The sequence below is a fragment of the Sinohyriopsis cumingii genome, chromosome 3, assembly GCF_028554795.1.
Source record: "Sinohyriopsis cumingii isolate HCF-2022 chromosome 3, ASM2855479v2, whole genome shotgun sequence".
Classification (NCBI taxonomy): domain Eukaryota; kingdom Metazoa; phylum Mollusca; class Bivalvia; order Unionida; family Unionidae; genus Sinohyriopsis; species Sinohyriopsis cumingii.
This window is the reverse complement of record NC_142963.1, coordinates 142402674-142474762: the sequence shown is the minus strand read 5'-3', so window position 1 is coordinate 142474762 and position 72089 is coordinate 142402674. Positions and strand designations below refer to the sequence as shown.

At 38.8% G+C, this 72089-nt stretch overlaps 1 pseudogene; it reads right to left on the bottom strand.

The window, feature by feature from the left end:
- Nucleotides 1-19672: 19672 nt before the first annotated feature.
- Nucleotides 19673-62162, bottom strand: LOC149803984 (perlucin-like; annotated as a pseudogene).
- Nucleotides 62163-72089: the final 9927 nt, after the last annotated feature.

The following is a 72089-nucleotide window of genomic DNA, read 5'->3' as shown; positions in this document are numbered from 1 at the left end:
TATTTTCCGTCCTTAAAGTCTTGGCCTCGAAACAACAGAGGTCCGCGCATTTCTTGAGGGTGCACTTTCAAGGTGTAGCGTGGAGCTAGGACATCTTGCAATTTTTGCATCTCAGGAATGCCACAGGGTGTGTCTTGGGACAGACCAGCTTGTTGCAACAGGAGTTCTGCTTCGTTTCGTTGTTTGGTTCGGTTCGATTTTCGAATGTTCTCCCAGGTTCTTTTCCATTCTACCGTGTCGTTCTTGTTGGCATAGGTTCGTCCCACCACGATGGCACGGGCTAAACACATGTGGTCTTGAGGGTTGTGAATTCGGACGAGACTCTTTTTGGTGTTGCGAAGGTCGTCCACCAATAACATCTTTTTGCGTTGTCCGGTCCCTTGAGGAGGAGAGACGTGGTCCATTTTCAGTGTGGCTTTACCATCGGTGATGTCAAACTGGTCATTAGATTGTTGTACGTGTTGAATCTTGTCCATGACTTTGGAATTGGTTAGTTCTGCGGGTCTGCTAAACTCGATCCAAACAGGGGATTTCAAACCGTCGTGATCTATGGATAGTGTCAAGCGATCGTCTTCTTTGGCTTGACATTGTCGCTTGAGTGCAGTGAGCAAAGAATCCCACATCTCGGTGATGAACCCTTCTGCTTTCTCCAAGGGTACGTCGGCCTTGAAATCTTTAAACTTCACTGTGTAGGTGTAAGCCGTGGTTCTAAATTTTCTAGAGGAGCGCTTTTCCGTCTCTCGAATGGAATAGTACTTTTCAGGGTTGACTAAGGGTGGTGAACTTGGTTTAGAGGTTTCAAATTCTGGTTCACTCATGTCCTCTTCAAAATCACTGGCATGAATTTGTGCCAAGATTTCAGCCCTGGTACGAGGCGATAGATCACGTTTCTGCCTCTTACTTTCTTCTTCTTCTTTCTTCTCGAATGAATAGGATCGTTTCATCTTGAGTGCAAAACGTCAAATGACTCAAGTTTAAACACCATAAACTAATTTATAGTCATGGCAGACCAGCGTATATAAAAAGGGTGTGTGTGTCTTGTCCTTTCACTATTCATTTCACTCTCAAGCCGAGCACAACGATGGAAGAGACTAACCAAATCGAACGTTTCGTCAGAGCTTTGCGAGGGGTCATTAGAAAATTCTCTTCAGACCAGCCCACGGACTACTCTCCTTCCTTTCGAGATAAAAGTCAAGATACTTGCTATATCTGTCAGAAGAAAGGGCATTGGTCTTCAGAGTGTCCAGACCGTCAAAAAAGAACAAAAACAGGGGCTAAAAAAGACATAAGTAAAGATACCTGTTATTATTGTAAAGAGAAAGGACATTGGTCTCCAGATTGCCCAAAAAAGAAACAAGAGGAATCAGAAGAAAAGAGAAATTCTTCAGAAGAAGAGAGGGATTGTTCAGAGGAAGAGAGGGATTCTTCGGAAGAAGAGAGGGATTCTTCAGAGGAAGAAAGCAGACAAGTGAAGAAAAAAGAAACAGGAGAAGAAAAGAAGAAGGGAAGAAAGTGAGGAGGAAGAAGAGGAAAAGCCTGTGACGGTCAAGAAATTCAAAAAACAGAGAGACTAATCAAGGAGAAAGAAGAAGTCAATGAACTTTTTATTCAAGTGTTGTGTTGTGAATTGTGAATTGGATTGTAACAATGGATAAAAGAATAAATTAATGATATAAGGTAAGTGTCTTTGAGTTTTGATTTTAAAATAAGAACGTACACTCACGCACTCATACAAAGAAACGTACTATAGGGGTAAAATGGGTTGTTTATTTGTCTTTTTTGAGTTATTGGCAAATTGAAAGGCTATCTCTTTTCGAGAGACGTGGGTGGCCCTGAAAAGGGCCTTTTTATTTTGGTGTAGGGGTGAGTTTAAGCAATCAACTTTAACTGCCTTAAGCCTTTGCCACGGCCAAGGCCTACTTCTGGACTGCGTACTGTTGATGATGATTGGGTTGAAATCACTAAGGGTGGTACGGTAGGCTTAGTCACAGGGTTAACGTGTTTAGCTCGGGAAGGTCGTATTCTCTTCGGTCGTAATAAAGAAGTCTGATACATTTGTTTCAGACTTCTTAACTCCGCTAAAATGTCCAACAGTACCGTGACCGTTTGATTTTCACCCTCTTGTTTCTTTGCTGCTACTTCTTCTTGCTGTTGTTGCTGTTGTTTTTTTCTTACCTCTTCTTCTTGCTGTTGCTGTAGGAGAAAAGCCTGTTCCGCTTCCTTTTGTCGTTGTATAAATTTCTCCAATTCTTCTTTCTGTCTCTGTCTAAAATTCTCCACTTGCGGTAATGAAGAAGGTAACGAAGGTTCCGGAACAAATTCTTGCGAGGAGAGAAAATCCACAAAATCCCAATTCACCTCTTCTGAAAGTAAGTCCGGGTTCCCTTGGGCAGTCTCCCCTGTTGGTGCACCCCAATGGATCGTTTTCTGAATTTCCGTCATGTTGAATCACTGTCGCATAGATTGACTGCACACAGGCGCTAGCGAATCTATATAGACTACGTGACGTCACAGACTGCTCTCTTCGGATTGGATGCGGGCTGACTGAATTTTGTAACGCGTGTTTGGATTGGTGAATGAACTCAATCCGTTTCAATCCTACCTCTACCTATAAATAAGCGCAGTTCACTGCATTGATTCACCTGTTCTCGTCGCTTCAAGATGTGGACCGATGTGCAATCTTCTACGCTTGTGTCTTCCATGATGTTCAGGACGGACATGCTCATGTATGTCCGATCCAAGTGGACCGTTGTCCACAGGACAAACAACAGTCTGTGGATACGTAGGATTTACGTGGAGAGGCAAGGATGCCTCAAAAGAGTCCTGATTTACGAGCCAACAGTGCGACGCAGCCTAAGGACAAGAAGAAGACCAATGCGGTACCCTTTATGTTAATGAATACATTAACATAAACCCAAAGGCCCTTTTCAGGGCCAGCCATATTTCTCGAAAAGAGATAGCCTTTCAATTGCCTACCCATTTTTTTAAATTTAAATTTAAATTTAAATTTAAAAAAATTTTTTAAAAAAAAAAAAATCCCATGTACAATTCCCCTTGTCCCTAGACAAACCCAAACTCTATGTTCAATTCCCATTGTCCCTAAAGTGACCCACGATTTTTCTCCATGTTAAATTTCCATTGTCCTTAATCGGTCCCAGGGGTGTTTTTAATGGTAAGTCCCATTGTCCCTAATGCATCCCCATTTACTACTTACGGAAACATAATGAAGCCAAAACACGCAGATGTACGGTTGATGGACAGTTCGCAGTTTGGTGTATCTGTGGTCTTGCATTAATTAGAGGAAAATTTAGGTATAGAATGGACACGTCGGGCTTTCTAATTTACAACTGAGGTTGTATGGAAGTCTTTGGAAAGTCGGGGTAAACTTGTGACTTCAGCGAGAATCGCAAGGGTTTGACAACCGCTCGGTCAAGTAAATACCCGTGTGCGTGTAACAGTATGATGCTCAGTCTGTTTTTAAGAAGAATTCCCCGGGTATAAGTTTACGGGACAGGTTAAGATGAGACTTCAAAAATAAGGAACACAGAGTCATATGAAGTCATATATATATATATATATATATATATATATATATATATATATATATATATATATATATATATATATATATATATATATATATATATATATATATATATATATATATATATATATATATATATATAACAGTTAAAGTGCGTTTCTGCTTAGTGTGAATTTAAGTTCCTGAGATCCGAAATTCTGAATGCAACAGATTTCACCAAACGATTTAAATATCGTGTGCACTCAACGTCACCAAAAAGAAGAAACAAAATAAACCAAATCAAAACAAAGAAACTTACATGGAAGTGATTTGTGACATGTAGCGGTATACAATCAAATATTATGTTCAGCAACTGCACGGTTGGTAAGTTGCATGACAATAATTTTGTCCGGAGACAATAAATGCAGATTTTTTAAAGACATGCGTCTGTATTAGTTCTATTCAGCAGAGTACAGAGATAAATACTGTACAGAAGGATTATCCTCAAATAATCTTGTTAAGCTACTGATATCAGTCACGATTGACAGGGGTCGAGAGATTTGCTTATACCTCTTGCCTGTAAAATAATTATAATCGTAATTTTGTAAATAAGGAAAAGAGAATATAAACGTTCATCCTGTCATAATATGTTGGGGGTATTTTCTATTATCTGGATTGTTATTTTATGAAAATATTAACCTACCATACGTTTTTTTTAATGTCGAAACGGATGACTTACTTATTGTAATGCGTTGACACGATTCTAAACACATGATGCTGAATCTGCTATATGTATGTTGCCTTAATGGCATTTTGTCACAACACATTTGTTGTCATATTACATAATTATGTCATCAATCGATCACTCGTTTTGTGACGTCAAAGACGTTACCGTCATCAAGTATGCTTGCTGTTGTTGAGTTTAATTATAGTGGCGTGCGCACAATTGTGCATGTGCCACTTTTTTCTGACTGCACCACAGCCTGCTAGTTGTTCCTGGGGAAGGGAATGGTGCCACCTCCCCCAGGCTTTTATGGGTTCAAGGAACCCTGATAGTTTGGCCTCAATCTGTGGGTCCATAAAGGTCCCTTACAGTTGAATGGTTGGCTGCCATTAGTGGGAAGGAGAGCTCGGAAACGGTCCTGGTTGCTTTACATCGCTGGTTTCTTGTTGCATTTGCCTGGTGTTTCTTGCGATTTCTTTTTTCGATTTTTTTTCTTCTTCAAAATGTTCTAAAAAAAAGAGGGGGCGTATGTTCTGTGCTGTTTATAGAGTTTCTTAGTAGTATGAAGAGAGATTTTCAAGGTTATTTTGGTATTACTAGTCGAGGTGTTTAGGGTGTGCTTCCTACGTTATGTTATTTATAAGTTTTTAGATATTGCCTTTTTAAGTTATTTATTTATTAATGTTTTTAGAGATTGAATGTTATTTATACTTTATTTAGCAAGAGACCGGAGTCCTAGCCGATTACAAGGTTCGTTAAGGACATCTACGTTATAAATATATAATGTATACTTTATAAATGTATCACTATAACGACAGCAGCTTATAAAATGAAATCATGACATGAAAGGAACTAAATATATTACCAGAAGGCCTCCTTGGTGGTTTCTGCCTCAACAGTAGACCATTAATTAGGTAGCATCAAAGTAATAGCTCATATTCCCGCGATTATATGTAGTAAGTTATCTCGTAACAACGCAATACTATCTCGTAATAACGCAATACTAACTCGTAATAACGCAATACTATCTCGTAATAACGCAATACTATCTCGTAATAACGCAATGTTAACTCGTAATAACGGAATGCTATCTCGTAATAATGCAATGTTATCTCGTAATAACGCAATGCTATCTCGTAATAACGCAATACTATCTCGTAATAACGCAATACTATCTCATAAGAACGCAATTTTTTTTAACCTGGCGCTAATGGGCTTCCGTATTAATACATTAGCTAATTTTTCTCGATGAATATATGTAACTATTATGACTAATATCTTGGGCCGAATCAAGGACATCATTTACTATGTTCTGTATTATAATTTTAATAATAGACTTTCTAATTATAACTAAGATTTTATCTTGCAAACATTTGGAACCTTTTAGAATAAAATTTTCCAGAAGGTAATCATTTTTCAGAAAATGTTAATTGTGACCTGAAGTCAAGTAGAAAACAATATCATATTGTTTTTCGAGAAATTCTTCATTTGTGCTATAAGATCTTGTGGCATAATTATTGTTGTGTCCAGTATTTCACTTGGGTTGGAATTTATTTCTTCACATTATTTATTCAGTGGAAATAGAAAGCGCTCATCATCTAAAATTATATTCTTGGAAAGAGACGTTAACTGGGAATTACAGTGAAATTCAAATAAAGACATATTCTTCGAGTTTACTATTGTGTTCATTAAAAGATTGTTGGCACATCACACATGCCACCATGGGCACATCCACACTTCCAGTGTTGGATTTTGTTTAGAATACGACGAAAGTTTGTTCAGAACTTTAATCATTAGGACTTGTGTTCGAAATTTTATGATTATTCGGGAATTATTTCGCAATACCGTAAGTCCTTTAACATTTTTCAGTTTGTATTCTAGGGAAATAAATTATTTGTTGAATTTTACAAAATTATGGTCAGTCAGAAGTTAAGTACAGCGTGGTCTACAGAGGTCTCCTGGTTGGTAAGTTCTGAACAGTATTCCGTCCATCTGTTAATAATCTCTTGGTCTTCTGTGAGACTCTTACTAGCCTTGTCCTGGATTGTAATAGATCTCCTGTAAAGTATATTTAATTTAATTTAATTGTTTGTCTATTAGTTTTATTTTTTTAAATTCCATTACATGCTATTGTAATGTAACATTGTAATGTAACATTATCTATTGGATTTGACATTGTCCATAATTCGCTTCAGTTCTATATTGATATGGTTTGTGTTTTAAATCTTGGAGTATTTCTGGATTAATTCGCAAAACCGTAAGTTTTTTCTCTCTCATTTTTCACTTTGTAATCTAGGAAAAAATATTATTTGTTAAACTTTACAAAGCTTGTTGTCTTCACTCTTTTCTGCTACTTATTTTAAGAACATAGACTCGTAACACCCCCTGTTTCTTTGTTGTCAGATCTTTCTCCAGCTGGCATGTTTTTTTTTTGTTGTTGTTGTTTTTTACTGTTATTCTGGTTTAGACCTTTCTTAATTTTTTTTCCCATGCTGCCCTCTAGCCATGTTTCCTTCGCTCTCTTTGACCTCTTCTCAATCCTGTTGTTAATCAACGTGTATTTTTCTGCTCTTTTAAGATCTCTTCTTTCTTCTCAAATCACATTGGTCAAGGACATCTCCTTTGATCCAGGGTTACTTGCCAAGGATCTCGCTGACTGTGCCTATTACTGCCGTAATGAAAGTAGAGATCAAGATGTATAGGTTTATTTCTTCATTACCCAGAATTTTGAGTGGTGTAAATCGGACGCCTATTGATGTCTCAAATACGTGTGCCACACATGGCTCTTTAAGTTTTTCAGGTTTACCTGATCCTAACCTGTCTTGGATTCTTGGATTTTACTCAGATGAAGTTTGGTAGTCATGATCAGCAAGTCTTGGTTGCTTGCTGTCAGCTCCTGGGAAGCTATCTGGTCTGGTAATGTTGACACCTGATCGGAATCGCTTCCTCACCAAGGTGTAGTCAATCTGATTGTGATGTGTTCCGTCTGGACCATGCCAACTCCATCTTCTAGGTGGTTTATTCGGGCCTAGGGTGCTCGTTAACACTATGTTGTTGCAGGTGGCGTAGTTCAGGAGCTTCGGTCCTCTCTCATTGGTCCGTTTATTGTAGTATGGATTACAGACTTCTCGACAGTCTGTCCGTGCGTCTTTTCATACCTTGGCATTCTATTCTCCTTGAATACCTAGAATATCATTCCTGGGAATCTTGTCAATAAGATTTTGATGCTGGTCGTAAAACGAATCCACATTCGCGTCATCATGGTTAGATGTTGAGATATAAACCTCTATGATGGATATGCGGAAGCGAAATCTCATCAAATGGATTGTAATCATCCTGTTAGACACTGGTCGGTAACCCATGACAGCACTCACAATGTTCTTACGTACCATAAATTTGACTCCGCGCTCATGCTTGTCTTCATGCCTACTGGTGTAAATCCGGTGCCATGTCCTTCATCTGTTGATCTCTCTCCAAAGCCGAATGATTTACCATTGGTATCTTCCCATCTCGTGGGTTAGCTCTTCGAGTTTCCTTGCTGGTCTCGAGGAGCTAACCCATAAGATGCGAAGATACAAAGGGCACATCGTGATTTGGGACTTTCTCGCTTACTGTACCTTCTTGGACACGAGGACAAGCATGAATAAGGAGTCCGATTTATGGTACGCAAGGACATTGTGAGCACAGTCATTGGTTTCCGATCAGTTTCTAACTGGTGGGCAACTCATGACTGCACTCAGTCCTGGTCAAGAATAATGTTTATCAGCTCCTCTGCCTGTGTCAGAGAATAGAGGAATGTCACGAGAACCGAGATATGTAAAGCTGCTGGCAAACTCCAAATGTTTTGTGTGGCTGTCTATATGTTGTCCATAGTTACTAATTTACTGCAGTCTTTCTCAACATCATCATCTCATATTTTTTGTTAATGAGGTCTGATGTTTCTTAGGCTGATTTGAATTCAAAAGTTTGGGCTTTTTCAAGCACAGTACTGGAAATTCTGGAAGAATGTTGTCATCTATAAGCTTAAAAAGATTTCTTGCAGTCTGGCAGTCAGGTGCCAACAAAACTTTTTCATTTGTTCACTCAGTTCAGACTTCTCCAAAAAGTTTCAATATGGTAAGATCATCTTTATACTGAATGGTGGAGGATGGAGGCATAAGTGTGGAGGTGATTGTTTATTCTTTTGATCTTTTGAGCTTGATACCATACCCTGCTACTGTCAGTACTGTAGACCAAAGTTTCATCTGTGTCATAAATGATATGTGTACTTCCTCGATGAGGACTTGGAACATCTTGGAGATTATCTTTGTCAGTATTGTCTACTTTTCACCTAATATTCGAATCTTCCCCACTCCTCTTCCTCGTCTTCTCCTTCATTCGTTTCTTCTCCGTAACTAAGTTGTACATCCTCTTCATCTTTATCACTGACATCATATTTAGTAGTACCCGTTCCAGATCTTTATTTAGTTTGGGTAATTCATTGCCTACTCAATCTTCTTTTCCTTCACATTGTGGAAGATGCTTTGATAATACATCTGTCGAATAATTTGGAACGCCTTTATTTTTATGGGCAGTGTGCATTGTTCGTTTGTTCTCTTTCTAAGGATTGAGGTTCTGTTTCCATGATGATCTGTACAAGCCTGACCAGAGAAATACAAGATGGCGGTCTCTGAGACTAACCAAATATTCAGTAGATGATACGCTCCTAGCATTTACCTAGCACAGTGGATATGGTGTCAAAATCCGTTTTAAATTGACAAATTTCTCAACCATTTGCTTTCTTGAGACTCAAACTGAATGGCAGTTAATGAACAACTCAGCTGTGATAGTATCTTGTATGCGACCATTATAATGTATGCTACGTTCATTGATTACTCAAAATGACAATATAAGGAGATCAATTTTTAGGTTTATAAATCATATAATTGACACCTGTCCTTGTTCATTAATGAATGTTCTAATTAACAAGGGAATAGTAAAGCATGGTGTAAGACACTGTTCTCTCTTTGTGTTAAAGTAATTCACTGCTAAGAGGCCAACAGGTCAATGTTTTTCCTCTTTAAAACATTGAAAACAAAAAAAGACAGGAATTATACATTCCTCTGGAAATTCTTGGCCATCCCAACAGGATAAAAGGGTCATATACAAGGGTCTGAGTTTTCCAGATTTCAGAAGATTTCTTGAAAAAAATCACTGATAGGACATACGGCAACCTTTGGGAAAGAAAAGTATGACGGGACGGGGACATGATTGGGACATGGTGGCTTTTCTACAGAGAGGCACGAACTATCAGACAAATATCATCGCTAGTTTGAACATTATGTTGCAAATCTTGCATTAGACGCCAGTATTTATTCCTGCTTCATCTACACACACACATTTTTGCACTCAGAACATATTTTGAAACTGAAGAGTGTGTACATCCCTAAAAGCATTTGCTTTGTTTCTGTTCTCCCAGCGCTGGATAATTTCAAGATGGATTGTTATTCCATTTATTACATCAGCAGCACGTTTACGATCCATATTCCGGTGACAGACCTTCAAATATAAGTGATTGAGTTCTTGTTCCTTTTCTGCCAACTCTTTACATTATCCAGAAAATGGCTATTTTCATCCCTTACCTTCACGGGGAGATACTTCTCTCTTACAAAGTAACTAGTAACTCATACAGTTGACTTTTATTTCATTCTCTCTCTGAAATCCCTGAAATCCTATAATCAGTGATTAGAGATGGAGTTTTTAGGGCTTAAGATGTAGCTTGTTCATTGTTTATTGTGTTACGTATATTTAATTTATAGCGTGTATTTAACCTTAATCCGTGACTGAGGGTAGAGTTTTGACCTACCTGTCTAATGTCATTTGCTTTTCAAATGAGTTTCCTTCGATTTAAGTTCGAAAACTGGGGTTTCCATGGGAAATTCTATTGTATTTTGGTCAGAAAGTCAAATGTAATAGTATGTATGTATGTATGTATGTATGTATGTATGTATGTATGTATGTATGTATGTGTGTATGTATGTATGTGTGTGTGTATATATGTATGTATGTATGTATGTATGCATGACTATATGTATGTACGTATGCATGACTGTATGTATGTATGCATGCATGACTGTATGCATGACTGTATGTATGTATGGATGGATGGATGGATGGATGGATGTATTTGTAATTTTTTTCGGATCGCTATTTCGGCCCTATTTCACACACATTTATGAAAATTAACATTAATGCATTTCAGCTTGGGTAACTCATATGGACTGTGTTCCTAAGAGCATTAGGTTTGTATTGTAGAGAAAACACGGACACTGTCCTAGACATTAACACAGAATATGTGTGCAGATGTGGTGTTTTCTCACGCCTAGGTTGTTGTTGTATGGTTTAACGCCATTTTTCAGCACACGATAGGCTATACATGGCGGACAGTATTAATGGTGGAGGAAGAACCCGGGAAAACCCCAGAAAGAACCACCGGCCCACGAGAAGCTAATGGCAAGCTTTCTCACATACCCACATTGGCCGAATCCGAGACTCGAACCCACACAAACAGAGGTCAGATAGCAGTGATCCGTAACGGAGAGCGCTTTAGACTACTCGGCCACTCGGGGCCCCTTCACGCCTAGGTATATTCGGTCAAACATGACTTTTCTACCTGATGCATATCTAATATCCATTTACAGTGAGTACAATATATTTTCGGAATTTAATACATGATCAAAAGATAATGGTATCTGTTCGTCATACCGACCTGAAATTTCTTTTCTAAGGGATTTTGAAAATATTTACTGGATTCGGATGATGGAAAGAGTTATTTCTCCTGAGACCAGTTCGATATCAAACAATCGCACAAGTTTGAAAACGACAGAATGGAAGCTTATCTTCATTTCCTGTTGGATGAGACAAGGAAGTCTTGTGACGCATTCGTGAGAGCTTTACGGAATGCAAAATACGTTTTTCCCTTTGAGCAATTAAATTGAAGCATGTTAAAATAAAATAAAAAAACAGCAACTGGCATACCAATCAAATCAACGGGGAGTTAAGAATGAGTAATCTTAATTGCAAGTGTTTATGTTTTAATATCAAGCAATCTAAACTTAACTTTTATATTCAGATTTTTTTAATACTTTAATATCTCTATTGTATAAAGGAAAATGTTACAAGGCATCAATCTGGTTCACATTAGAGATTGTAACCCTGCTCATGTATATTCCAAATGTAATATTTTAACAGCTTAGCAACTTGGGCCGATTTTGAACTTTGAACTGGTTTGGTTTGGTTTTTTACGGCACTGAAACACAAGAATATTGTTAAGCACCGATGCATTTAGAGTAAGGTGACCTGCCCAAGGACACACCACGGTAGCTGACCCAATGGTAGCCATTCGAACCCACACCTTTCCTGTCCTGAATCCGGCACTCTAACCACTGCGGTTCACTAACTGTACATTGAACGTTTACGCACTGTGATGTTCGTACATCTGTCCTACCTTCGGGAACATTAGTAGATTATAACTGTTTTCAAGAATTGAAAACTGCGTGTCCGCAGAGAAGGATATTGAATTAAACAGATTAATGAAATATGGGATAATAGATGCAACCGAAAAATCAAATGTGTACTTTTATATATTGCTTTTGAAATATCCATCACAACATAGAACACGTTAATAAAAATATTATCAAAGTTTGGCCTAAGCAATTAAATGGGGAGCAAATAACAAATTTAGGGTGTTTGGTTCAGAAAAGATACATGTTTCCACCTTCAATGTACATATTTCGTGTGGTTGAGATCTCTAGGTGTTGTCGTACGATTTTTATATGGCACAAGAAGGACTAGACGCTCATTCTCGGTATGTGAAAACGGTTGTTTAACTTGGGTTTTATTGTTCATCTTGCTCAAAAGTCATCCAGCTGTATTATTATGGGATGTATCAAATTTAGTTTTTGCAAGACTTACACTTTAAGCTATTAGCAATAAGTGTTTAGTCAGAAAATAAGTAGCAGGAAATTTTTTCCACCATTCTTGGCATGGCTCCGCGCTCTGCACGTTAGTAATTTTAGAAAACGCCTAAAGGGAGAACGTAATTTTAAAGCGATGGAAGAAACTTTTTCCAGGGGGGCTCCGCCAAATTGATCCATATCAGGCCCCTTGTTTGCTAAGACCGTTCCTGTGAATGAGATAATGAAGTCTTGTTGGTTGAATGTCAGAGGTAATATAATAGGAACGTTACGGAATACACAGCTCTTTCTGCTAGCAAATATTGACAATTCTCACAGATTGTTATTCACATTTATACATGTTTTGATTCCACATGTATTTGCCGTTATGCTACAGAAGGACGTAATGATATAATATGTTCCACACTAAACAAATTTATCAATTGCTATAATTATTTTCCATTTTCTTCTAGCCTTAATGTATAATTAATAAACTCAATTCTATCTGCAGTTCACGTCATAGGATATCTTTTCTTGTCTAGCACTCTGTCTTAGACTTTAACATTGTTAACTGGAGAAGTAAAAATACTCTATCGTATAGCGATTTTTTTTTGGGGTGGGTGGGTGGGCACCAGACAGATCCCCCCCCCCCCAGCTAACCAAAGAGTAAAGGTGTTTTATGTGTATATGTTTACCCTCTGATATGTTGTTTGTTTTCTTAGAAAAGGATTCCGATCAAAAATTTGTTTAAAGTAGATTTTGTCGGGTATTTTTAAAGCCCTGGTGTTTTCTACAGGGTAGATCTTCCTAGTCGGTTTCTATCACCGCGTTCGAAATTTAATCCCTGGTTTTCTAGTTGACCTTGGCTAGAGGTCTCCTACATCCCGTGTATGCTATATGTGTATGATGCTATATTGTTTGTATGCTATATAGTGTTTTTGTTTGTCCTTATAATTTTCTTCTTCTTCCCCTTTACCGAAGTAGATTCCTAAAGCTTTGACTTTTTCTTTGATAAATTGCGCTGGTAGACCAAAGTGTTTGCTACGCCAGTTTCCTATTTTAAGAATTTCTGTTTTCTCACGATTAATTTTCGACCCTGAGGCCTTGCCAAATTCTTCGAATTCCTTTACTATGTGCTTAAAGGAATCTGGGTCTTTTATAAAGTTCGTGCAATTGTCAGCGTGTTGTAGCATTTTTATTTCCTCTCTTATGTTTGGAACTTTAATACCTTCTATTTCTTTATTAAGTCATATTTTTTTGCTAAGAATTTCTATTGCTATTACGTATAATAACATCGATAGTGGGCATCCCTGCCTCACTGATCTTTTAATATCAAATTTCTCGGTGCTGGCTCCATTGACCTGTACTCTTGAAGTTATTTTATTGTACATGATTTTAGTGCAATTTTGAAAATTGCTTCCAAAACCAAATTTGTTTCATACTTTTTGTATGTAGTTGTGTTGTAATCTATCGAAAGCTTTTTCCTGGTCAAAAAGTACCATAGCACCTTTTAACCCATTATCATTAACGTAATCTATAATTGTTTTGATACTTAGTATATTGTTCTGTATGTCTCTTCCTTTTGCTCCGCATGTTTGATTGATGTTTATTATTGTTTCCATTCCCTTTCTGATTCTTTCTGCTAATAGTTTGCTTAGAATTTTATAAACTGTGTTTAGGAGGGAGATGGGCCTCCATTTTTTAAATCCTCCCTATCTCTCTTCCCCTAGTATATAAATTTTATAATGCCTTCCCTCATGGTTTTTGTCATGGTATCGTTTCTTAGTAAAATATTATTAAACAACCATTCGAGGATGGGCGACAACTCGCAGCAGAATTTTGCCTAAAATTCCTCTGTGAGTCCATCTCCACCTGGGGATTTCCCTTTAGTTAATAGTTTGATAGTGCTTGTTATTTTCTCTGTCGAAATGAACTCTTCACACAAGCCTTTGTGTTCTGATGAGATCATGTCGCACTCAGTATCTCCTAGATACTCATCTATTGTTTTATCATCTATTTCCTGAGATTGATATAAATTTGTATAAATTTTTTTTATATATTCCATGATTTTTTTGCTCTCCGTTATTTTCTCGTTATTAATTTTTAGACTTTCTATGGTTTTTTCCCCCCTCTCCTAAGTTCTTTCCTTTTGTAAAGTCCTTCCGCCTTTTTATATACTAAAGTATATTTTCCTGCCTTTATTTCTTTACTTTTTTGTTCCTCTTCCAATATTTTACTTAATTTGTTTTTTAGTTTATTTTCCAGCTCCGGTGTATTCCCCTTTTCCAATTGTCTCCTTATTGCCTCTTTTGCCATTTTTAATTTAGTTAATCTAATTTTTGAAACTTTTACTGCTATTTTTTTAAAGATCGTTTTTAAATTATCCCATTCTTTAATGATGTCTTTATTCCCTTTCTCTACAAACATTTTTATTTCTTCTTTTATTTCTATAACAAAATTTGGGTTCTCTGATATTTTATTATTTATTTTCCAGGTTCCTCTACCCCTCTTGCTTCTGTGATTTATCTCTATATCTAAAAATATTAATTTATAATCCGATACCTTAAAATCCATTATTCCTGCTTCTTTATATATATTTTTATTGAAGTTCGTACACATAAATTTATCCAGCCTACTGCCTTTATTTGTTTTGTATTCATATGTAAATTCCCATCGGATCATGTTCAGTCTTCTATATGCGTCTGCAAAATTATGTTTATTAAAAAAAAATCCATTTCTGGCTTAAATCTTAAGTCATTGCTTGTTAAAATTTCTGTCCTGTCTATTGAATCCCCAACCCAGTTAAAATCACCCCTTAAAATTATGTTTTCCGTTGTATACTTTTCGAGATATTTTGATAGTTTTCCTATGAATTCTTGTTTTTTATATCTACTCGACAAAGTGTTTCCTCTATTACTATATGTAGTAGTCCCCCTTTGAAAAATAGCCCCTCATCTTTCCTTTCCCATGTAATCCCAGTTTTATTTTTAACCAAAGTCGCCACCCTCCCCCCCAAGTCATTTCCAATAAAATTATTTGTTATTAAAACTCGGTTTAACCTTTCCTCCATAAAGATATCAGTTCTTTGGTAAATCCATTATGTGTTTCTTGAAATAACAATATATCATATTTTAAGTCATTACTTAGTTTCATAATATTTTATTTACTAACCCCGTTTATATTAATTGACGAAACACGGAAGTTCGTTCCTTCCATTTTTGTTCATCCCAGGTTGCCGCTTTTATGGCTGCCCAAAATTTTGGGTTATTTTTGTTTGTAAATTTATTGTATATTTCAGTCTATTTATAATTGTATTTATTGATTTATTTTAGTTTAGTTTAGGGGGCACAGAATCCCCCTCTCCCATTGTCCTGTTTTGCGGAAGTTCAGTCAAGTTTTCGTCGGTCCCATTTGTATTATCTATTACGCTTCCTGTCTCCATGTCCGTTTCCGTTTCCCTTGTTTTACATTTAGAAAGAGAAAAACCCAGATAAAACACTTTTAGACGTTTGGAAAACTATATCAAAATCCACAGAGGACGCCATTGATAAGATAACCTACAATCTCATGATAAGAAAATGTAAATCACATTTATTTTATCTAACAAAATCTAATCAGATTATGAATGTTGTATATTACTGTTTAGGTTCCATAACTACCTGATTAGGTAATCTTCAACAGAAGCTGTTAGATAATTGTTCTGTCATCATTTTGGTGAAAATATAATTATTAACTTCTTAGCTCTTAATACGTATATTTTTTGTATTATGTGTTGGCTTTCGTTCAGGATGATATGTGGTCTAATATATCACAAAGAATAAACATGTTTATTAAGTTTGAGTTCTGGATACAGCCTTGATTCTGACCTTAGAATTTATAGAAACGAATTATGTTTCCAGTTTTATGGCGATTTCCTTTAAGATGACATAGTAGTTGGGATCTATACAATATAGTTTATAACTTAGAATCATCTGGGAATTAACGTTTGACTCTCATCCTGGTTCTCAAATTGTGTTTTAGGTTTTTATATTAAGTTTATTATATTAGAATTACTATTAATACCTTAACATCCGACGTAGAATCAAGCTTATTGGTTTTTTCAGTTTTAATTTGAGAGAACTTATTTATTTAAATTATTCTCTGGAATTATAAAGGGATCATCATTAATATTGATCTAAGTCACTATTGATGGGTTATTGTAAATTCTATCAAAGACATTTTGGATAGTATTGTGATATATCAAGACTGCTGGTGAATTAGCGCATTCGAGACTATTTGCACATTAACTCATAAACAATTGGAATTAATTCGGAATTTGGACTTAGAATTTTTTGAATATTTGGGATTTAATTCACAATACTGTAAGTTCTATTTTTTTTTAAATTTTTAACTTTGTATTATTGGGAAATGCATTATTTACCGAAAGTTACAGAACATTTTTACTTTCACTTTTTATCTGTTACTTAGTTTAAGCCCTAACAATTAATATGGATTTTGGAATAACTGTGTTGCTTGATTTGAAGATGAGACCAGATGATCGGTTTACAAAAGGAGGAAGTAAGTTCAGGATAGGTCTGTTTGAGTTGTCTCGCTTTATTGATGTATACCGTGCATGGAAAACGGGAATTATGTGTATGACTCTGTGTGTGTGTGTGTGTGTGTGTGTGTGTGTGTGTGTGAGAGAGAGAGAGAGAGAGAGAGACAGACAGAGAGACAGACAGACAGAGAGAGAGATATTTGGATTGTTTACGTATTTTTAAAATTTGTGCAGTCATATGGCTACGATGTCTGCAGTGTGGCAGTGTATCGTGATGTCTAGCACTGGGACATCATGCCGCACACATGTATCATGATGTCCCATTCAGTCACTTTATCCTGCTAGCGAGGCAGCAGTTAATACCATTTTTATAAATCTTTGGTATGACGGTCGGTTCTCGAACACACGACCACCCTCCACCGAGGCGGACGCTCTAACCACTAGGCCACCGGAGCGGTCGGAGAGAGAGAGAGAGAGAGAGAGAGAGAGAGAGAGAGAGAGAATTTTGACTTGTTTTAACGATAAAGCTGATACATAGGGGAGTTAAATATATATTTTGATAATCACATAACTTAGGTTTTAACAAGTAATTTGAAAGTATTACACAAGAGAAGGGAAAGGTACAGCTCCTTATTTGAGTCAGTGGATTTTTTTCAAAACAACATTTTTGGTATACATTACAGGGACATTTGTTTGGTTTTCTCCTTTGGCTGGAGCAGATTTTATAACATCTTCCTGCGCACGTTTTCATAAGGTTGATACAAATGACACATTCATCATATTTTCGTCAGTAGTTACATTATTTTGAACAAATATGACCAGATAAATTTCATTTGGTTGTCCTCACAAATTCCGTCACTGTGTAAATATTGCCTAATTGTAACAATATTATTTTAGTTTCTATAAAATGCTAGGCATTGTCAAGTTTATCGATTGTTTCGGTCAAGTTTGATTCTTAACTTCTAAATCTTTTCTTGACAAGTTTATATAGCTCATTATCCTTCAAAATTACATATCTTTTCAACATTTATTCATCATGGGAAATATACATATTTCTTTTGCTAACATGCTGTCTGTGATTTAGTCACTGTCTTTCGGTATACAACATATTTGTATGGGGTTCTCCAAATGAAATGCGAAATGGTAAGAAAATAAACTTACCCGAAGATGTATGTAAAAGTGTGTACACATTTTACGTACTAGTTTGTAGGATCTAACTGTAGAGGCAACACTACTTGATTACTATATCGCTATTTTAATTACTGTTACTAATCCTCAGTATGTTAAGTTAGTTTTTCTTATGGAACCCTGAGGTACGTGTGGGTGTTTTACTCAAATACTAAATGTTCAGGAAGTGTTTTGTTTTACCCAACGACACATTTACGTAAGAAATGTCATTTCTCCAAATGTATGAGGTCAAGTGTTTTATTGAGAGCATTCTCCACTAGGGCGACAACCAAGACCTACCATAAGTAAATTATTAATTGTAAACAATTATTATTCATATCTTTTTATATTTTCGTTTGTTTGTATGTTTGATGGGAACAAACGTATATATTGTTCAAAGATTAAGTTGATACCACTACCGCACAATAATATTTGGCTGCCACATCATATGATTATTACTTGAATTTTCTATCAGGTTAATTCATAATGCAACTGGTGGCTTTTATACTGAACCAACACTGCCACCAACCCTTAAATTTTAAATTCATTTTTAACAGCAAAGAGCTATTTTGGATATTTTCCTGTGAAACGCAGCTAAAAGAATCAGTATGTGCCTTATGCGTGAATAAAGTTCAACAATACTATAACAAATTGCCATACTTTGTATCATCCCTCAACTATCTAGATTTTTAGATATTTATCTCTGTAGCAGACACATGTAAATACGTAAGCCAAGTCGGCTGCTCATTTGCAGCCCAAGTTACGCATTTGATGTCCAATGCTCGTCTAACTGTGACAGGCAGTCACCAACAATCCAACCCATTTCCAAGCCTAACTCAAAGTAAATGTAAACCACATTACAGATTTAGCTTCTGTATGAATTAATAAATGCTAGGCTTGTGATAATTAGGATCATGCCTTCTACCTTAAAAATTAGGGAGGTGTCAAAATACAAATCTATCCGGTGAGACTATAGCGTCATCTCTTATTTTATGTAAATTTATGTACGCGCAAATTATATCCCAGATATTTCATTGTTTTAGTTGTAATTATAGGTTATTGGGTGACTAATAAGCACATTTAGAGAATTATTGAAAAGAGAAAATGCCGGCTGCAAGAAGGTAATTTTATTTGTGAATGGCTGTCTTTTTCTAGTCTTCTTGGCTTAAACCGCTTGGTTTCAATGTTCTAAGGCGGCGTATCAAGTAAGATTCCTTTTGTTTCCTAGTTTCGGAACTCCATTTGGGGTTGTGAGCAATTGCTACAAATGTTATATCACTGAAAGTATGGCCATGAGAGGAGAAGTGTTCTACGACTGGATTTCTGTACAGATTTTTTGTCATCCAATCAAATCTATGAAGGTTGATCCTTTTGTGTAGTTTTTCAGTTTCTCGGACATACTGGATGCCACAGATCTTACATGTAATGAGATAAATTACATTCTCTGCTTTACACGGTTTGTTTTATCCATGTATGTTCAGTTTTTCTCTAGTCACTGTGCTAGAAAATGTTCTGGTTTCTATCATATGTTGGCAGGTTTTGCACCATTTATCGCCATAGGGGCCAGATCGACTAGTGTTATCTTGGTTAGTGATTGGCGTTAGCTTCGCCCTGACCAGGATGTCCTTGAGGTTTTTGGTCTCCGGTAGGGTACTACAGGTTTGTTCGGGAGTATTAACTTTAGTGCGTCACACGATTCCACGATGGGCCAGTCGTGTGGCGTAATAAAGTTAATACTCCCGAATACGGATTGGTGGTCACAGGGAGTATGTAAAACGATGAAAGCGTAATGATCATGATACCAGTGATAGTTATTTCGTAATTAACTCAATTGAAACACGTACATACACACAACTCTTTATGATTATAAATGTTTAAACACATCGTTTTCCTATGAAAGTTGATTGTGGTCGTCCTTTATGAACATATGTTCCGTTTCAGTTCGTTGAGGTCTTATTATTTACTTATATATATTTTTGTCACGTGCCAGTTTGTTCACTTTCCGTTGTTTCTGTTTTTCAGTATTGTCGGAGATAAAATATTCAACTTCAATGGAAATCTAAGAAATAATTCACATTCAGGTTAAGGGAAGAACAAAATACATGTTAGACCTTTATGGGAGATTTTATGTCTGATATTATATTTTTATGCTGAATGAAGCAACCAAAACTAAAGTCGATACCAGACAGATATAGCACTGAAATTGCATACATTTGTGTAGTATTCATCCTTGCGACTGGTTATGTTATTATGTATATATTAGTTATACAAATGATTTCACTTATGCACTGTAGCCGGGCACAGTCTGATGTGTCTTCTGCTTTCTTCATGTTTGAATTTTAACTTTAAATAGATATTGTACTAAACGATCCAATTTACAAATTACTTCATAACTGAAATACAGGTAAATCTACATTCCGCTTTCTACAATAAAACATGCTTGTTGTCCATGTCAAGAATATTTTACATTATACTCGTATTTTTTCAAGGTCACTAATTTGTATCATAAAACTCTCACTGCAATTGTATTTGTTCTTCATTTCATGTGTTACACACACATATCCTTTTCACAAATAAAGTGGTACTCGGCGAAACATTTGTTGTCATTCCATCCATTGCTCCAATCTAGGCAGTGTTCCAATCCCAAGTGATTGTTTTGTTCCTGAACTAGTCCGTTTGTTCCGCCTTTTTTCCAATTGGTGTAAGAAAATAATTCACCAGTAACCCACTTCCACTGTCCTTCTTTGTCCAAGTCTGAACCTCCCATCCAGATGTAGCTTGCGTCAGATAGGTGATTTTGAATGTTTCTTAAATAGATCGATACAAACATGTCTTCAATGAACGTTTGCAAGGTAGCAAGATGGCTGCCCATGTTCTCGCATGCGTGTTTTGCATGATACCAATTTGCTTTCAAGACGGAGACAAAATAGCAAGAGTTCCCCATTCTAGGCCATCCAGCGGGACATTGTCGGCAAGTTGTACAATTTTCGGCCGCAAGCGATATTTTCAAAAAAATTGTTAAAGATGCAGAAAAGTACTTTATACTTTCTAGACAACAAGTAGGAGCGGTTTTCCAACATATTTTTTTTTATATAGATCTATCCAAGAGTTCTGTTAGCAATGTATTTCGTTTCTTCTTTCACAAACTGAGTCGCTCCCTTTTCTCAAGTTGTTATCTCAGTTCTATCTGTGAATATGAGATAGTTTTTACCGAGTGCTGACATTTATATAGATATTCTCCTTAAGTGTGCCACACAAACATGTTATCCACAGTTTTCAAATTTCAAACGTTCTTCTACATGTTTAAATGAACCATTTCCCAAGTGCTTTATTTTTAATTCACACATTTTTCTTGGAGATTTATTTATAATAATTGCTAGATCACTAAACATTTTTGAGAATTGTTTTATCTAAAACCCGACTCATTTATTTGAGGTGATTTAGCAATGGATACAGTACACCTTCCTTCAGTTAATGTTGCACAGTTTTTAAGAGCCATTTATTGCAATCCCTAACCCCTAAGTGGGACATGACAGTAGTTAAGTGGGATACCCTACGTACAATGGGAATTAGCATTACAGGGACCCCTGGGACACTCTACGTACAATGGAAATTTAACATGGCGAAAAATCGTGGGACACTCTACGTACAAGGGGAATTTAACATGGCGAAAAATCGTGGGTCACTCTACGTACAAGGGGAATTTAACATGGGGGAATAGAGTTTGGGTTTGTTTAGGGACAAGGGGAATTGAACATGGGATTTTTTTTTTTTTTTTTTTAAATTTTTTAAAATTTAAATTTAAATTTAGGCAATTGAAAGGCTATCTCTTTTCGAGAAATATGGCTGGCCCTGAAAAGGGCCTTTGGGTTTTTTCTTCTTTTAACTTCTTAACTTTTTCCACCATCCTCTTATTTTGTCCATCATTCCTTTCTTTTTCTTCTTTTCTGTTTCCGGCATCCAGTCCGGGTGGCCCATGGCCCGGAACTTCTCTTGGATTTTCATCCAGTTTGTGTTCAGTTTTTCTAGTTCTTCCTTTTTTTTCTATTTTCTTCTTCTTTTCTTTCCTTTGACCACTTTTCTTTGATCTTCTTGACCTCTTCGGTCAGCACATTCCTCATTACTTCTTCAGCTTTCTTAAGTTTTTCTAACCCCCACTTCGCGAAACACCAATCTGTCCATTCTGCAATGTCTTCTAGAAAGCACCTTGCACTCGTCACATGATCTATTGCTTCTTTTAACTTACCCACTTTCACATACGGTAGGTTAATTAAACCTCTGATTCTCTTCTCCTCATCCTCTATCATTTCTTTTACAATATTTACTGATAAGTGTAGGCTGGTTACTTGTCTTGAGACGAAGTCTTTTGTCACTGCATACCTCCATTCCTGTTCAACCCTTTCTGCTACACTCAATCCATCTACCATCCAATACCAACTTCCCATAAGATCGTTGTATAAAGCTGAAGCTGCTGGCATCTTCTTGTTTGCTTATTCCGTAGAATGGGCTCCAATGACCAACACTGTTAGTTTTATAGTGAAAGCGCGTACGTGATGGAAAACATCCCCCTAAAAAACATAAAATTGATCTTACCTAGATCATGACCAAACAACGCGCGGACGTGAAGGAAAACATCCCCCTACTTTCTCATTTCATATAATAAAAACCCAAACTATACTCTCCACATACGCTAAGAAACAATAAACAAAATCCATAATCTACTATCCACACAATCGTACGTGAGCGGTTACAAAACCCAAACTATACTCTCCACATACGCTAAGAACAATAAACAAAATCTATAATCTACTATCCACACAATCATACGTGAGCGCTTACAGAACCCTAACTATACTCTTCACCTACGCTAAGAAACAATAAAGAAACCCATAGTCTACTATTCCCACAAACATACCTTAGCTCTTACAAGCACCAACACACAAACACATACCCTCACACTATCTTAAAAAAGAGTTAGTGTTTATATTCACACTACTCTACCTACACATTGGCAAATTGATGGTTATTTCTTTTCTAGGGTATTGGGTAGCCCTGAAAAGGGCTGTTTTTTTTTGTTTGGAACTTCATGGACACCTGGTTAATGGTGGCACCTTCCAGGCCTGGCGCCGCATACACATCTTGTCCCCTAGTTACTTTTTACCTTTTTGGGGGAGAGAGCAGAGGCAGGATATGTCGCTTCAGAATCCCAATTTTCGCTCTCTGGGATTCTGAAATTTCTTCTTCTTCTCTCCTTTTCCTCCTCCTCCTCTTCTTTGTATCTTCTATCCTCCTCTTTGTATCTTCTTTCCTCTTCTTCTTTATATCTTCTCTCCTCCTCTTCTTTATTTCTTCTTTCCTCCTCCTCTCTTATCCTTCCCTCCTCCACAATGGCTTCCGCGGCCAGTTCATTTAATATGCGCCTGGCATATTCCAGATGCACATGAAGTTCCAACAGTTTCTCCAGTCTCGTGTTCATTTTTGGTGTTGATCAATCAACAAGGGTAGCTGGACTGCCGAACGAGTTTCAATTTATAGTGAAAGCGCGTACGTGATGGAAAACATCCCCCTAAAAACATAAAATTGATCTTACCTAGATCATAACCAAAAAAAACAACAACGCGCGGACCTAAAAGAAACACTCACTCACTTTTTTATGCTACCCATCACTATTTTAAAATTTTTTATAAATCACTTCAATAGACTATCCACATACGCAAAGCAATCCAATCTAACCCCAAATTTACACCTCAAACACCAAAAAAAAAGAAAAGACATCATTTTAATCTACTATCCATACCAACTTACTTAACCACTTACAAACACAAACACACAAACACATACCCTCACATTTTTTTTAAAAAAAGAGTTAGTGTTTATTTTCACACTACTCTACCTACACACATTGGCAAATCGACTGTTATTTCTTTTCTAGAGTATTGGGTAGCCCTGAAAAGGGCTGGTTTTTTTTGTTTTGCTATGACATTCTTTTTAGTTTCTAAGAATGCGATGTCCTCTGAGGATAGACTTTCTGGCGATAGGTCTGCTTCTTCGGAAAGAGAAGAAGAACTCTTTGGTGTCGATACGACAATCGACAAAGCCTCTGTCAGCTTCAGGTTGCTGCTGCTGCTCTTGTTGTTGTTGTTGCTGCTGTCTCTGAAGTCTGTACTTCTCTGTCCATTCTTCTTTTTCCCTGTTCATTTCTTCTCTGAAGAGCTCTTCTATCAGGTCTTCAGTGATTTTTAACATTCTCACATTCTCTATTTCTTCTGGCTTCGGTATCAGACTGTGTCTGACCCTATGCAAATTCACGTAGGCTTCGTTGAGTTTAGCTAGTTTGGAGCACATCTTCTTAGGAGGATGAGTCGACAATGGATGGTTAGACTGGAAACAACCCGGTTCTTAAAGTCAAAGCGCGGACGTGAAGGAAAACATCCCCCACACGGTTTTTGAGTCGCAACGTTTAGTGAGTGTCATGAGAGGGATAGTAAGAAATGAAAGAGCATTAATCCAACATTCTTATAGCTAAACAAAAGACAAAGGCATTTTTTCAAAACACAACATTTTTTTATTCAAAAATCACTTAACACTAAACAACAACTCTAACATTTTAAACAATAATCCAACATCATAACATCAAACAATTTTTTTTCAAAACACAGCATCACATTCCATCTTTAAAGTTTCTCCACTAGGTAAAGAGGGATAACAGTCTTCCATGGTTTCTAGTAATCTAGGATGACTTCTCTCAAACTGTTGATTTCTATGGTATTATCGAATTCTGCATACAGGATGACGTTCACCGTTTCATCAGGGTCTCGGTCTTTAAACTGAATTTCTACACGAATCTGGCCGGATTTTATAGGGTGGAAATGTCCCTCGTCGCTGCCTTGGTCTGGAGTGAAATCGAAAGCCCACAAAGCGTAGCCTCCTGCATAATCCTCGTACGTAATACCGTGACTGGTATTGGTTCCTAACTGTCCGGTGGCTTCGTACAGGGACAAGTACGATCTCAAGTAATTCTTCTTGGTAAAGTCAGGTTCGAAAGGTCGGGTACACAAGGTCTTGCCATCGCGACTGACTTCGATTTTGGACACGCCAAAGTGTTGAAAGTAGAAAGGATTTTTTTCGGCAGCTCCGTTAAAGGTTGTATTCTCGACGATACCAACGATCAAACGTTTGGGTAACTGTCCTTGGAACAGATGATCTTCGATCATGGATCGCTGTCCCTTGGGAATGGTGAAGGTTTTCACTTCCACGCGTCGTATGGGATACTTGGCAGTCGTTCTGCTCAACGTCTGACTGATGTCGTTTCCCACTTTAGGTAACACTTCCACACGGCGTACGTAGAGTCTGGCTTCTAGGATTTTGGTTTTGTAACCGTCACTATCAGCCATCAAATGGAAAGCGGCACTGCTACGATTCAGTCTCAGGCGGACATCCACCCCGTTCAGCAAATACTTTTCTTGCAACCACATGTCCAAATGCAAACGATCCATCAGTTCTAAACTTGTGTCGGCTCCCGTGATTCTCTTTCTTCGTTCTACAAATCCATCATTGTTGTCTTTCTTTTCATCAGTTTCCAATATTTCAAACTTGGTAGGTTCGTCAGCTTCCCATACCACACAGGCATTGAGATGAGTGTTCTTGGCATCTATTCCGTACGTCAAGAGATTTTCCAGGTAGGCACGATAAGGGTAAGTATCCATGCTGCTACTGACCAGTTTGTTATTCAAGTACAAGTCCACTCCACTGAACAAGGAATGCATGAAATTGTTGACGGGAGCTACTGCTTCATCGTCTATAGCACCTCCAGTCTTATCTAGAATTTTGACTTTCAGGTACAAGTAACTGCTATTCAGATCGATGTAATCTTCGGGCTGTCCTTTGATTTCAAACTCGATGGGAGCGGAATCGGTCAGTGAGGAGACGGGGTGAAATTCCACCCACTGGGATTCTTGCATCGTCATCATCGTGGGGGGCATGGCAAACAGATCCAGTTCCGTCTTGGAACAAGCGCAAGATTCTCGGTGCATCATTTTTTTGTCTCTTTTCTCAATAATCGAAAACGTCTAAGTCTCGAACGGTTCTTCTTTTCTTGGCCTTTCTCGCTTGAAGTCTGGTGAAAGGGTGTTTTCTTCGTCGTCTCTTTCTGCCTTGTCCTTGCTGAATGCCTGACTCGGTAGCGTGCAAGGCATTTATAGGTGTTTCTCGTTGGCCTAAAATGTCTTTGCCCGTTTGCAGCAAGACATTTTTGTCTGCCCTCATGAAGGCTTCTTTAGGGTTTTGTTTGTCGATGATGACATTTTGGAGAAATTCTTTGCCTTGCGTCAGTGCCGCATCTTTCAAGGCGTGCAATGCGCGTGTCACCATCGGTTTCAACACCGGGGCCACCGAACGAAAGGCCGATTTTAACATATCTCCTAAGCCGTGTCCTCGCTGTCGAGCAACCCCTCGGTACACTGGATACATGACTTACTTACGAGTCGTGAGAGAACCGTTTTCGAAAATGGAGTTTCACCGTGACTTTTCCTTTGGTGAATGGAATATTTTGTCCCAGATCTCCTTTTATAGCAATGTTGACCGTGTCCAAATACGACTTACTGACAGGCAAATAGTGAGGATGTACAAATTCGCGGTGGACGTGGTAAGTGTTTCCACCTTCCTCGTCAGCGTTCGTGGCAGAATCTACTTTGAAAGGAATGACACGCAGTAACGGTACGGAGGTGTGTCCCACCACGTTGTACTCCACCACATCGGAATACACGAACATCAAATTCAGTCCTTGGTTCAGTTCTACCGGGGCACAAAATAACTTGCTAAAAGACTCGTTGTCGTAAACGATGGGTAATTCGTTTTTCTTGAGCATGGCCTTTCTCATGTCCATGTCTCCGCCCAACATGTCAAACAATTCAGGACAAAATAAAATGGACACGATTTTACTTCGTTCAAATTTCATCAAGAAGCGACGAGCTGTTTTGTGGTACTCCATGGTGACACTTTTGTTGACATGCTCCAAAGCTTTCAGAAACACGACATTAAACCTGGAGGCTATGGTGCTGACCAAATGTTGACCACTAAAATAATAGCCTGGGGGAATGAACAAGTGATAGGTGGTGTACTTTTGTGTACGGGTTTTCTTGTCATATTTGACATTGCTATCCATCCACTGTTGCATTTGCTCGTCATGAACTTCCACATCAAAAAAATTTTGATTGGGAAGGACATTGAGGACTTGGGTCGGGTGAATCATTTCTACTAAAGCCACTTCCCAATGGGCTTCGTGATCTAACTGGATGGCTTGAGGTAATTTGGCCGTGTAACAGCACAACGTGTTCTTGGGAAACACCTCCATGGAACTGTCACTGGGTAAAGTTAAGTAAAATTGGTTTTGGTGACTCATAATTCCAGAGTTCTGTGGCTGTCCGAGGGGTTACTGGACGTCAGAGGCATGTCTCCGCCCAAAATGGGGTTCTGGTTGTTGTTGTTGTTGGAGTGGTGACTGGCACTGGCACTGGACACAAGGTTCCCGGGGTTCCCGTTCGAGGTGAATTTCAGGGAGGGATTAGGAAGCAGGTAACCGATGCAACTGCTCAATAAAATGGTCCACAATTGTTTGTCTCCTTGTTGCAAACTCAAATTGGCAATGGCTGCCCCGATGACACAATACACCACGAAGATTTGGCAGAAAAAGACGATTTGCGTTTTAGGCAAACGTTCTCCACACCACACCCACAAGGGTTGTTTTTGTAAATCTTGCACAGAAGAACTAGGTGAAGGAGGAGTGGTCGACGTAGCTCTTTCTGCTGTGTGAAAGGGCATGATGGTCACTTCTTTTTATAGTCGATGACTTGCGAAGCGTCGATCCAAGAATCAAAACTGGGTGGATATCCTTTCCAACGTACTTTGACTTCTTTGACACGTCGTTTGCCCACTTTACGGGTTCTGCGTTCGAGAATGCTTTCGATGTCGTACACGTCGTCTTCTTTTTTGGTGACACGTTGTAACTCGGGCAAATAAAACGTTCCTTTGAGCACTTGTACGCTTGCACCAGGTGCGGTAAGATGTCGATGTACTTCAGAGTGTGGTGATGCGTAAAATATTTCCACATGCGTTCTTTCAAAGTACGCTGAAAACGTTCCACGATGCTGGCTTTGGTTTCGGGATTCTCGGTGGTAAAAAAATGAATGTCACGTTTCTTTAATTCTTTTTGGAAAGCTTGGTTCAGAAATTCGGTGCCTTTGTCCGTTTGCCATCGAAGATGGTGACGACCGCTTTGTTTCAACACCCGTTGCAGGGCTCGCACTAACTCGCTGCTCGATTTGGAAGTCAAGGGCACGACCCAGGCAAATTTGGAAAAGACGTTGATGACACAAAACAAATATTTGTAGCCACGATTGTAGCTGGCCAAATTAGAGACATCGGCTAAATCGGCTTGCCATTGATGATCGATGCCTTCCACTCGGGTGCGACTTCTGGCAAACTTGCGTCGAATGGGTTTGTGTAAAGTGTAGGTAGCTTGTTCTTGTAACCATCGTTGCACTTGAGGTAAACGGAGACTTTTCAGTCGCGTTTTGGCAGCACGATACAATTTTTGAACTCCTGCGTAACCTGCAGGATGGGAGGGATCGTAGTAAATGCTGGCTAAGACTTTTTCCAATTTTTTTGTGTTGGTTGGTGTGTTAATAAGACACCCACTCTTGGAGGATGCTACTCTTTTTCTCTTGGGGTATTTTCTTGGATTGCAATGCTTTGCGTGTGCGGCCAGCAATCGGTGTCGAAGAGGAGAAGGATGTCTGAGCGGGGGATATCGGTTCTTGTTTCACTTCTGTCTTCACTTCTGTCTTCACTTTCTTTTTCTCTTGTGAGGAAGAAGGGGTGGCCATCATCTTTTTAATCCATCCAATTCTGGAGGTAGGTGGTGTTGTTAACTTGCGTACTTTTTCTGGTGGAGTTTGAAACCCTTCCTCTTCTTCTCCTTTTTCTGTCTTGGTCACGGGTACTGGTGGTACTGGTACTGGTACTGGTACTGGTGATGGTGCTGGACTTTTCATCAATGTCTTAAAATCTTTCAGAGTGGGTAGAGCTGTTTCGTCTAAAGCTTTCTGGTGAAAGAGTTGCAGTCGTTGCAAGAGTTGACCGTACTTTTGCGATTTTTCTGTTTCGGACAAATCTTGGCGATCCATCAAGGACTGCAATTCGTGTTGTAACTGGGACATCTCGCTCAAATGGGGATTGGGAGGTAAATGCCGGGTGTGTTGTTCTTGCCACCGATGGTATTCCATCCATCGTTTGTAAGGTACTAAAGCTAGTTTTCGTCCTTCCATGGGGTTGTCAGGGGTCGATTCTGAGATCTTGGAACTTCCGAGGCCTTTTTAGCTTGCTCCCACCAGTCCTCCCAACATGGTTCCCAAGACTCCTTTCAGTATGGGGCCTAACAAGAGAGGTAAAATACCTCCACGTTGCACTAAAATCTTCTTTTTTTGACGAATGGGAATTTTCTTTTGAACCATTTGGCGAAGAACGTGACGATGTTTGCCTAAGCATTGTTTCTGGTGTTTGGACAAAGGGATCGTGCCTTTCAAAACGTTCAAACAACATTCGCACACGGTATCGATGACCTCTTTGGAGGCTGTTTGAATGAGTTTTTTTCGTAGGGGTGGAGAAGCTTTGGACAGGACAGATAACATGTCCCCATGTTTGGCTAAACGTGGTGGCAGTCCTTTCCTTTTCTTTCCTTGGGGTTTTCTGGAGGGTGACATCTTTGAGTCTTCAGGAGCACCAAAAAAACACTGATACCCGACTTGGTCACAGGCCTTTTTTATACTGGAACGCGTCGCCACTGATTGTCTTTACGACGTATTAGTTTGAGGACAGGCATGACACGTCGTGCAAGGGTACGTAACGGACTAAATCGAGCCAGTTCTTGCTTGCAGAAATCCAGCAAACTTTGTAACATGCCCGATCTTTCTTGAACTTTGATTTTGGGAGAAGGTACTTTGTGAGCAGCAGCCACTGCCACTAAATTGGAAGGTCCTGCCACTGGGGAAGTTCTTTTGGGGGTCATCAACGGAGAAGTTCTTGGTGTGATCAACGTCTCCAAGTACTCTTCAGTTCTGGGTGTCATTAACGGATAAGTGGACAAACGTGAAGCTGCCGGAGACGCAGTCACCGCCGTGCCAGGTCGTGGTTTGCGAGTGTAAGATTGCGTCCTGGCCGATGTGCCTCTCTTGCGACTAGTTTTCTGTGGACTTTTCTTTTTCTGGGGGCTTCTTTTCTTTTTCCGGGGTGGTGGTGGTGTCTGGTCAGAGGAGGGCCCTGCCACTGGAGAAGTTCTCCTTGGGGACCTGGTCTTTTTCTTCTTGGGGCTTCGTTGGACTTTTGTCTTGGGGATAACTTTGGGGGCATTAGGATCCCATCTTAAAAGTGAGCGAATGATGACCCCTCCTAGAGTACCGCTCCCTCCAGGTTTCAAAATGATTTGTTTTTTGGTTTGAGTGTCGATGCGGGAATCGGCCAGTTGGACCAAAGCGACTTTGTTTCGATCGAAAAAGCGTTTGGTTTGATGAGGAATCTGAATGATTCCTTGGAGTAATTGACGTGCCGTCACCGTGAACCATCGTAAGACTTCTTTGAGACTAGCTTCTAAGACACGATCTCGTGTTTGTGGATCTTTTTCTCGACTGATGCCATACAAGGCACGAATCAATTTGACGGGAAGATGCGACTGAAGGGACGTCATGTTCGCACTGAGAGTGAGACAGACGAAAATGGGTCTGAGGTTTTTATAGATTTTTTATGGGGAGTGAAATGAAGTCGAGGACGGAGACGTGTACAGGACAGGCCCTCCGTCTTGGCACCAGTGGTGAAACAAGTGGGTACGAAATCGCAAATCCTCGGGAGTCGTAGGTTTCAAATCGACGAGTAAATAGGCGTGTGGAGTTTGAGTGGCATTGTCGTACGCCTGAGTCAACCAAGGCGTTCCTAACTGTTTGGCTAAGACTTGCACTTGCGATTTATCTCGAGGGCTTTTAAACAAGACCACGTAATGCGCATTGAGACTGATGGTGCGATGGGCTTTACTTTGTTGAAACAAATTTTGGGTGATGTAAACGACACTGGCATTACGGTGATGCCCTTTGCGCGTGAACCACAGTTTAATTTCTTCTTCGTCTTCTCCTAACATGTCGTCGAAAATGACCAAATGGGTTAGACGGGAGTCAGAGACGATGCCATCGTCTTCTTTAAGAATGCCTTCCACAAACACGATGGAATCGCCTTGACTTTCTCGCAAGAGGCTGTACGCCGATTGCCACTCTTTGTAACACCACACGATTCGTTGAGGGGGTCGATCGATCAAATGATGTTTATGTTCGATCAAACGTTTGACGAATTCGGTTTTGCCTGAACCGCTAGGTCCAGCAATGAGCATGTTAAAGGGATGGCGAAGATACAAAGCCTCCCAACTGGCACGATCTAAGTGTTCGTCGATGACTTTGACAGTAGAGGAAGAGGGAGCAGAGACAGCAGAGGTAGCCATGGTGTGAGAAATGTCACTTGTGACACGAAAAACAAACAAGACAAGAGTTTATATACTTTTTCAGAACACGTTTATTGAATGTTTTTTTCAAACATGAATACGAAAGACAATAAATACATAAAAGCCAAAGGCTTAAGTACAAGAATAAAAGGCACATGATAACCATGAACGTAGAATAAACACAAGTGTCTGTACAACATGTTTTGGGTAAAGTTCTAACCAGTTCTATAGTAGGGGGTAAGGTCACACAAGTGTCCTCCCGAAAGGGTCTTTCAGGCCTGTCCACGACAGTCCTGTCCTGGGTGACGGGTTCTTCTGGCACCGTCACTAACACGGGTTGAAAAGTAACTTTTCTCCTTGAATAACTCTCGTGCATACTAGGCCACCGCTTGTGTCCAAGCCTCAAAACCCTGGTCTCGGTGATGTCCAACATTTGACTCCTAACCAATCTGGTTTCTTCTTCGTCAACGACATGGTAAGTTACTTCAATGAACAATGAACTATCGATCTTGCCTAGGGTTCCTTTTCATATACAGACCAATACCGACGTGACCGTACGGTAAGGTGAAGTGATTGGGAAGTCGCACTCGCTTCTGGTATACAATTTGATAGACTTTTTCCAAGGGTCGACTGACGATGTGGTGAGTGGGCAAACGTACAATCTTGTTCGGTTGATAGGTGGTCACTTTAAAGTTTCCATCCTCTCCCGATTGCAAGGCTTCTTTCAATACCCCAAAGTTGACCACTCGACTGGTACGATGATTCAGAGTCAGTCCTTTCACTTTGCACGTCGTGTGCACTTCTCCTTGTTTGTCCCGGTATTCGTAGCCGTAATTTTTGGGACCACCACTGACGAAACTTAGAATCTTGTCGTCCGGATGCTCGTCTGTCCAGGCTCCTAAACGGTCTCCTTTGATGTCAGGGTGCTGTTGACTCGGGTGATGGATGTAAATGCAACTGTCCGTGTCAAAGTACAGGACGCGTTCTTCTAACAGTTCTAAAGCTTCGTACAATTTTAAGCGAGCATGAGCTGTCACGTAAGCCGCAATGATGACATTTCCAAAAGGGTCGTCTTGTACAAAGTCCAGATCTTCTTCGTAATTGACCAAGATCAAATCCTCTCGAACGACGTCCACGTGTTTCATGTATTTGGTTTTGTCGTGAATCATCTGGAAGTAGCGGGAAGGTTCTGTCAAATATTCCGTCTTGGGTAAACACGGTCGTTGTGCCATTTTACCCCACAAGCAATTTAACATCACTTTGGCAAACGATCGCCTGCCTTCGTTTTTTTCGATGTGGTCTAAAGAGATGCCTTCTTGTTCGTAGTATTTCTCTTTGTATTTTATTTGGTCTTCGGGAGTGTGACACCAGGAAGGATAGCCGCTGGCTTCTTGCTTCAGTTTCAAAAAGGCATCCACGTAGTCGGCGAAAATGCCTTTCTGAGTAGGGTCACCCTTGTGGTACTGTTGTGTCTTGGGAAAGTGGCAAATTTCGTACACTTCTAACAGTTGGTATCCCATGTCCAGAGCTTTGAACAATTCCACGCTGACCCAGGTTCCCGTCAAGGCCCGTTCTTCCTGGCTGTGATGGCAAGGTTGGTCCTGGTTGCACGTTTCGGCACAAGTACGGCACAAGGGAAACATCAGTTTGCCTTGACAATGGTGAGGTAAGACGGGATGGTATAGGTTCGTGGGAGGCAAAACTTTACACTTGATCAAGCCTTCGTATTGTCGAATGTTTTTCAGGTCGATGTGTTCCGTCAGCAATTTCGGGTGCCCTACAGGAAAGCGACAATATTTGCACACGTAGGGATATAGCGAACACACGTCCAAGTATTTGATTTCTTCTCCTTTCTCTTCGTCGGCTTGTTACAGCAAACAGGTGGCATTGGTCCTTCCTCCGTACAAACTATCCCTCGGGTTCAGCGGGTCCATGAACTGGTAACTTTCCACGAGGCGTTTAAACTCGGGATCGGTTTTCATACGGTGATCGTATTCGTGTTCCCACATTTCCACCACTTGGTATCCTTGCTGTTCTAGCTTTAGGCGTCGCTGACAAGTGTCCTGGTACAAGTCTTCCATGGTCCGTTGTAAAAACTGATTTTTAGTGTCACGGTCAGGGTAGCAGACGGGACATCCGTGAAATAAGCAACCGTTAAACTCGTACACGATCTTGGGGTTTTCTAAGTCCCAGCCATTGACCGAATACGTTCCGATGGTCTTTTCGCCTCCTCCGTTGCGGACATGCTGAATCCATTTGTCTTCCTTGTCGCACAAGTAATGTAACCAACGTAGGGCTTTGACCGAGTATTGACGCTTGACATAGTTGGTCGTTTGAGGACTGATGACAGCCACGGTGTTTTCAGGCATGAATCGTTGGCGGTACACTAAGGAACACGCTTTGGCAATGGTGCAAGCTTCTTTCAAAGGATCGACCCCTCCGTGTTCCATGAACAGTTCTCGAAATTTTCCACAGCAACGCCGTAAAATGTCCACGTCGGAACGACAATACTTTAACATTTCTTCCTGAAAGTCGAAAGGGTCCGAGGCGTGAGCTTGGTACCAAGCGTAGAAAGCTTCTCGTTGTTCGGTACGCATGTTGTCGGGGTCGTAATAGTGAGCCTCAGGCAAATGGGGTAGAACAGCATGTTGATTGGCTTCCGTATTGAAAAAGTGTGGAAAGTACCCTTTAGCCATTTCTGTCATTCCAAACGTTTTAGGCATTCGGCTCAAAGGCATGGCCAAGTAACTCATCGAATCTTTAAACTGTACTTGTCCCACTTGCATGAAAATGATTTTGGCTCCGTTCAAAATCACTTTAGGACGTTCGGTGCCATGTTCCGTATAGTGCCTCAAAAGAAACTGTCCATCGTATCCGGAGAAATTGTGAGCCATCACTGTGGCATGACGATGACAATCTCCGTAACGTTCGATGTCCTCTTCGCTCCACGTCTTGTCGATGGGGTCTAAGACCCATTGGGCAAAATCGGCTAACGTGTTTGGTCCCCGAAAGATTTTTTCACGCCCTCCGGCAATCTTGCTGCAGTGAGGGCAATGACTGAAGATAGGTTCTTGAATGTACTTCTCGCACGCTCGATGAGCCACGCAGAAATTAGGAATGTGAATGCCGGTCTCTTGCATGCATTCGAAATCGAAAAAGATGAAATTGCCTTTCTTCTTGTGACCGTCCTCTTTCTCTGGTGGGGGATGGTATTTTTGCACGTAGCATTCGTGTTCCAAGTCCACGATGTGGTGACAAATGTGACATTTTTTCTTTCCTCGACATACGTGTGCCTTGGCATTGTTGGTAAGTATGCCTTGTCCACAGGTAGGGCACAATCTCAAGAGTTGACAAGCACATTTCTGCTGTGAACCTTGCGTCTTCAGATGTTGCTGGTAACAGGCAGGGCTGACAAACGTACGCAGACAAGTTGAACAAGGCACTGGTTCTTCGCTCAGACAGGGTGGAGAGGCCAAACATCCTGGGCATTTCAATCCACAATGCTTGTGTTGCTCTCGATTGTTATAACCATAATCACATTTCTCACAATAATAACCGTATCCCAGGAATCCAGTGATACTGGTAATGGTATCGAAATGGTCATCGTGATGATAGACATGAATGTATTTTCCGTCCTTAAAATCTTGTCCTCGAAACAACAGAGGCCCGCGCATTTCTTGAGGGTGCACTTTCAAGGTGTAGCGTGGAGCTAGGGCATCTTGCAATTTTTGCATCTCAGGAATGCCACAGGGTGTGTCTTTGGACAGTCCGGCTTGTTGTAACAGGAGTTCTGCTTCGTTTCGTTGTTTGGCTCGATAGGAACGTTGAATAGTGTTCCAGGTTCTTTTCCATTCTACCGTGTCGTTCTTGTTGGCATAGGTTCGTCCCACCACGATGGCTCGAGCTAAACACATCTGGTCTTGAGGGTTGTTAATTCGGACGAGACTTGTTTTGGTGTTGCGAAGGTCGTCCACCAATAACATCTTTTTGCGTCCTGTCCCTTGAGGAAGAGAGACGTGAGCCATTTTCAGTGTGGCTTTACCATCGGTGATGTCAAACTGGTCATTAGATTGTTGTACGTGTTGAATCTTGTCCATGACTTTGGAAGGGGTCAGTTCTGCGGGTCTGCTAAACTCGATCCAAACAGGGGATTTCAAACCGTCGTGATCTATGGATAGTGTCAAGCGATCGTCTTCTTTGGGTTGACATTGTCGCTTGAGTGCAGTGAGCAAAGAATCCCACATCTCGGTGATAAACCCTTCTGCTTTCTCTAAGGGTACGTCGGCCTTGAAATCTTTAAACTTCACCGTGTAGGTGTAAGCCGTGGTTCTAAATTTTCTAGAGGAGCGCTTTTCCGTCTCTCGAATGGAATAGTATTTTTCAGGGTTGACTAAGGGTGACGAACTTGGTTTAGAGGGTTCGGATTCTGGTTCACTCATGTCCTCTTCAAAATCACTGGCATGAATTTGTGCCAAATTTCATCCCTGGTACGAGGCGATAGATCACGTTTCTGCCTCTTACTTTCTTCTTCTTCTTCTTTCTTCTCGAATGAATAGGATCGTTTCATCTTGAGTGCAAAACGTCAAATGACTCAAGTTCAAACACCATAGACTAATTTATAGTCATGGCAAACCAGCGTATATAAAAAGGGTGTGTCTTGTCCTTTCACTATTCATTTCACTCTCAAACCGAGGAGAACGATGGAAGAGACTACCCAGATGGAACGTTTCGTCAGAGCTTTGCGAGGGGTCATTAGAAAATTCTCTTCAGACCAGCCGACGGACTACTCTCCTTCCTTTCGAGATAAGAGTCAGGATACTTGCTATATCTGTCAGAAGAAAGGGCATTGGTCTTCAGAGTGTCCAGACCGTCAAAAAAGAAAAAAAACAGGGGCTAAACAATACAAAAGTCAAGATACCTGTTATTATTGTAAAGAAAAAGGACATTGGTCTCCAGATTGCCCAAAAAAGAAACAAGAGGAGTCAGAAGAAAAGAAGGATTCTTCAGAAGAAGAGAGGGATTCTTCGGAAGAAGAGAGGGATTCTTCGAAATAAGAGAGAGATTCTTCAGAGGAAGAAGAGGAAGAAAGAAGACAATTCTATTTAAAAGAAGCAAAGAAACAGGAGAAGAAAGGAAGGGAAGAAAATGAGGAAAAAACGGTGAAGAAATTCAAAAAACAGAGAGACTAAACAAGGAGAAAGAAGAAGTCAATGAACTTTTAATTAAAGTGTTCTGTGGTGAATTGTGAATTGGATTGTAAAAAAATGGATAAAAGAATACATGAATGATATAAGGTAAGTGTCTTTGAGTTTTGATTTTAAAATAAGAAGCTACACTCACGCACTCATACACAGACACGTACTATAAGGGTAAAATGGGTGGGGTTTATTTTTGAGTTATTGGCAAATTGAAATTGTATTTCTTTTCGAGAAATGTGGGTGGCCCTGAAAAGGGCCTTTTTATTTTGGTGTAGGGGTGAGTTTAACCAATCAACTTTAACTGCCTTAAGCCTTTGCCACGGCCAAGGCCTACTTCTGATGATTGGGTTGAAATCACTAAGGGTGGTACGACAGGCTTAGTCACAGGGTTGGCATGTTTAGCTCGGGAAGGTCGTATTCTCTTCGGTCGTGATAAAGAAGTCTGATACATTTGTTTCAGACTTCTTAACTCCGCTAAAATGTCCAACAGTACCGTAGCCGTTTGATTTTCACCCTCTTGTTTCTTTGCTGCTACTTCTTCTTGCTGTTGTTGCTGTTGTTTATTTCTTACCTCTTCTTGTTGCTGTTGCTGTTGCTGTAGGAGAAAAGCTTGTTCCGCTTCCTTTTGTCGTTGCATAAATTTCTCCAATTCTTCTTTCTGTCTCTGTCTAAAATTCTCCACTTGCGGTAATGAAGAAGGTAACGAAGGTTCCGGAACAAATTCTTGCGAGGTAAGAAAATCCACAAAATCCCAATGTACCTCTTCTGAAAGTAAGTCCGGGTTCCCTTGGGCAGTCTCCCCTGCTGGTGCACCCCAATGGATCGTTTTCTGAGTTTCCGTCATGTTGAATCACTGTCGCATAGATTGACTGCACACAAGCGCTAGCGAATCTATATAGACCAACTGACGTCACAGACTACTCTCTTCGGATTGGATGCGGGCTGACTGAATTTTGTAACGCGTGTTTGGATTGGTGAATGAACTCAATCCGTTTCAATCCTACCTCTACCTATAAATAAGCGCAGTTCAGTGCATTGATTCACTTGTTCTCGTCGCTTCAAGATGTGGACCGATGTGCAATCTTCTACGCTTGTGTCTTCCATGATGTTCCGGACGGACATACCCATGTATGTCCGATCCAAGTGGACCATTGTCCACAGGGCAAACACCAGCCTGTGGATACGTAGGGTCTACGTTGAAAGACAAGGATGCCTGAAAAGAGTGCTGATTTACGGACCAACAGTGAGACGCAGCCTAAGGACAAGAAGAAGACCAATGCGGTACCCTTTATGTTAATGAATACATTAACATAAACCCAAAGGCCCTTTTCAGGGCCAGTCATATTTCTCGAAAAGAGATAGCCTTTCAATTGCCTAAATTTAAATTTAAATTTAAAAAAAAGTTTAAAAAAAAAAAAAATCCCATGTTCAATTCCCCTTGTCCCTAAACAAACCCAAACTCTATTCCCCCATGTTAAATTCCCCTTGTACGTAGAGTGACCCACGATTTTTCGCCATGTTAAATTCCCCTTGTACGTAGAGTGTCCCACGATTTTTCTCCATGTTAAATTTCCATTGTACGTAGAGTGTCCCAGGGGTCCCTGTAATGCTAATTCCCATTGTACGTAGGGTATCCCACTTAACTACTCATGACATACAGTTATGATTTATGTTCAATGCCTATCCAGATTGAAATGGGCCTAATTTATGACTGGTATTTAGTTTGAAATTCGTGTACCATATTTGTCTTGGACCACACTTGTGGGTCAGTCCCACAGATCCGTCGCCTACATGTCTACGCTCACCTTAACGATATTCTGGATCCAAAACTGGGAATGAAAACATTTGGACCGTTCCGTCTTCTGTTTCTGTAACGCTGATATCTTCAAATTCTTGATTTAAGTATGAAATGAAAATGGTTTTAACAAACACTATTTTCAGACCTGTAGTGAGTTCAGTATTTCATTTGAGTGGCAACATGTCCGTCTTATAATTTCATATAACTCTTGTTACGATTCAATGCTCTTAAAAGAATTAACAGAAAAGAGTGAAGACAGCAAGCTTTGTAAAATTTAACAAATAATTTATTTCCCTAGAATACAAAGTGAAAAATGAGAACAATGAACTTACGGTTTTACAAATTAAATCCAAAAATAATCCAAGAATTAAAAAATACAAGTCCTCTTAATGAAAATTTCCAAGTGAATCACAGTTCAAATCCCGATGAATATCCAAAATGTAAGGCGATGACGTCTGCAAAAGGCAGCGTTGTACCGATGTGTCACAAGTCTCTTGTTGAATCACAGAAAATATTATTCCAGTTTTGAATTCCGCATAAATTACGGTAAATGTCTTTGTCCAATAATTATCAGAACACTTTTGTATTTCCAGGGAAAACAATCACTTGAATTCATTAATTTGAAGAAAATAAAATTCAGCCCAAACTGGTCACAACGTAATACAACTTAACGTGTCAGATGTTTAAGTACGACTGATATAATTTTTATCACGACATCAGTTATACGACTACCTAAGATGCAAAACAGATTCCCGGATGAGGGTCAAAAGTTCGTTCTTCAGGAAAAATAGAAGTTTGTTACCAATTGCCACATGCATGTATGATCTTGACTCAACTTAATGATTCTTACTATTTCTGGAACAAGGTCAGCAACCAGATACAATGTTTCAATTCTGGATAATGTCGAATCCAGTAAACAATATTACGTTACAATAGTATGTAATGGAATAAAAATGTTTAAAAATTAGACAAACAATACAATTAAATTAAATATACATAACACTCCAATTAAACAAAATGTATGCAGAAAGATACAAGTTTGTTTAAATATTTCTGACAGTTGTCTTCCATCCGTACGCTGTTTTATGTTCCTTTTAATTTTTATTCACAGTTTCTGTTTTAATGTATGATTGTTAAGCTACAACTGAGTTATCAGGTATTATTTAATTCGTGCAAGTATACGCTCCTTTCATTCTATGATTATGTTCAGGTTTTAAAGTTAATCTCTATTTAGCCCAAGCAAATATACCCCGATTTACATTCCAAAATTTAAAATTGGATATCTTATTCCTCTAAGATAGATGTCCTCCAGATATATTGTATGATACCATTTATATGGAAATAATCCTGTAGCATTTCACAGACTGGTATTTATGTTTTGGTTAAGTTTGAAACTTTGCTTGTGTATAGTTGGTGCATCAAAGATTTTGAATTTTAAAATAATTTGACTGACAAAATACATATATCCATCATTAACATGCAATTTACCATTTCTATACATTTTTACTGTGTCTAAAGTAATTATGCAATTTACCGTTTCAATACTCATTGACTGTGTAAGAAGTAAGCATACAATTTACCGTTTCAATACACATTGACTGTGTAAGAAGTAAGTATGCAATTTACCGTTTCAATACACATTGACTGTGTAAGAAGTAATTATGCAATTTACCATTTCAATACACATTGACTGTGTAAGAAGTAAGCATGCAATTTGCCATTTAAATACACATTGACTGTGTAAGAAGTAAGTATGCAATTTGCCATTTCAATACACATTTACTGTGCAAGAAGTAAGCATGCAATTTGCCATTTCAATACACATTGACTGTGTGAGAAGTAAGTATGCAATTTACCGTTTCAATACACATTGACTGTGTAAGAAGTAAGCATGCAATTTGCCATTTCAATACACATTGACTGTGTAAGAAGTAAGTATGAAATTTACCATTTCAATACACATTTGCTGTGCGAGAAGTAAGCATGCAATTTACCATTTCAATACATATATATTGTGTACGAAGTAAGCATGCGATTCACTATTGTAATACACACATACTGTTTGCAGTTTGAATCCACATATTCTGCATATAAAGTAAGTTCTCTACATAGAGTGTCAAGAAAAAGTATATCTTACAATTGAATCCTTTGAAATTCTTATTTAACGGCTTCTTCGTGTCATCCGGTGTCGACAAAGAATACTCTTGTTCATTTAGGACAAGAAATAACTAATTTATATCAACCAATCTGGCAGTGTTAGCCCAAAATACGTGATTCCCTTTTTTAATAAGCAGTCTTCTTTGACGTCACAAGCATAGTTATTAATACGCAATATAAATTAGTTTTTATACTTCTGATAACGTTATTCTCTACACCATATGCATTATTCCTTGTACTTGTAAAATAGCATGCATTGTGTCAACTTCAATACACATATACTGTGCAAAAAGTAAGTAAATGTGTTGTTGTAGAAAAATATAACGGTTGGCTCATCTTTCTTGGCAGAATAAACACATTGCCCTTTACTTAGTCAATAACATCTTGGAACTTAATGTCATTCTTCATTGTTCAAATTGTCTATCTCGATACAAATGCATAAAAATATACGCTGCTTATGGGTATCACAGAATGTATTTTTTCAACTTGCTGAATTAGCACATTAGTTATTATATAGGTTTAATTAACTTGATCCTAGTGACTATCGCAAGGTCATCATCAGTAATTGTCCTCTCGGTAACGGATCTATCTTTTTGACACTTAAATTTTCTTTTCACCGATGATTTTTTATAACATGTTTTTCATTTGCTTCCGAAATACAGAAAAATTCATAGTTTGTGTGTATGCATGGTTTCTATGTGAGGACGGCACACATATCAGATTCAAATTCCCCTAAGTAGTCTATAACTTATTTAATTTGTTATTGTTATAGAAAAAGTATATTAAAAATAGGAGGGCGGGAAGTAACTTCAGCTTTACTCTTCGCTGGAACCATCAATATATATATATATATATATATATATATATATATATATATATATATATATATATATATATATATATATATATATATATATATATATAAATGAAATTAAACATGAATACTTATTCCATGTGTATATGCTTTGTCTGCTTTATGTTGCAACAATTTGATACTAACATTAATTTCTGATGTCTTGTTCCTGGATCTTTTCAATAAAATCTCTCAGCACATAATAGTCTGTTTCAATGTTAAATAAATGAAATCATGATTGGAAATTATAGAGTGACCCCAACAGACGAGAGTTGAAGATTTGCTTTGTATTCGTTGAACCCAGGTTACCAATGTGGTGGGAGATAACTGCACGATAATTCTGAAGATCAATTTACTTACTCGACATTTCTACGTAATTTTCTAAAATGCTTGTCTCTGCATATTGTTAAAAACACGGACGTTCAAATTTCAAAATATTGCTTATTTTACTAGCTTTTCACCTAGATAATGTCCAGATAATTCAGAGTATTATTATTACTTTGTCAGTCCTATACTATTATTATTATTTAGCAATTTATATACGTCATTACCTAAAGGGAGTATTTAACTTCACAGATGTTGGTTCTGGTTTTGAATTTGACCGCGTTCTGCAGTTATCTGACAAATACCGTCTTCCACTCCAATATATATCCTTCGGTTTTATACCACGTGACAGTACTGAACTAATCAGAATTGGCAGACCGAATCCGCAAACGAATCAGATGTGGCAAACTGGCAAACCTCAGTCTATCGCAAATCTTGCGATATCAACCACATATGAATAAGGTTCAATATATTCCAGCATATAAAATATTCTCCCATCTTATTCTGTACAAAACTCTGAGACAAAAACTCTGTATCCTAATATTTCTATATAGTTTTCAGTAGCAAAACAACAATTCTCGAATGGATAAACTGTGGCAAACCAATGACAGGGTACAACGATACTAAAAGAATTGAGGTTGCTTCTGAGGTTGCTACTATGCACAACACAAATTACATTACTCAATAAATCTAACAGTTTTTATATGAAGTCGGTATATTTAACATATTACTTTCGGCAATAAGTTCACTGTGACTTCATCTGAGTGTAAATGTATGTGAATCATATACCTGTAATATCTAACCATCGAGGTCATGGGTCACAAACGAACAAAAATGGCGTCCATAAGAACTTGACTCGATCGTTGAAAAGTTCGTTGACCGCGAAACACGAACAACCTGAAACTTCATATTTACTACACGTGTGGTGACGTTCACATCAAGCAACCACATGATTGAGAAACACATCTGGTATTAAATGAGGTAACACAAGTATTTAATTTGTGCAAGAAACGGTGCTGAATGTAAAATGTCAAACATTGATAAGCCAAGTGTAATATAATGATCAACATAGTAATAGCTAAAACGTACTGACAGAGATTTCCAACATACATAATAAATATGGGATTACCCAATTAGTAATTCAGTATAATTTGACTCCATGGACCGCAGGAAGTCTGAGAACATGCCTATGAAGTGGCACATTATCGAAAATAGGGAGCAGCTATACGTTAAAATAAAAAATTCATGTAACCACAAAGCAACTAATTTGCCACAACTACATGCTCCTGCACTGCCCTAGGTCCAATGAGCTAAACATGCAGCACTAATATCTTTAAAGAAACATATCTAATAACATATGGAGAATTCACATACAGTAGTAAAATCCACCCCAACCCCATTATGGTGCAGAACTGGTTAATCCTTAGTCTATTACAATATGTTAGTAATTTGTTTTTGTATCCCCAGTCTGTATGATGTGTAGCATATATTCTGCTACCTTGATTTCCCAGGCTTCTCCATGGGCCTGTCCTCATAACTTAGAGCCATGTGGCAGAGCCCCATGGCATCTACATCAGCAGCAGAGGGGGTGAACAGACCTTTGCCTGAAAGGCGTCGAAACGTCGAAAATAAACCTTTCTACGAACGATTGAAAAATAAAAAGCGTCGACAGAGTTTAAAAAAGCGTCGACACTTTACTGAGAAAATCTCTGGAATTTTTCTAATTAATATTACTCCATTGTCGTTGGTGATTTTTTCTAGTTTATTATGCATGCTGTTTACGCAATTACGCCTTCACTGAGGTCATCACCCCCTCTGCTGCTATTAATTTATCCAAATATTTTATCAAGTCCAATACGATATCTTGTTCTAGGATCGTGTAAATTTATTGTTATAAACCCATGCGAAGTAGCTTGCGCTCGTAAAAAGAAATTTCTGAATTTAATTATATCCATGTCACCGCTGCACCAGGTTTGATGAATATTTCGCAACGTATGTGTGTCTACGCCATTAAACACAACTAAAATATTACAGTTATCTCTGATCACTTTTGGTATCTGTGTGTATCGTTGAGTAACATAAATAACGTCGGTATTTTTATGTCTACCTCGAGAAAAAATCCTGGCTGGGTTTGATTGTTTGTCCAGCATCACATCGTCGTATACAACTAAATTATTAATAAGTCCGTCTATGGAATCAACTGATGGTGCTTCATCAATATCGGTTATAAACTCGATAACGTCGTTAGCGTTTTCATTAAAATCCTTAAGTACATTATAACATCGCTGATCATCAACTGACGGGGCTACCAAATATAATTTATCCCATTTTAACCATCTCATTATAAGATTAAGTAACAACTGTGTCTTTCCACTTCCAGATGGTCCTATTATTATCATTCTGATGGAATTTGGTACGCAGGATGGTGCTTGACAGGTTCTTGTTTTCTTGTCGCTGAGAAATCAATTATATCCATGTTGTATAAAATATCTATGGATTTATATTGCTTACGCTGTAAAGTTAAAACTCCAACTACTGATTTAGCTACGGTTATAACAAAAAATAAAAAAAATAGCGTATGGTGGAAAATGTTCTATATGCGGTAGAAAGAAATTTTCGTTTTTACCTAATAGGCGCGGTGGTGATATTGCTAATTTGATGTCAAAGTTTCCAGGTGCTCCATGGGCTAAATACAGCGGAGAAAAACATCTACCAGGATATAATTATTGCGGTCCTGGTACTCGACTCGATATCAGGCTTGATAATCAGGATCAACCAAAACCAGGCGAGGAACCAATAAACGCTATTGATCGAGCTTGTCATGTTCATGATGTAGCTTATAAGAGTAAAAATCTACAAAATAGGCGTATTGCAGATGTGAAATTAATTCATGCGTTAAATGCTATAAAAAATAATAATATCAAAGAAAAATTAGCTAATTGGTTAGTAAAATCCGCGATGAAAGGTAAATTAGCGCTGGGGGCTGGTAATATATATATGGAATCGATTTATTATTCACCAATTGGATACTGGAAGGGTAAAGCAGCAATTAGTAAACTCGCTGATGCAGCAGCGGTTAAACATTCTACTGCTAAAGCGTGGTTATCCAGGCAGGCAATATGGTAAATTTATCTACCACGTCCTAAGCAAATTCGATTTGCTCATTTTAGTGTCAGTGTTCCTAATGAGGTTCATCAAGCTGATATTCTGTTTTTACCACATGATACTGTACGTAGAAAAACGTACAAATACGCGCTAACTGTTGTTGATGTTGCAAGTAGATATAAAGATGCAGAACCGTTAACGACTAAAACAGCAACTGAGGTAGCCGACGCGTTTAAACGAATTTATCAACGAGGTGGTGGATCACAAAGTGGACTACGATGGCCACAGCTGCTACAGGTTGATCCTGGCAAGGAATTTCTTGGTCCAGTATCATCGTTGATGAAACAACATAATACCAAAATACGACGAGGACATACTGCAATTCATCGTGATCAGGCAATTGTTGAGCGATTTAATCGAACACTTGCTGAGCGGTTATTTGGATATCAGTACGCGAAGGAATTTATTCAGGATACGAGATCTCGTGAATGGGTGGCAAGATTACCAAGCGTGATAGCTGCATTAAATAATGAGATTACACGAACAACCAACATGAAACCCATTAATGCAATTACAAGCGCGCACATACCTACACAACAACGTGATTTTTCAGCACAACCATTATTAGGTAATATCACTGTTAGGTATTTATACGAGCCCGGTGAACTTGAAGGCGGTAAAAAAAGAGCAACTGATCCTATTTGGAGCGTTACCACACATAAGATATCCACCGTGACGAGATCCTCAGGTAGACCTGCAATCTACAGACTGGATTCGGCTGCTCCTCAACGTGGATTTGTGCGTGAACAATTACAGATAATTCCCGATAACACACAATTACCACCAAAATCACTTCGGTGATTTAGATCACTTAACTAGCACCCAAGGCGCTGGCGCCTCTACGTCGATTACATTCAAGACAGGTCAACATTATATTTTCTCGTGTATGACCAAGATTGTTATTTTTTCTATCTACGGTAAATTGTCTTGGATCATTTTTCAGATACCGCCATAGCATTATACAATTACAACTTGCGCAATGATTATTCTGTTGTTGTTTCAGCGCATTAATAAAATCAACATCAAGATCAAAATTGCGTTTATTTTTTTTATCACACCGTTCATAACCAGATAATTTTTTTCTTATTATATCATCGTCAACAACATCATCACTAATCACTGACGAGTCCATGACGATTCGTCTCAATTGAGATATTTTTCTAACTCGAGACACTGCGAGATAAACCAAGTTCGACCATTCGATGTGATCATCAACGATCCAAACAACTGTATCAGTAATAGTTAATCCCTGAGATGAATGAATCGTCATCGCGTATCCAAGCGTCCACGGGGATTTATCAGCACGTAGAGCATCTTCAACAACATCAACATCAACAGCAACAATATCATTCAATACAAGATTCTGTTTCCTCTTTGATTCTCCTGGTATATCAACGTCGATATTTTGACGTCGCGTATCTGCTGGTCGATAACATAACGGAACTGACAACGTTGGAAACTTTTCTCGTTGTAACTGAAACAATTCCCGTTGAAGTTTATCACGAACTATCTTTCTGCTTGCAACTATCAAATCGTTTCGTCGCCACGTTTGCAGAAAGTCTTTCATGGGTGTTTCTGAAATTATTTCACGCATTATTTCACATTGAATTTTATTCGGTTGTAGTCTGATTAACTTTTTAAATTCCTTCAACGCTGCATCAAGCGCTCTATGATCATCAGATACTTCTTCAGCGTGGTCAACGAAATTTTTCAGCCAATCATGTGGAGATGGTCCAGCCACGGGTGGCGGTTGACCATTAAATCCGCACATTATCACGGCAGTATTTCTTGTTAACAACCAATCAAGAAATGTTTTTAATGTTTCTAGCGGTACAGTGCATATCTCATCCCATATTATGATCCTTGGAATGTATTTCTCTCCCATCCTTAAAGATGTCCATGTATCACCCTTCCATCGGAAAAAGCTGTGATAAGTACAGGAATTAACACCGCGTTGTTTCATCTCTCTCGCTAGTCTATGTGTAGGTGTTAGTACAATCATATCTGAATTCTGAAATAGTTCGATAGCTCGAGTGGTTTTACCAGAACCGCCAGGTCCATTTAGATAAACCGTTTTGTGTCTAGTTATTGGATCGTATACCGATGGTAACAACGAAGTTGTCAACTTTTGACATTTTTTACAGTAAATATCTTTAACCGCAACATCAGCGGATTCGGAATAATCGAGCATATATTCATTTTTTATTCTCCACGAACCCCACGATGTATGAGTGCCTATGTTTAATCCTTCTAACAGTGTTGAATGTTTTTTATTTATATAAAACGAATCAGTAGCAACTCTGACGGCATGCGTAGAAACCTTATTTATCATCGATAATAGATTTATTGAAACATACGCGAGCATCGATGATCTTAAATGAGTATACTGAGGTGACTCACCGTCCATGTAGCTCACAATTGTACCTAGTTTATTTCCATTTGACAAGAAAACTGTTTCTCGACTTATAAACGTGTTCTTGTTCGTTGTATCAACGATTATAAAATCTAACTCAGTATCGTCCATGATCAATCTTGCACAATGTCGTCTGTGATCATATGCTGCTCCTTGTGTAAACTTGCCAATTATTTTTCTACCAAGATCCTTCGAATCGGTTTCGTCCGAATGTGGTAACCAAACCTCGGTTTGTTTTCGATATGATATAATTGCTTCACTTACAATCAACCGTGTTAATATCGTATAATCAAGCATATACCGCAATAGTACTATTGGTGTCCACATTTTTTCTGAAAAATGTTTTCCAAACCAAACATAACAAATTGGATGAAGTCCTTTAGACATTTCGAATGACTCGATACGAGCAAATCCAGTTAGGTCAAAATCCGGTAATGGTCCATTTATCGATACTCGCGTCATTTCGTGCGTCGGATGACCGAATCGCTCAAAATACACAGAACAATCTCCGTATCCAAGAAAACTTCCGGGATAACACGCAACCATATCAACTGAAATAACATCTCTGTGATCGTATTTAGTATTCCACAATCCGCCGTGTCCATATTCGACACAACTGGATACTATGTCACTGAGAAAATCAAACCGAGTTGGTTTCCACGAATTTTTCTTTCTAGCAAAATGAGCCGCAACTGACGGAACAGTAAAGCAGCTGCTCAAAAATTCGTCAGCGTCATCAGTATATTGCAGTGCAAGATTTTTCATTTTTTCGTGAAGAGGATTTGTTCGATAAATAACGCCATTTGGTCTCACAAACTGATCAAATTTCATATCTGATTCGTCGTTAGAACTCTGAAATAACCATACTGACACAGGATCGTTTTTACTTATTTCGTTAATAAAATCAAACATACCTCCGGGATAACATTTAACAGTTCGATTTCGTGGAAACACTGTTACTGCGTTAGTCCACGCGTGTGCGTTATGATCAATAATTGTAAATGAGGCTCCTTTTGATTTATATTTTGATTCATACAAAATCTTCCCTGTTATCGTCGCTACGGTTATTGGAAATTTTAATATTTTTCCTAACCCAGCTACATCTTTGATAGACGCACCGGTATCTTTAACCATATCTCCCCACGTGTTTATTATGTTACGTCTTTTATCCGTTAGACCGTTTCCACGGGCCGCGTTTGTAAAATGTTCTGTTACTCGTTCAGCCACACAATTTATTTTTGAAAGTTTCATCGGTGATAGTTTATCAACGCTGGGTTTTTCATTTATCACATAGATTCCATAAATAACCGCGGTCACAGGATATGCTCGTTCATAATACGGTTTGTCAATGCCAGTCAGTAGACCTGGTTTGGAATTTCTACTTAGTACGACAGTTTTTTTATTACCGTGGACAGGATCATATTTGTCACGGATAATCCAATCATCTGTTTCTGTCAACACGACGAATTTTATTCTGAAAAGATACTTGCGATTATCAAGATAGTTAATGATAATTGCTGCTCGTTTGTCATTCATCATAGCGTTAATGATATTTTTGTTGCGTATAATCTTGAACGTTGACCAGACATGAGATGCACCATCTGTGTGAAATTCTTTCTTGGCGTTGTGAATTTTATTAATCAAACCTCTGTTTTTCGGATCAACCAAATATTTCATCGGTAGGCCAGGAGATATTCTGTCAAGATTAAATCTATTTCCACTTAAGGGTTTTATTCGGGATAATCTATCGAATTCGTTCATATATTTCAAGCAAATATTTAAATAAAGAATATATGTATACAATGTCTCAATGCAAATGGCTCATGGTGGGTTCACTAATAAATCTTGCAAAAAGGAATTTTGCGGACAACACATGCAGTGCGTTAACCGTGGAAGCTTAGAACCAATACCATGTCTGCGATGTGGTGCTGGAGTGCGAGGAAAAACAGAATTATGTGGAAAGTGCGGTGGTAAACGATACAGAGAGCTTAAAAGATATTATGACAAAAAAAATAATAATAGTGAAAATGCTATAAAATCCGTGGAGGATTATATATCAAGATTTCAGACAAACAATGATTTAAACAAATAATATTATTATAATGGAGCAAAATAAATTTGTCCCACATCCTGTCATAACAAACTATGAATCAAATATTAACGGTGTCATTAGACACTGTAAGTTAAAAAAACCGGTTGGTTATATTACTAATGCTCGTTATCTAATGTTTACTGTTGGGAAGAGAAAACATTATCATTGTCATCGTTTCATCTACGAATGTTTCTTTGGAGTAATCAAAAACGGTCTTGTGATCGATCATACTGATGGGGATACTCAAAACAATAATTTATCCAACCTTCAGGTTATTACATATAGCGAAAACTGTGCACGTGGTAATGCTGGAAGATGTAAGACAGTTTCTAGAAGGGTGGTAAATTCTGCGAACAGAGAAACTGGCGAAGAAATTATATTTCGTTCGATGTGTTCTGCTGCGAAATACTTTGATATTAATCCGTCTTCAGTACAAAAAGTAGCAGAAAATATAACCAGATCTGCTTTCTCGAAAAAATATAAACAGAAAATCACCTTTCAGTATCAATAATTATCATCTACTTCGAATTAGATCTATTTTTTGGGGGGTCAGAAATTATCATTATTATACTATTTATTTTTTGATTCATGAAGGGAGGTAATCATATACAACATCCAAGGTCTGTGATGCCTACCCGTTTTTGATTTCTAACTTACAAAAATATACAGTTCGTGTATTTTTCTGTTCTTTTCGTGAAATATTTAGAACAGCGCAGCACGTAGAATACATGTGCATGTATATTCCAGCTTACTGAGTGCAGAATCCAGCGTCTAGTCTGTATCGATCGTGGGGTTAATTTTAGATCTACAGTACAGCACAGGGATCCTGCGTGCATTTACTCGATTACAGAAATACGTGCATATAGTATTTGGAATTAAAAATCAGTTGCATTTTCCTTGTTCAGTGCAGAAATATAATGCGAGATTGTGTACGTGTGTATTTATGCGTATGTGTGGTTCGAGTAATATTAGCAACTAAATACTCCCTTGACTACGACACGGATTTACGAGTGGGAAATCTCGTAAATATATTTCTCCATTGAACAGTTACAGAGAGGACTGAAAATCTCGTATAGTCACAGGAAGGATGAAAACATCTAACAGTTATATTATAGGAAGGATGAAAACATCTAACAGTTAGATGGCGTGGTATAGTAAATAATCCAGCTTTTATAAATTAACTTGTTTGGTGAAAACGTATTTCTTGAACTCAGAATTGTATTGGTTCGATAGCTCAATCAGTATGGTATTGGACTGTGATGCTCGCGGTCCAGGATCGAATCCCCATGGCTGACAATTTTCTAATTGATTTATCGATAAATCGTTAAAAAAGACAGTAAAATTAGCTCAAAAATGAGATTTTTCATGCGATTTTCGTTAATTTTTCTGGTAATTTTCGAAAATAAATGAGGATTTTAACGATTTATCGATAAATCAATTAGAAAACCGCTTGAGGTTTGACCTAACGAAAAACTGTAATTTGACAAATTTTCCTCGACAAATCGACTAAAATAGCTGAAAAAATAACAAATTTGACTAAAAATGTTGAAATATTTCTGATAAAATAAAATAAAATAAAAATATTTCTGATAAAATAAAATAAAAATATTTCTGATAAAATAAAATAAAAATATTTCTGATAAAATAAAATAAAAATATTTCTGATAAAAGATCTATCATTATGATAAAAGTCAGAAATCTAAGACTTTACATATAAATTTATCACAAGCTCTTCTCCACGTAGGTCAATTACGCGATTAAGGTGGTCTGTGAGTTTGAAATTTATTAGTGACAAATACTGATTATGCGTGCGTAAATAAACAGGATTGGTTGGTACTTGCACGATCAAATCCCCAGGGGGAACTTGTGGTGTAAATGTACATAAAATATAGCCTTGTTGAGCTTGATTTGATTTTCCAAGATCTATTTGATAACTGCCTTCTATTACGTCACAAACTAGATTAACCGCGATTGTCGATGTTATATTAACGATTCCCGGAGATACGTGTCTTCCACCGCCGAGTGGATCATTATTATATCTAAGAACAGTTGCTGGTGGGGCTATTTTTCTCCATGCATCAAGTATTTCAGAAAAACTTTCCGTGATAAGATCCCTGAGCGTTTTTCTTAATTCGCTGGTTTCAAATCCTGGTAGTGTAAATTTTAATAATTCTGCTTCAGTTATTTTATAATGATCAATATATGCTTGTTTGATACTATTTCTTTCTCCTGTATCTATATAATCATGAGCATTTACTATCTCAATAATGCTCTGATTAAAATATTTAAGATCTAATACAATTTGATTTAAATGTTGTATCGTTGCAATGATCTGATGTCTTAGATCGTCATTAGGATACTCCAGGATATAGTTTTTAAACAACTGTGCTAGTGTCGTTAATGTAGTTGTGTATTCAATTCTAATTCTGCTAGCACGAAATCTGAAATCTTCTTCAAAAACGATATTAGTTGCAGTTTTTGCATCAAAATCATAGACAGAAAACGGTGGTAAAGGATATCTTTTACCCTCTCTCAGAATGTAATAATTACCCAACACCCCCCATGGATACGAATCTCGGTATTCTGGAGTTGTTATAAACCTGGCCACGTCAGTAAGAAATTCAATTAATTTCGGTTCTGGTGGTCCTTCATGTACCGGGGAAACATCAGGCCAACCTAGTACGGATCTGATTGAAGATTGATAAATATCAACGGCATAATCAAGAGAATATATCTCTACCGTCGAGGACAGCGTCGGCTCATGAATATTAATCGATATTTTTGCTTCCTTTCCTGTTATTGATTTTATTCTACGTTGAAATTCATCATTGATCTCCTCGATCTCATAACTACCAGTGGGTATTCCAACAACAACCCAGTCAGGTGTTCCATCGGGTTTGTTTTTATTAGCAAATACGAGCGAATTATTTGCTGGTGTACCATTAAATGATTTTGATTTGATATTTGGCCAGCTGTAATATACCCGTAATTGCGCTAGTGCAATTTCATTAGCGTGAATTGCAGTTGGAAAATTGATATTAAATTCAGGATTAATCGAGCTTACCGAGATCATCGTTGTCTTGTGCGGGTTGTGTTAGTCACGATCTGCTGAAGTAATTCCGTCATTATTAATACTTGTATCTTTAATACCGATACCTTCGTCGTATATTTTAGTTATCATTGAAAACTCGAAATCAGATATAATTCCATCACTGAGACTTGCTGATAACAACGAGGATAATTTCGAGTATGCTACCGTCGCTGTGTGTAATTTTATTATGTAATAGGATAATTTTTCGTTCGTGCAAGTACGTATTTTTTTTGCAATGATATTAAGTACACCTGCAGTCGTTGTTGCTGCACAAACAGAAATAGTCACAGCTACTGGTGCCATCATTGTTACCGTGGATAATATTATTCCAGCTCCAGCAACAACAGCGGATACTGAATAAACAATCACGTCGACGATAACTAATCGTCGTCGATATTTTTTTACTTTTACTGTATATTGTTCGACTTGATCTTTTAGCGCCGCCTGCCATTCACGCGCTTGATTGTACCTGTATTGTGCACCGTCCATATATTTTTATGCAGTAACCAATTGAGGTGTTTCAGCTACAAATTCCAAACACCACCAGTAAGATGTTGCGGTTAATTTCTTATCAGCTGCTTCCAGAATAAATATTTCTTCAGTTCCGTTATTTAATATAACAGATGCAACCCCGGAAAACCTGTCGGTGGAATGACGCCATGGATACGTTGTGAAGATCTCAAATCGCGCAGCACTGAACACGGACAACCTGTACACGCCAGTGACTGTTGCGGCATATTTGATTGTATTATTTTGCTGCGACCATGTTGCAAATCCCGATGATACTGTGTATACGATGTTTGTGATACGTCCGGGAGTTATTCCGGCTGAGATTTTAATCAGACTGGTTTTATTGACGATCTCAGGAATCCCCGCTACGATGTCTTGCTGTGTTTGTTTAATCGTGTCTAGGTTCGTTTTGATATCAACGAGTTTCATGTCAATGGCGTGCTGAGTGCCGAAGAATTTATCTATGGCATCATCGGTCTTTTGAAAATTTCTTCGAAATCTTCCAAAAGCGCCTGCGTGGACATCATACTCGGCCCGTAACGTGGATAATTTACCGTCTACGGTGTCGACGTATTTTTTTGTTGCTGCGTCTTCGTCGGATGTTGGATCTCTTAAAACTACTATTTTATTTCCGTTCATGCTAAGTTCACCTGTCATTATGTCACCGGTATTTTTTACGCGATTAGCAACACTTTTTGCAATTTCATCTCTGATGGTTTTAAGTGACATACTTGAATCCCTGATTTTGCCGCTGTCAGTAAACACAGGAATATTATCCGTAACTGCACCAAGTACTCGTCGAATTATATCATTCCATTTGATATTGCTTGTTTTTAGTTTACCATGTCGATCTTGAAAAATAACAACCTCATCTGGGTCAACTCCAGCCAGGTTCATAACGTCAGCGAGGTCATCCTTAGTCGCGTACTTTGACAAATCAACATCGCCGGATTTTCTCTTAACGCGTGAAGAAGATCTTCCATAAATATCAGCCATTATAATAAGACCTGTTCTTTAAAACGCTTTACGCGCAACGAATCGGTTGCTTGTATAATCATGCACGACTTTATGTGGTGGTTTGGATGATTTTGATATAGCGTTAAGTACATTAATTACCTCACGGCCGCATATTGGCGGATCTGTCATTGTTTGTGTGGGTAACGTTGAATACCAAACTTTACAACCAGAGGTTGTTGCGTGGAGTGGTGCGACATACTTGATAAATTCAACTGGTGGAGCTAACCCGTACGAATCAAAATAAACAATTCCACGTGGATCAACCGCGTATGATACCCAATGAGTACCAGGTCCAGAACGTTCATCGAGATTAATAATACCTGTTTCGAGTTTGTTTGGTTGTTTTGGTAATTGATCTCGCATGAAAACACCTCTGAAGTTTTTTATCTTTAATCGTTTAGCAGCATCAAGTAAATCAAAATTTGATGCTGGAGCGTCTAACGTGGAAGCCTCAGACCCTTTCCCCAACGAGATCCTGGCAATCTTAGGCCGCGTCCCTTTTTTGTATCCTTGCCCTGTTGCTTTCTTTAGAGCCATTCCAGCAGCTGTTCCAACAGCACCTAACGCGGCTGCTTTTGCTACGGCTGGCGCGGCAGCAGCTATTAATGCTGGTATAGCCGCGAGAAGTGGAAAAATACCACCGGTTTTAACTGAGTCCTTAATCGCACCCGCAGAGAGATTGAGTTTGACGCCTGTTTTTGATTGTTTAGCGCCATTGAAATGTTTAAGTTGGCGTTCTGATAATGATAGCTTATTTTGACCACCCGTAACCTGATCTCGCTTTAGTGATATTTTCATTCCACAGTTTTTTGCTGAATTTGATTGAAGGTTTTTAATCTGACCAGGAGTCAGACTGACACTAACGTGATGATATGGCATTTTATGATAAATACTTACCACGCTCCAAATAATAATTAAAGATTTTCCACTGGTGCATCAACGACCCTCATTCGACCACTACCGCCTTCAAGTAACATCGCTTTATCGCTAAGTATAACCGCGATTGCTCTGTAATCAACACCACCTGAATTTAATGTTGCTTTAAGATGTATATCAACGACAGATTGTTTTGATAAATCAAGATGCTCCAGTGAAAAATAATAAATCGGATACAACGTCCTGAAATCATATTGTGATATTTGCAACCCAGTATCTACATTTTGATCATGTCCCATGATTGACATCAAACGATGATATGCACGTCCTATGTGATTTAGTGCATAATTTAGTTGTATATTCTCTGTTGGTTCTTGTTGTCCGTTTATCCGCAAGGAAATATTTGTAAGACCTAGTTGGTCAAATATCATATGAGAGTGAACTTGACTACCTAAACGATTATGGTTTTGAAACGCAATAAAAATATGCCGTGGTGCAGAAACACCTTGTTGTGATGCTATATGCCATGTAAACTGACCGTTAACGTTAGTTTGCATACTATCTGTGTTTGTTGTTAACCAAGACAACAAGGATTTACCACCTGTGTCCATGAAAGAAATCAATTTTTGTTCTTCTGCGATCGTTGGAGTCATTACCGGCATCCACAGTGAAAGTTTCGATAATACTACTTTACCAGCATCACCAACGGGTCTCCACAGAGCATCGTTATCATCACCCTTTCTTACAAGAACAGCCGTTTGTCTAGCTCCAAAAATAACCTTTTGAACATTCCTACAAAATCCAAAAATATGCGATAGTGGAATTGTACATGAAAATCTTCTATTGTCTCCTAGCAACATATTTCTACGCGCTGCAAATCCCAAGTTGAAATTTTCACCAGAACCATGAACCACCGGCCACACATCGGCATCCGCGTTATTGGCAAAATTTCTTGGTCGTCTTATATTATACGGATCGCTTTCAGGGTTATTAGAATTATCTTTCACAAACATCATTGTGGGACCTGCTGATCTTGTATAATCATCAGAATATCTTGCCAGCCCTATTATTGTTGTAGCAACGTCTACATCCTTCTCAATCGATTCAATATTTTTTCCATCAATCATATACGTGGCGCTATCAAATAATGCCATGATCCCGTTGTTGACGAAACCAACTTTTACTTGATCTAAGTAATTAGTATTATCCGTTTTTATGATTGTACCTTCTACCTCAATAAAAGCCTCAGCGGATAGAAAATATCTACTTGTGTCATGAACTTGTAGTTCAATTCTTCCACGTTGATCTGGTGTTCGTGCGTCATAAGAATAAAACTTATAATCACGTACCGATTCATCTTTAAGGACAGGTGCTTCCATGGCAAATGCTGTGTCGGATACGCGCTTGAACATTTTATTATAATTATTTTCGTCTAACACGCTGATTACCGCGTTCGGAAAATTCCACTTCGGGAAGTTCCACTTCCCGATATTAAACTTGAAATATTATTTCCCGATTCACCGAGTCCCCGATCTGCTAACGCTGCTAGTTTTTGTTTTGCAGCTTGATTTATTATTTTACTCACGTCTGCGGGCATAATTTCAGTACTTGCCAGTTTTACTGGTGGTTGTTGTTTTCGTCTTATTAATCGTGCTAGTCTATCTTTGATCGCCGAGAACGCCTTCCCAGCAACATTGATAATTGCACCAGGAGCTTTTTCACGAACAATATCAATAGCTTTCATCGATAATTGTTTTGCAATAGGCGCTGCTTTTGGGGCTAACCTTGTAAATAATCCCTGAATAACATCACCAAGTCCATCTCCGTAAATAACCCTATAGATTGGTAATCGTGAGTTTACCGCTCTGACCGATACGGATTTACGATGATTACTGTGTATGATCATCTTATTTTATTTACCATTTATCTAATCGCGGTGACTAATCATCAACGAGCTCGTCAATAAGCTCTCGGTAAACGCCAATATCCATGATACCACCTTGAAATAATTGCCGACAAATATCAGCTGCTTCACTGGTTCTTTCTGGTGAATTATTTCCTGCACGTTTCCCCCCTATAAGAACTTCTAAACCGCGACACGTCATTGAGGATATTATCAGGACAAACAAAATTATTTTCTCCTGATGCAGTCAAAAAACCACTTCCTACAGCGCCAGGAGGATCATCGTCAGGATTTCTTTCCTCTGTTGTCTCTGTGTCTTTAGATGAGGATTTTTTTGCTCTTTTAAGATACTTCTCTTTAGGTTTCGGCAAAGAAGACTGTTGTTGTTCCATCTATTGCAGAGGTGGATGAAGTTGATACTGAGAGAGTTGTTCCTGTTTTAGTTGTTTCATTCTCTCTTTATAAAGTCTTTTTACTTCTTCATGAAGACTTTCGTATTCTGGACCTCTAGCTTGTTTTTTGTTGTAATATACGCGATATATCCATTTAATAAAATTATCATCATTTACTTTTTCATGACCAGTTTTTAAAATACTAGATTTATTAAATATACCAGATAATATCATTTCAGGTAATTTTTTCTTTTTCAGTATTTCTAATATCTTCAACAATTCCTTCGTTAAATCTTGCAATCAATTCTAAGTTTTCTCCTGCTGGTTTGGATTCAGATGCATGTTTTTTTCTCACGTCGGCGACTTCAGTACGAAGTTTTCCAATACCTTCAAGTATTTCTTCACCGACAGGTGGAGGTTGAGCTGCAGCTATTTCCCTGGCTATGTCAGGTGGAAGATCTCGTAAAATCTTCTTTGTTTTTTTAGTTCTCGCTGCTATTTTTTCGGTTTGTTCTGCTGTTTGTTTTGATACCGGAAGAAGATCTTCCTTGATGACTGTTGTAACTTTCTCAGTAGCTGCAGTAACGGGCTTAAACAGTTTTTTAGTGTCTTCTTCGTACTCAATTTGTGCTTCTTGCTGCGCTTGTAGATTTTTTCTAAATGAATCTCTAACAGGAAGAAATTTTTTGATTGCTTCTAATCGTTCTCGAGCTATTCTTGCAGTATGAGATTCCGGATGTACCATTTTATTATAACATAATGATTTAATTATAGCAGCAGAAGGGGTGATGATAAAATTAAACTGAATTAAAAAGATATCATTAATATAATGAACAATTGTGCGTGGCTGCGTCAAGGAACCACTAATAAATGTGATAAAAAATGTCGTGGAGAATATTGCAAAAAACATAATTATCTTATAAAGAAAAACCCTCATGCTGGTCCACGAAGTTGTGTTGGATGTAACAACGGCGTTAGAGGATTATATCAGATTTGCAAAAATTGCGGTGGAAATCGATACAGAAGTTTAATGATATATTACAGAAAAAGAAAAAACATAAATCCAAAAATAGAAAAACCACCATCAGAACTTGAATATTACTTGAAACATAAAACAAATAAAGATGAAACAAATAAAGATGAAACAGATGAGGAGAAACGACAGCGAGAACGTGTTGAGAAATATTCATCAAACTTGGTATGGTGGTAAATTTACATAAATTAATAGCAGCAGAGGGGGTGATGACCTCAGTGAAGGCGTAATTGCGTAAACAGCATGCATAATAAACTAGAAAAAATCACCAACGACAATGGAGTAATATTAATTAGAAAAATTCCAGAGATTTTCTCAGTAAAGTGTCGACGCTTTTTTAAACTCTGTCGACGCTTTTTATTTTTCAATCGTTCATAGAAAGGTTTATTTTCGACGTTTCGACGCCTTTGAGGCAAAGGTCTGTTCACCCCCTCTGCTGCTACATCTGGTACTTTTCAAGGGTGTCAGAGTCCCATGGTATCTACATCTGGTACTTTTCAAGGGTGTCAGAGCCCTATATGATGTTCTTTATTATACACATTGCACTGCATGACATGCATATCGAAAAGAGGTCAACGTAGCCGAGTATCCATCCTTGATTGACTTTTGCGCTATCTGCTATCTGTTGATGAAATTGGTAGTTGCATGCATCTCAAGGTGTGTGTGTGTGTGTGTGTGTGTGTGTGTGTGTGTGTGTGTGTGTGTGTGTGTGATTTGGATTTTTTAACGTAGCTTTAACAATTTTTCAGTCATGTATGCAGTGTGGCAGTTTATGGTGACGTCTGGCACTGGGGCATCATGCTGCAGACATGTAGCATGATGTCTAACCCAGTCACATTATCCTGACACCAGGTTAACCAGTCCTGACACTAGCCTCTTAATGCTGACGGCCTAGCGAGGCAGCTGTCAGTACTATTTTTATAAGTCTTGGTATGACTCGGCCGGGGTTCGAACCTGCGACCTCCCGCATCTAACCACTAGGCCACCGGATCGGTAAATCTCAACGTGAGTAATCTAAACTTAAGGAACACCAAGTTATTGTGAGCTAACTGCTATTGCCTGAGAATCAGTCATCCGAACCGGTCTGTATATTGTAAGCTTCTTAAAATATTTGAAATTACCCCACTTATCCGACTTGTGTATTTTATCCTTTATCAAATCTATTAAAGAGCTTGGTTTACGTGTCTGTACGCAATATTTAATTGAGTGGTCAAATGATCACATAATCACACAATTTGGTTCAGGTGTTAAGATTATTTTAATCGGTGTAAAGTGAAAACTATATATTGATTAAATACTTACACTCTACAACAGTATTATTGAACGTACTCAAAAGATAATGGTAGCATAAGATTATATCTTTATCTCGACCAGAAGTCACATGATCTAAGTGATTTTTTTAAAGGACCAGAACAAATGGTCTGCATTATTTTAACTGTTTTCTTAACAGCATTGTGCTATATATTTTTTCTCTTGGTTCCAGACTTTATTCACATATAAAATGACGAATACTGAAATGGTAGTAAACAATCAACTTTGTTAGAATTTTTGTATCGGATATACACTGGAAAAATAAGAGAGAGTGAAATGGACATTACATAAATTGGATCATTAATTTAGAGAAATGGACAGACGATGTCCGAAGGGAATGAAATTTGCATTGTATAGCAAACACAGTCGTAGACAAAGATTCGAACGCAGAAGTCGGTATGTCAGTCAAAGGTTTAAGTAGATATATTGTATTTCAAGGTTATCTAAAATATATAATGTGGAAAGTATGTTTTCCATTTTATCCCTCCATGGTGTATTTATATGGAGGTAGAGTTATACAGATAAATAGATCCAGCATCAATGTATATATATATATATATATATATATATATATATATATATATATATATATATATATATATATATATATATATATATATATATATGTGTGTGTGTGTGTGTGTGTGTGTGTGTGTGTGTGTGTGTGTGTGTGTTATTTGCGAGTGACAGAAACACACAGCCAGCGTCTTGTTTAGTTGGGCAGAGACTGCTTCTTTTAGATAGTTTTGGCAAAGGCCACTCTAATGTATCTCGTGCAGATATGTATATATAGATTGAACATTCCGTTAACTACAGCTTCACAAATTTATGAATGCGCGCAATGCTTTTGAAGGCAAGTTCGTGAAAGGTCAGGCAAATGATACGTTTTCTTACGCTTAAGTACAGTCAGTCAAACACGATTTTTATCCACATCTGATCCTGCATGCATAAAAACCAATACCTGTTATCAGTACATCCCATTGCCCAAACTTAGAATATAGTCTGATGATAATATCTGTTCGTACAGACGTTTAAATTTCTTTTCTAGGTAACATTAAAGATAGGTGATGTGAATAAATTTCATGAAGAGATATCTATCTATCTATCTATCTATCTATCTATCTCTCTCTCTCTCTCTCTCTATCGCAAAAATATACAATGAAACTATAAACAAAAAACAAATATCCACAAGTTCTAAAATCTTATAAGTTACTGGGAGTAGATTGAATTCTTACCATTAGAGACCACATATCTTCCCTCTTTCAATAACTTGTATAATGTTTATGCAGTGATAATATGAATCTTGTATTACGTTGATAATCTGTATTTTACATTGTCAAAAAGCAGCATCCCATCCCCCACACTAAAACGATTAGAAACCAGAATCACATTACTAACGGTTACTTTATTTCTTGACAATAGGCGACCATGATCATACTTATATTTTAAACATTCATATTTAAAATATAAATAATACACATTGAATAGCCGCTTCTAAAGTAACTAAGTCTGATTTTGGGGGTTTAATTAAAACTTATATACCGTGTCAGCCAAGAAACCATTAAACCTCAGTCATCACGTTTGTTTCCTTCACAATATAATGGAGGTTGCTTCATGCTAATATCACGAATATATAAAAGAAGCAGTAGTCTACCATGCAGTTAGGTTATGATATTCCTTTGTATGGTCTTGGTTTTCTCTGATGACGTGTTTTTGGTAGGGACGCGAGGAGGAACAAGAGAAAGAATAACATCAATAAAATCAAACGGGTTTGTGTGATATAATTTCTGATAAACAGGTCTGGAATCTTTAATTCGAGTAAAGGCATATATCGCCTAGCTCTCTTGGATCAGACCCCTAACCATCACGACTTGTATTAACGTAATGTTTTCTAACTAAACCACTAAAAACCTTACTTTCATTTTCAAAAATTGATATCCTATCCCTTATCGTCGGGGGGATAAAAATAATTATTTAAAAGCAGACACACCCATCATTTTGTACACACTATTTGTCTTAGCTTAGGCAGATAATACGATGCTTTCATTGTATAGATATAAACAACCCATCCTCCATCACACACACGCCCCCCGAAATCTTCATCTCTGAAATTGAGACCAATCCTTCAAACGTCGCGAACGAAGACTATCTCACGCCTTAAATCCACTACATTTTGGACAGTACTACGTTCTTAAGCCTAACGCCGTTTAGAGCGCACGTAGTTCGTTGCTCAAGTTCGCATTAGTGTCTAGTTACAAAACCCAGCTATTATTATCCATTGACAAACATCTCCACACAGAATTACAATCATCAGTAACAGCCAGATGAACTCTAACAATTAGTCATTCATACTTAAAGCCATTGAGATAATCCTAAGGATTTGACCCTCTATGCTAGAATGATTAATGAATTGAATTACTAAGGTCTATCGGTCTCCTTTTATATTTTCAAATTTATAACATTCAAGATCCGTTACAAAAAAACAACAACGTCTTTCTGAAAGAGATGTCCGGTGAATGATGCATTAGGTTAACAAGGGAAACAAGAAAGTATAAATACTAAGATCAATACAGGTAACCTTAACATAGATACTGTAAAACCCGCCATAGTTAATTGAACATTGGCTTGTAAAATACAATTTACTAAATCAAACTTCATGAAACGTATAACTGAGATATTTCAAAGTGCATAAATGTATGGTGATATTGAAAATTATTCAGAAAAATAATTTTAATCCTTATATCAGATGAATTATTTATAGTTTAAGTTTCTTAACGACTTTAAACTGTAACGATATTACTAAATATACAGGTATTACTAAATATACGTGTATTACTAAATATACAGGTACAACAATATCATATGCATTTTTTAGTAGGACAAGAAGGACAAATGAAAAGAAGAAAGGAAAACAGCAAGATCGACAGGAAAAGCAAATATTTGCCGATACAGGCAATTTAGAAGAGAAAAGCGATGCGAATGAATTTCCAAAACTGGATGATCAAAGGAATCATTAGAAGATATTATAAGCAAAGCATTTATTGTGTGAGGGTTAGGTCCTGTTATATGGAATGAAGGGTGCGAACGTGACCAGATATGTATGTAATTTAGAAAACTGAAAATACATACGTCAAAAGCAATAGTTTTTTAAATGACAGTCAAAATTGGATGAAGGACAAGAAATTTTATAAAATGCTTCAAGTTCATCCTGTCGATCTTGAAACGCTACTTTTTTTTTCTTCTGACATACCAATGCTAAATGTTCTATATCACTATATAAGCTGCAAATGTTTTACAAATAATGTCGAATGAGCAAAACACAAGATCAGTAGAATGATAAAGGAGCTTTTAGAATTTTGATATATGTCAGCTCCTTTTATACTCCATGCCTTTGTTCTTAGTCACACGAGTATGCATGGAGGTCGAACTGATATTTAAATATAATGAAAGTCTTATGTGGGCACGTGATACCAGTGCGTGTTGTTTTAAACCGAGAAAACCACTGTTGCTGACATATTACAGGACTGGCATTGTTGATATTGTCAGCGGATTGTTTACAGGTGTATCAAAGAAGATGAGAGTCGTTGATAGCATCAAACCTATGCTGCGGATTGATTGAAATATCTAGGACTGCGGACGGTTCAATAAATTCGACATCGACTATGATGATTATTGACTCGACAAGAAGAGATTGAACCAAAAGCTATTACACTGGCATCAAAGACAAGAATGTAAGCCTTGGTTGGTAAAATCAATCATGAATCCTCTTAACAACATATAGCTGATTCAGCTATTGTAAAGATAGGAAGGGGAAACGGTCACAAAAGGTATTAGACCAAATCAATAATGTATAATTTCGCCATTATCCAGTTCAGAGATACATATGAATGCTCGTCTGATATGGGCGTGCATATATTAGTGGATCAAAGTCAGAGACATTTTCAGTTTTATTCGTATCTGGCTCATGTCTCTGATCAACGGAAAATAGAATTAAAAGTGCAGGACACGTCAAGGTTTTTTCAATGTAAGGCAAATTTGGAAATTGATACAAAACGACAATGTCCACGTTGTATTTATCAACAACGGAATTATGGCATTGTTGAACAGCGCACGTTATTCCATCCATGAAAAGAAAATCGAAACAAATCTCAACAATGTTTGCAGTGCAAAGACAATATTCAGACTCACCAGATATAGCGACTACTTATGATGTTTATCAAAGATAATCCGATTGTCACGTTATAAGTAAGGAACAATAGCCAGATTGCAACATGTATATGCTAGACCCTGAGGCTAATTATTCGCTTCATAAATGTTGCGAGGTAAGCCGACATCAAAAAGACGGAGGGGAAGCCAGTTGTATATAACATGGCCATAGGAACATGTTACTGGCGCCTTATTCTGCTGAATGTGATTCACAAGTAAGTGGCAGGAATTGCCGGTGTTGGCTCAAAGGAAATCAAGTGGAGGTCGTACATCCACCCTTGACAGACTGCGGGAGAGGGGGCAACGTCTGCTAATTATGTAGACCATGGGTGAATCGACATCCACTCGGAATTGAGCAAGGCGTGGCCACCATTGGAATCGCAAGTTTGAATCTAGTGTCTTGAAAATAAACGTCAGTAGTCGCTAAACCATCTTGCGGGAATTACATAAGGAAGTTCTAAGCTACCCCGATGTCATTCGAAATTGGCGGGAAACATTGTTATTCTGGGAATTACAAAGGAGCTTCGGAAAGGAAGCTTTTAGGGACCGGAGGAACTGTAGGAGACAGAGAAGGGAACTACCCTGGTACAGTTGGTCCCGAGTCTCTGGGAGACAAGAAAAGGAGAGAACGGAAGTGGAGGAAGTGAAGGGTGAAGGACGTGGTTGTTAGACTGATGGTGTACTGGATACCAGTCAAGAAATACTACAGAACATGAGATGATTAGAAACACAGGACAGGAGGAAAATCTATCACACTAAGTCAGATGATGAAATAGGCCGTCACTTGGTCCAGTGAAAGACGAGTGATAGGGTTTTGAATATTGAATTTCATTTGAAGAAGGATTATCTGTAATTGAATGGCATTAAATTTGTTGTTTATTTGAATTTCACCTTTTGTGTGTTCAGTAATTTAACTGTCGGCATCGCTGACTGGGGGCTCGGAGCTTTGCATCTCTATCACTACTTCAATTTCTAACAAAAACGAGCCAAGGTGGGTCTTCTGTAATAATTAAAGATAATATTGGGAGCAACCCTACCCCAACCTAAGGTAGTCACGAGAGACCCCTTTACAGTGAGGTTTTGTGGGCTCTTCGTCCGGGATCTAAATTAGACATAAATATTATCTTTACGATCTAAAGTTTATTTGTTAGGAAGTAGGAGTGAACAATGTGAGATATTTTCCATCCTGTGTATTTGAATTCGTTCGATTTTTGATCTTGTGTATGATATATTTTGATATTTGCATGCTTGGTAGATTTTGATTACTTCCAGCAATTGTGAAGGAAATATCGAGCAAATATCTTACCTGAGCGAAGTTAGTTGGGTCGACAGGTAAGTATTTGGTTAGAAACGTTAACATCTGTCAATTGTTTAGTAAGCTGAGACAAGGTATCACTTATTGTTAGCATAATAATAACATGGCTACTGAAAGACAGATGGTTAAGGAATTCCGTGCCATGGGCGCTGAAGATCTCGGCTACGAGGGAGATCGCCTGGCGGAGTTCATAGAAGAACGAATAAAAGAATGGAAGCCTGAAAAAGCCGCCGAAAGAGAAACCCAGAAGGAGCTGACCCGGATAGCCGCCGAAAGAGAAACCCAGAAAGAGCTGGAGCTGGCCAGGATATCAGCGGCCACAAAAGAACGAGAGCGCGCTCACGCTCTCGAAATGGAAAAGGTAAGGGTAGAAGCTAGGGCTAACGATAGGGACGAATCCCGTACGATCCCTGGGGTAAGCGTACGACCATTCATCGACCACAGAATGGTGCAGATAAATATGCCGCGATTCAATGACAAAGACGAGTCCATTGACGATTCCCTAGTGCAATTTGAGAAACTCGTGGCCTCTCACAAAATTCCGCCGCAACATTGGGCGATCAACGTCTCAGCCTTTTTGCAAGGTGCAGCTCGCGAAGTTTACCACACGTTAGCTATCGACGAGGCTGATAACTACGATGCGCTCAAGAAGGCCCTTCTTTGCCATTATTGGCTGACCGCCGAAACATACCGTAAACTTTTTCGGGACTCGACGAAAAAGACAACGGAGTCCCACTCTCAATTCCACACCCGTGTTCGAGGGTTATTTGAGAAGTGGATGAAGATGGCCGACGTCGAACGATCGTACGACGGGCTACGCGAGGTCATACTCAAGGAGCATGTTTTGAGTACGTACCGTCGCGAGTTGATAGTCTTTCTAGCAGAGAGAGAATACCTGACGCTCGAAGAAATCTCTATCATGGCGGAGGGGTACGAGCAGGCACACTCGAAGAGTTGAGGTTCCGGGGGCGCCGTGTGGGGCAGGCAGAGCCGGCTGTCCGTAACCGTCAGGGCGATGGGAAGGTCGGAGGGGGATCCTCAGGTAAGGATGCCACCCATTGGCCTGAACAGGTCTCACCCACGAAAACCGGACTTGCAGGTCGGCGAAGGCCGCCGACATGTTTTAACTGCAAGCACCCGGGGCATTTTGCTAGGAACTCTCCCAAGGGCAGGCAGACCGAGGTGAATGACGTTGCTAGGAAAGAGTACGAGCCGGAGGCAAGCGGTAAACCAACAAACCTTGCGTCCGCAACTGTCAATGGAGAAAGTGCTACCATCTTGTACGACACTGGGTGTCTTCGTTCCAGCCCTTGTCGACAAGAAATACGTGAAGCCTGAGAACTACGCAGGGGAGGTAATCGAAGTCCAGTACGCGAACAGCACGCGTGACTCGTTGCCAGTGGCTATCATTGACCTCGATTCACCGTACGTGAAGGGGCAAATTCAAGCTGCGTGCTTGGCTGGACTGCCACATGACGTCATACTGGTATGTCGTTATGTGTTGCCACAACCGAACCCCGAAACCTGCACACCGATGCCGGTGAGTGCTGTGGAAACCAGGTCCAAGAGTCGACAGACGAAACCGAGTCCGATGAAAGTTACGCCGACAACGGTCAGTAACGTACTTCCGGCCGAATTGAGGGAGCTTCAGCAGGAGGACGCAACTCTGGCGCAGTTGCACAAATACGCTAGAAGGAGAAGGAAACTCCGGCTCGGTGATGTTTGCGTACAAGAAGGGGATCTTTTATCGCCACGCCAGGAAATGCAGCGAACACTTTAAGCAAGTCGTCGTGCCGAAAGAGAAGCGAGGTGAAGTGTTAAAACTTGCGCACGAAAGTCTCATGGGAAGACACATGGGAATTGTCAAGGCGCGTGATCGTCTTATCAAAGAATTTTACTGGCCGGGGGTCCAGGGAGATGTCAAGCGGTTCTGTCACTCCTGTGACAAGTGTTAGAAAATGGCACCGAAAACGGATCATCGACCCATACCCTTGGGGAGTATCCTCCCCTCCCCCTTATCGAGGAACCATTTCGACGCGTCGCGATGGACTTAATCGGACCGATAAAACCCGCCTCATCGCACGGAAATCGGTATATTCTAACGGTCGTAGATTACGCTACACGCTATCCGGAGGCCTTCGCGTTGCGTAATATTGATTCGGAAACCGTCGCGGAAGCGCTATTTGGGATTTGGTCAAGTATCGGAGTGCCCTACGATATCCTGACCGATCAAGGGACATAATTCATGAGTCGCGTGATGGCAGAGGTAAACCGACTGATGTTGATTAAACACCTCACGACTACACCGTATCACCCCCAATGTAACGGACTGGTCGAATGGTTTAACGGGACATTGAAAAACACGCTCAAGAAGCTGTGCGAAGGCCTCCCCAAAGATTGGGATCGGTACATTCCTGCAATGCTTTTCGCATATCGGGAAGTACCCCAAGAGAGTTTAGGGTTTTCTCCCTTTGAACTCTTGCACAGGAGGACCATACGTGGCCCAGTCTGAGACACCTGTGGACGGACGATGACGCTATCAGTACGTCCCGGATTTACGAAACATGCTGTAGGAAGATTGTTCACTTGCACAGGAGAACCTCAAGGGAGCGAAGGCGTGTCAAGCGAAGTATTACAACAAGCGCGCGAAACCACGCCAGTATGACGTAGGCGACAAGGTGTTGTTGTTGTTGCCCCAAGAACACAAAAAGTTGCAAGTTTCTTGGAGGGGGCCGTACGTCGTAACCAGGAAAGTCGGAGGTCAAACCTATTGGATACGACTACCGACTAAGGAGAAGCTATACCATGCCAATCTCCTTAAGCGATACCTAGAAAGGGAGACCGTCAGCGATATTGTCGTCGCCATAATCGTCACCGAGGACGCCGAAGGCGACACGGAAGGGCCGAATACTATCCCCAGCTGTCCGTTAACGAGGGCTGAGACCCCCTCGGACGTGGAGTGCGACCCCATATTGACTACGGTACAGCGGGAAGAGATAGAGACGTTGATGGTTTGGTATTCCGATGTGCTTACGGAAATACCCCGGAGAACGTCACTTGTCGAGTTCGGGTTAAAGCTGGTGGACGACCGGCCAGTTTAGCGGGAACCCTACCCCTTGCCCCACGCAAAACGACACGTCGTAAGGAAGGAGATCGAGCTGATGATTACTCTGGGAGTAATCGAGCACGCTAAGTTGATAAATAAATATATAAAGATTAGTCCTGATGAAATTTACTCTGAAAAATTAGTCCTGATGGAATTTCCTCTGAAATATTTAATTAAAATATGTGCAAATTAATGATGACTTAGATTTGCTAATGATATATCCGGAAATTATTTCCTTATTATGTATGCGTCTACTTCCACATGGAAATCTCTTACTATTCAATTACTAGAATTAAACAGTCATTTCATGATCCTAACGTTGAGGCCAAATTATTTGAAAAAGAAATACCATATTTAGGTGAGATTCCACTGACAACACATTTAAGACTTATTTGGTTGCTGACTCGTTTAAAAATAACAGGGACTAAATAACAAAAATACATGGGCTAAATGAACCATAAGAGTTATTAACCATCTTTGTCATTTGCACTTAAGATAAGATTTTACTAGTACATTTAAGTGAATGATTCTGAATGCGATGACGAGGTTACATAATTTACCGACAAAGTGTTGGGTCAGCTGAAAAGAGATTCTAACGCTATTAGTGACTTTGTTCCATTTGTTGATTCGTATATTTGTGAAAACGGTGTTCAGAAACCCTCGTATACACTGAGATGTAATCTTGTTAAGGTCCAAATAGGATTGAACAGTTGGGACCACCCTGACGTGTCAGTACCACCTTGAAGCCAGCTTGGAAACATTGAATTAGCATGTAAAACCGCCCAGTTTTTCACTGCACCGCCAGACATAAAGCAAACAAAGATTCTTTGTGCAACGAGGAAGTGTTATCCAGCCGGGTTACATTTTCCAATGAATATGTACCACCAAGATTGTCTCAGCTAAGCCAGATAAGATCTGTTATTGAACAATGATGCACTTGTCTGTATAACAGTTCTTTGGCGAAGATGATAATGTCCAATTCAAACATTATTCAATGTATTGATTTTATGAATATAGTGCTCGGCTCCCACAACGTGTAATCCCCAGGAATTGGAATATTACCCAATTAGACATTTACTAAGATTGCATGAAAGTTGGACATTTTTCAGCACAACATAGGCTATACATGGCGGCCAGTATAACTGGTGGAGGAAGAGCCCTGGAAAACAATAGGAGGAACTACCGACCCACGAGAAGCTACTGGCAGGCTTTCTCACGCACCCACGTTTGCCGAGCGTGAGACTTGAACCTACGCAGACAGAGGTGAGATGGTAGTGATCCGGAACGGTGAGCGATTTAGACCACTCGGCCACTCGGTGCCCCAGATTAATTGGCTAAAGTGCGTGTGCGTTTTGTACCTTGTAGGCCAGACTGCCAAACAACTATACTATGCGATCACATTATTAATAGAAGAATTAAGACAGAGAATCAATGTTACCGACGCGAGAAAATAATCGAAGACGAGCAACAACTGCAAGATGAAATGAGCAACGAAAGCGCGCTGTAAACAAACGTGTATGTCTTATCACCAATGCAGTTTGTGGAATCTCCCTTGGTGAGGGTGTGGCGGGAATAGCATAAACAGGAACTGTTTTATGCACTCCAATTTGAATTGTTGCTGCGGCTGTATTGATAGCAACCGGTATCGTAGTAAATTATTCCGATATGGCTGCATTAGCGGATACGTGTTTATTCGGAACTTATCGAGGCAGCACAACGATTAATATAATTACTCGCTGGCTATTGAGGATAAGTCTATAGATGCTAAAATATGATAAACCTAAGCATTGCATTTAAAACTAGAGACCCACCTCAGTTCTTAATGCATAATACAAAACTGCTTCTGCAGCTTAAAGCTATCCACGGATATACGTAAATGTCAAACAAGGTTTCTAACAGGACGATGCATTGAAAAGAATATGAGAAATTTATGTGACATAATGTTTTAAACAAAAATCTCATTATTCCTCAATTACTTTTGTAATTCACTTGGAAAATGTATTTGACCCAGCTGCATTGTCATTTAATAAAACAATTATGAATGTTTCAGTCCTGATGAACCAATTATAAATTTATACAAAACAAATCTTGTGTAATTCAAAGCTGGAATATTATTTTCTGTGGTTCAACAAAGAACTGCAGACATATCGGTACTATACTGGCTACAGTATACGTCATCGCCTTCCATTTTGAACTTTCGTCGGGACTCGAACTCAAATTCATTAAAACATTTTATTACTGGGACTTCTAATTTGTAATTGTTGGATTATTCTTGGATTAATTTTGGATTTGATTCTTAGAACCGCAAGATCTTTTCCTCATATTTACCTTTTTTTATAGGGAAAAAAATGATTTATTAAATTTTACAAAGCTTGTTGTCTTCAGGTTTTTTTTGTTACTGTTTATGACAGCCAAAACACGTAACAAGGGACTTTATCAACGAAATGTTGGCCTCTTTCTATTTAATTTTGATCTTAAATTCTTTTAGATCTTTACATGTAATGGGTACTATATAGCCATATTTGTGCGTTTACAATAAAGTCATCCTGGATTCAAAGAATTTAAATTCTTTCCACTAAGACATGTGCTCATAATGTCCCCAAATCGACTAACGGAAGAAAATGTCCATCAAGGAGCGGAGTGAACAAGATTATAAATTCGCATCAACTGTCCACCATTGTCATTCAAGGAACAGTTAGTGTCCTGTATAAACTTTAACGAACTGATGATAACATCTGACTCGTACTTCTGTGCGTGGACACATTCTTGGATACAAGTGGTTTTCTCAGTAAGAATATTAGAATATGTAGATGTATTAAAGTGAAATGTTACAGATATTGCTGTCTTTCTTGTAGTATGTATGTATGTATGTATGTATGTATGTATGTATGTATGTATGTATGTATGTATGTATGTGTGTATGTATGTATGTATGTAGGTATGTAGGAGGTAGGTAGGTGTGTAGGTAGGTAGGTAGGTAGGTAGGTTGTTGTTGTTGTTGTTGTAGGGTTTAACGCCATTTTTCAGCACACGATAGGCTATACATGGCGGCCAGTATTAATGGTGGAGGAAGAACCCAGAAATATCCCGGAAAGACCCACCGACCAACGAGAAGATACTGGTAAGCTTTCTCACATACCCACATTGGCCGAATCCGAGACTCGAAGCCACGCCGACAGAGGTGAGATGGCAGTGATCTGTAACGGAGAGCGCTTTAGACTACTCGGCCACTCGGGGCCCCGGTATGTATGTATGTATGTATGTATGTATGTATGTATGTATGCGTATGTATGTATGTGCCCTGTATCCAGGGCCGGCGCCAGACCCGGCCAGACTATCTGGCGCCCTAGGCAAGGTTAGATTCTGGCTCCCCCACCCCCGGAAAATATCAATTTCAAAATTTATAAACAATAATTTTTTTTAAAAATGCGCACCCCGAAATCAGCGCCCTAGGCGGCTGCCTAGTTTGCCTTTATGGTAGCGCCGGCCCTGCCTGTATCTTGATGTTGTACCAACAGTCTAGTTCTAAAAGCACGAATGACTCATTTTCAAATAATCAAGAATTATATTTTAGACTAAAACGTGAAAAAGGGACCTGAATAAGAGTCCAAAGTATATTGTTCTAGAAAGACCTTAGTTATATTTAGAATGTTCCTCACCCAAGTCACAATAAAACAACTGACAATCATCACATAGTCTGGCTATAAAAATACAATGTCCTTGGCTCAGCGTAAGATAATTATCCTCACTGCGAGAAAAAGAATAAAGTTGTTTACCAAAACTGTCACTGATGTTGGACCAGGTGGACATATAATAAAAACTGAACTAACAAACAATGCAAACAATATATAAATAACACTTACCCTCATAAAGAACATGAGCTTTCTTTTACTAATTAGTCAGATAT